General features: G+C 42.3%; 1 protein-coding gene across 1 annotated transcript; it reads left to right on the top strand.

Moving 5' to 3' along the window:
• The first annotated feature begins 2764 nt into the window (after window positions 1-2764).
• LOC120066211 (C-Maf-inducing protein-like) lies at window positions 2765-52225 on the top strand. The gene is made up of 21 exons (XM_039017415.1): window positions 2765-3118; window positions 42021-42146; window positions 42243-42293; window positions 42495-42656; window positions 42848-42889; window positions 44433-44495; window positions 44916-44996; window positions 45158-45261; window positions 45426-45530; window positions 45989-46366; window positions 46831-46896; window positions 47522-47548; window positions 47657-47705; window positions 47807-47914; window positions 48003-48119; window positions 48221-48361; window positions 48707-48754; window positions 48978-49124; window positions 49233-49338; window positions 49507-49577; window positions 49668-52225. The coding sequence occupies exons 1-21, from the start codon at window positions 2798-2800 to the stop codon at window positions 49719-49721; spliced, it is 2367 nt and encodes a 788-aa protein (XP_038873343.1). The 5' UTR covers window positions 2765-2797; the 3' UTR covers window positions 49722-52225.
• Window positions 52226-53788: the final 1563 nt, after the last annotated feature.

Genomic DNA, 53788 nt, shown 5'->3' with positions numbered 1-53788 from the left:
AGGTGTCATGGAAAGAGCTCAATCATGAGTGTCTTCAGTTTAACGAGATGGATTAAACAACACTGGCTAATTCAGTAGTTATTCTATTTTTATTTATTTATTTCACCAGGTAGGCAAGTTGAGAACAAGTTCTCATTTACAATTGCGACCTGGCCAAGATAAAGCTAAGCAGTTCGACACATACAACAACACAGTTACACATGAAATAAACAAAACATCGTCAATAATACAGTAGAAAAATAAGTCTATATACAATGTGAGCAAATGAGGTGAGATAAGGGAGGTAAAGGCAAAAAAAAGGCCATGGTGGCAAAGTAAATACAATATAGCAAGTAAAACACTGGAATGGTAGATTTGCAGTGGAAGAATGTGCAAAGTAGAGAGAGAAATAATGGGGTGCAAAGGAGCAAAATAAATAAATACAGTAGGGGAAGAGGTAGTTGTTTGGGCTAAAGTCTGTGACTTCATTCCTGGTTCAAGTCAAGTAGCATTCAGGGTGTTGGGAGTTTTGTTTTTATGTTTCAGAGGATTCGGGAGAAACTGAAGAGGTATTCCTCAGATAATCCATTATATTTGGGTTATTGTTTTAATCTCTCGGAAACAGTTTACCAAGAGAATCCGTTACAGATTCAGTGACACTGTTGACTTATAACTGTGTGTGTCTTAGATGAGGGGCAAGCATCAGATTAACACAACAGGTTTACTGAAGATAATCAGGATGGAGTTAACCAAGCCGCTCTCATGACTTTCTCAATTTAACTATAGTCTTGTGACTCAACACCGAGTGGCTAATGTTAAACTGAGCCCTGAGAGACTACTGCTTCTGCCACAGTTTGGACACACAGGATTTAGGCTGGGATTCAGCTGGGAGCACTGCCCACTGAACTGCCACTAGAAAAGACTTGAGGCTTCCCTTCACATGCCAATCAGAAAGCCACCAGCACTCTACACTGCATTGACAAAACCTGTTTGAGATTTACATTGAGCATAATTTAAAATAATAATGCAGATTGTAAAGTAATTCATTCCACAGAAATTAAGAAACCTCATCTGTTATTCCCTAAGGTGTTGAGCTTGTTTGTAGGCCCTCTGTTGTATTTTAGTGTGGTGGGTCATTTTAAAAGACACTACATATGGGGTTAAAGTTCCTCATATCTGACATTTCAAAACTGCATCATGACAGTCACTGTTTTTCTTTCACTTTCAGCTTTACTTAACATTCAGGCATATCTGCAATGCCGTGGTCAAGTTGAGAAATGGGAGTGGTTGGAATGGAAAAAGCTTTTTGAGAAATGTGTTCAGCTCCCAGTTGGAGCATCGGAAACTCAGTGGTCAGACGATCTTAAAGAGCTTGTTGTTGACAGTGTGACCCATGAGATGAGTGCCCAAGATACAGTACGTCTCAAGCTCTCTGAGTCCCCACAAATAGAACACAGTTTGAAAATGTTGTAGAAAGACTGACTTTTAATGAAGAGAACAGGCACAATTGCTCATGACAGTAGTGTATGGTTACTCTTCTATCTCTGCAATACTTATTCTACTCAATATGCGCTTCAACATGCCCCTAGTCTTGTCAACATGGACTGTCATATTCAGTGGGTTTGTAACAACTGTTTCTTAGATGAAATCGGGACACATGGATACTGCCACTGTGGGCCAAGTATGTGACTGGTAGTCTCTGACCCACTGCTGAAACAGTTTTAATGGGGTGTGTTGTCCACTCTCCAACCAATGTGGATGCTTATCAATCATTTCTGCAAAGTACCAATGTTGAGGTCACAGTTAAAGGGAAACTGTTTGTGGTTCATGCTTATTGTAGCCTAGTGTGCAGCCAAATGCAAAATAATTAGCAATAAAGTGGAAAATAAGCTTTTTTGTTTGCAATTGAAACTGTACCGACAATTAATTAAATAGGTCAACTTCCTCACATTAAATATTCGCATATGTTGCCCTCAGTATCATATCAGGTCTTCTCATGATTATTAAGGCCCATGATCCCAGCGACATTTATGGAATAGACTGATAGATTTGTGTCAAACGCGGTCTTTAACAAAAATGGAGACGGCACTGCTAGACGAGAGAAAATTAACATTTATGTCGTACGTCCTCCATTTTTGTATTGAGGAAACTGCCCTCCTATCGCACAGGCAGCAGACAGTGGAGCTAAAAGACTTACAGCGCATCCGCTTGCCTCCCCATTGACGTCACTTTAGTATCACATGAACGAGAAAGGACCAATCCAAGTGGCTCTATCGAAGTGCTTTTGCGAAGATAGAGGAAGACAGAAAAAGGAACCTTGCCAATGAACATTTAAAGACAAAAAAAACCGTCGCCTTTGGATTTGGGTATTTTGTATCAGAGCTACGTGATTAGTATGAGTTAAATCTGTGGATTATGTTAGCTGAACTGGGGCTGGCAATGGCCCAAACATATTGAATAGATCGTTGGGGGAGCGAAACGCGGACAGGCTAGACGTTGTAGTGGGCATTGTACGGATAAGGGATTACTTGCCTACCCAATAACTGCTCCGTCGTGAAATACCCCCACCAAAGATTCGTTCATGGCTTTTCTGTCGGTGTCTCCGCCGTGTCTGTTTTCCGCCCGCAACACTATTTTAACAATTGCGGTCGCATCGCTTTAGTTTTGCTCCCAAGCCTTACAATCTACACACCGCCGGCTTTCCTTTATATATATATATATATATATATATATATATATATATATATATATATATATTGTTTAACTACTAAAAGTAATACATTGTTACCTCTAGGATAATTTTTGCGACCTAATAAATATGGATTTTAACAGCAGCGGTGGGGGAAACGAGCTACATAATAACCAATTCTATCAATCTGAGGAGAGCAAGCCTTTGCTTGGAGAGATGTCTGCGCCGTTGGAGGGGAATAATAATAAGTTATGCGCCGGGCCGTGCAAGAGAACCCTGCAACATTGCAGCAGCGGGATGCGATATAAACTACTACAGGAGGGTGATATCCAGGTGTGTGTGGTGAAACACCCTCGAACCTTCCTCAGCAAAATTCTAACCTCAAAATTCTTACGGAGATGGGAACCGCACCACCTCACATTGACAGACAGCAGCCTGGCGTCTGCGACGGTGAGTTGCTACTATAGTTAACTGTTTCCAAAGGCCCTAATGTATTTTTTGAGGGGGTGGGTGACGTTGTTTTCACTTGGGATCATCGATTAAGCACGACGACTGACTTGTATTGCATTAACAGCAGAAAATGTAGCCTATATTTGTTGAACATGTAGCGTTTCCTTTGTTACCTTCCATGTTCCATTTGCTCAGCTGATAATGTGATCACAACATTGTTGTTTTATTTCCCTCCGTGACAGTTTAGTCGCTACACCTACACACATCCTCTGACGACTTCTATTTGCTGTGCTTTTATTCTAGCTGGCTACGTTTTTCACATACAATTTGATCATCTCTAGGACTATTTGTTTAATCAAACATGGCTGTCCTACTGTTGTGCTACATAGGCAAGCACTGGCGTGTAATTTCATAAGAGTGCAGGTTGTGTGTGTATATATATTAAACATTGTTTTGTGAGCAGCGAGATGGCTGGCACGCTCGCAAGTTTGAGGACGTTTTCTATAGGCTATGGAAGCTGAATTGGGTCTACTGTTATTGATCTCTGGATTCGTCACCTAGAATAGTGTAGCATGTCAGGGGTCAATTTAGTTTAATTTAGTACATTCAAGAAGTTAATTGAAATCCAATTAATGTGTAAAATACTCAAACAATATGCACTTATCAATTAAAGCATTACATTTCAATGCACATCCTGAATTCACTGAATTGACACCAACTGTGATTTAGGGGGTGTAGGCCTAGCTCTCAAACTCTAGATGGCATTCTGCCTTCACCCTACAGTTCTCTGCCATTAGCTTCTCCCACGACTGCCTCGTGTGAACTACAACCCTGACGCTGTTTTTTAAACGTTTAGAAACCTCAATAATCATTGCTTGCGTTAAGGGCCATATCCTTCAAAAGCCTTATCTTTCATAAGTGAGAAGGAATCCTTCAAATAAAAAAAGATGCTAACTGTAGCAGTTTTGCACAGATCCATACAGCTGGGTTATGGGTGTCTCCAACCGATGAAACTACATTTCCGCTACACTTCCCGAGTATGCTGACACCAGTATTCGGAGTGTGCTAGGTAGCTGATTAGCGCAGGTGGTCGCCTCATTTTCCGTCAACAAGCGTAGCTCATAGATTCAAGTTATTTCCAACAGGAAGGCCATAAGAATATGGGTTTTAAATATACACTGAACAAAAACATTAACTTTAAGTGTTGATTAGAGGTCGACTGATTAATTGGCATGGCATCTTACCGATTGTTATGAAAACTTGACAATCAGCCTTTTTGGACGCCGATTATGGCCAATTACTTTGCAATCCACGTGTAGACTGCGTTGCAGGCTGACCTGTAACGTGAGTGCAGCATCAAAAGGACCTTGTGGCTGCAAGGAGCCAATGTAAATTGCTAGCTAGCATTAAACTTATCTCTTATCTTTTAAATACTGTAACGACCCTGGGTTTATAAGCGCGGAAATCGACTCTGCCGCATGAGCATGCTTTTGCGGCACAGTCGATAGCGCGCCGGACCTCGGGCTAGAAGGTCGAGGGTTCGAGACCTGCTCCCTGCCTGTTTCATTACAATACAATCCATCTTCACATAATCACTAGTTAACTACACATGGTTGATGATATTACTAGGTTAACTAGCTTCTTCTGCGTTGCATATAATCAATGCGGTGCCTGTTAATTCATCACTGAATCACAGCCTACTTCAACTTCGCCAAACGGGTGATGATTTAACAAAAGTGCATTTGTGAAAAAAGCACAATCGTTGCAATAATGTACCTAACCATGAACATCAATGCCTTAATTAAAATCAATACACAAGTATATATATTTTTAAACCTGCATATGAGGTTAAAAGATTCATGTTAGTGTAACAGTATAACTTTAGTACGTCCCCTCGCCCCGACACGGGCGCGAACCAGGGACCCTCTGCACACATCAACAACAGTCACCCACGAAGCGTCGTTACCCATCGCTCCACAAAAGCCGCGGCCCTTGCAGAGCAAGGGGAAACCCTACTTAAGTCTCAGAGCAAGTGACGTAACTGATTGAAATGCTAGTAGCGCGTACCCGCTAACTAGCTAGCCATTTCACATCCGTTACATTAGCAGGCAATATTAACTAGGGAAATTGTGTCACTTCTCTTGTGTTCAGTGCAAGCAGTCAGGGTATATGCAGCAGTTTGGGCCACCTGGCTCGTTGCAAACTGTTGAAAGGCCATTTATTCCTAACAAAGACTGTAATTAATTTGCCAGAATTTTACATAATTGTGACATAACATTTTAGGTTCAATGTAACAGTAATATTTAGACTTAGGGTTGACACCCGTGCGATAATACGTAACGGTTCTGTAATGTTTTGTTTTTTCGAAATTATAGTTTCCGGATTTGACCATATTAATGACCAAAGGCTCGTATTTCTGTATTTATTATAATTAAGTCTATGATTGAGCGGTGGTAGGCAGCAGCAGGCTCGTAAGCGTTCATTCAAACAGCAGCTCTTAGCAATGCTTGATGCACAGCACTGTTTATGACTTTCAGCGCTGTTTGACTTCAAGCCTATCAACTCCCGATATTAGGCTGGCAATACTGAAGTGCCTATAAGAACATCCAATAGTCAAAGGTATATCAAACACAAATGGTATAGAGAGAAATAGTCCTATAATTCCTGTAATAACTACAACCTAAAACTTCTTACCTGGGAATATTGAAGACTCATGTTAAAAGGAACCACCAGCTTTCATATGTTCTCATGTTCCGAGCAAGGATCTTAATTAAATGTTAGCTTTTTTACATGGCACTTGCACTTTTACTTTCTTCTCCAACACTGTTTTCGCATTAGTTAAACCAAATTGAACATGTTTTATTTATTTGACTAATTATATTTTATTTATTTATTATATTAAGTTAAAATAATAGTGGTCATTTTTCATTCAGTATTGTTGTAATTGTTATTTATTAAATCGGCCGATTTTAATTGGTATTGGCTTTTTTTGGTTCTCCAATAATCGGTATCGGCGTTGAAAAATCATAATCGGTCAACCTCTAGTGTTGATCCCATGTTTCATGAGCTGAAATAAAATATCCCAGAAATGTTCCATATGCACAAAAAAACATTTCTCTAAAATGTTGTGCATAAACTTGTTTACATTCCTGTAAGTGAGCATTAATCCTTTGCCAAGATAATCCATCCACCTGAAAGGTGTGGCATATTTTATTTTTAACCTTTATTTAACTAGACAGGTCAGTTAAGAACAAATTCTTATTTACAATGATGGCCTACACCGGCCAAACCCAGACGACGCTGGCCAATTGTGCACCGCCCTATGGGACTCCCAATCACGGCCGGTTGTGATACAGCCTGAATTCGAACCTCAAGCGCTGAAATGCAGTGCCTTGGACTGCTGCGCCACTTGGGAGCCCTCTCAAGAAGCTGATTAAACAGCATGTTCATTACACATGTGCACCTTGTGCTGGGGACAATAAAATGTCTCTCTAAAATCAGCAGTTTTGTCACACAACACCATGACACAGATGTTTTAATGGAGTGTGCATTGGTGGCATTCTGACTGCAGAAATGTCTACCAGAGCTGTTGCCAGATAGTTAATATTCTCTCATTTTAGAGAATTTGGCATTACGTCCAACCGGCCTCAGAACCGCAAACTACGTGTATGGCGTAATGTGGGCGAGCAATTTGCTGACGTCAATGTTGTGAACAGAGTGCCCCGTGGTGGTGGGGTTATGGTATGGGCATGCATAACCTACAGACCATGAACACAATTCCATTTAATCGATGGCAATTTGAATGCACAGAAATACCGTGATGAGATCCTGGGCCCATTTTTTTTAAGGTATCTGTGACCAACAGATGCATATGTATTACCAGTCATGTGAAATCAATAGATTACGGCCGGAGGGTAGGGCTACCGTCTTATCCGCTCTTGACCAACCATGCTATTTTGTTTTTTCGCATTGTTCGTAACATGTACTCCCTGTTCACTCATGACTGCACGGCGAGGCACAACCCCAAAACAATCATTACGTTTGCTGACATAACAATGGTAGGCCTGATCACTGACTGATGAGATAGCCTATCAGGAGGAGGTCAGAGACCTGACCGTGTGGCGCAAGGACAACAACCTCAACGTAACCAAGACAAAGGAGATGATTGTGGACTACAGGAAAAGGAGGACCGAGCATGCCCCCATTCTCATCGACGGGGCTGTAGTGGGGAGCAGGTTGAGAGGTTCAAGTTCCTTGGCGTCCACATCACCAACAAACTAAGATGGTCCAAGCACACCAAGACAGTCGTGAAGAGGGCATTACAAAACCTTTTCCCCTTCAGGAGACAGAAAAGATTTGGCATGAGTCCTCAGATCCTCAAAAGGTTTTACAGCTGCACCATCGAGAGCATCCTGACGGGTTGCATCACTGCCTGATATGGCAACTGCTCGGCCTCCGACCGCAAGTCACTACAGAGACCCCAGTACATCACTGGGGCCAAGTTTCCTGCCATCCAGGACCTCTATACCAGGCGTCGTCAGAGGAAAGCCCTAAAAATTGTCAGACTCCAGCCACCCTAGTCATAGACTTTCTCTCTGCTACTGCATGGAAAGCGTCACCGGAGCGCCACGGCTAGGTCCAAGAGGCTTCTAAACAGATTTTATCCCCAAGCCATAAGACTCCTGAACAGCTGATCAAACGGCTACCCAGACTATTTGCATTTTCTTCTATCTATCTATCTATCTATCTATATATATATATATACTGCTCAAAAAAATAAAGAGGACACTTAAACAACACAATGTAACTCCAAGTCAATCACACTTCTGTGAAATCAAACTGTCCACTTAGGAAGCAACACTGATTGACAATAAATGTCACATGCTGTTGTGCAAATGGAATAGACAAAAGGTGGAAATTATAGGCAATTAGCAAGACACCCCCAATAAAGGAGTGGTTCTGCAGGTGGTGACCACAGACCACTTCTCAGTTCCTATGCTTCCTGGCTGATGTTTTGGTCACTTTTGAATGCTGGCGGTGCTTTCACTCTAGTGGTAGCATGAGACGGAGTCTACAACCCACACAAGTGGCTCAGGTAGTGCAGCTCATCCAGGATGGCACATCAATGCGAGCTGTGGCAAGAAGGTTTGCTGTGTCTGTCAGCGTAGTGTCCAGAGCATGGAGGCGCTACCAGGAGACAGGCCAGTACATCAGGAGACGTGGAGGAGGCCGTAGGAGGGCAACAACCCAGCAGCAGGACCGCTGCCTTTGTGCAAGGATGAGCACTGCCAGAGCCCTGCAAAATGACCTCCAGCAGGCCACAATAAAAACATCCTAAAGATTGATTCTATACATCGTTTGACATGTTTCTACGGACTGTAACGGAACTTTTTGACTTTTCGTCTTCTCCTAGCGTCATGAATTTTGATTTGTGAACTGAACGCGCTAACAAAAGGAGATATTTGGACATAAATGATGGACATTATTGAACAAAACAAACATTTATTGTGGAACTGGGATTCCTGGGAGTGCATTCTGATGAAGATCATCAAAGGTAAGTGAATATTTATAATGCTATTTCTGACTTCTGTTGACTCCAACATGTCGGATATCTGTTTGGCTTGATTTGTTGTCTGAGCGCCGTACTCAGATTATTGCATGGTTTGCTTTTTCCGTAAAGTTTTTTTGAAATCTGACACAGCGGTTGCATTAACCTGTTTGGGCTGAAGGGGCAGTATTGAGTAGCCAGATAAAAGGTGCCCATTTCAAACGGCCTCGTACTCAATTCTTGCTCGTACAATATGCATATTATTATTACTATTGGATAGAAAACACTCTAGTTTCTAAAACCGTTTGAATTATATCTGTGAGTCAAACAGAACTCATTTGGCACAAACTTCCTGACCAGGAAGTGGAAAGTCTGAAATCGGGGCTCTGTTCTACTTCCTGCCTATAAATGGGCATGATACGTAAGAGTATACGTGCACTTCATAGACCTTCCCCTGGATGTCAAGAGGCGGTGAGAGAAGAAATTTAGTGTTTATCTTGGTCTGAAGTGGAATACAAGCTCTTTGTATGACGTGTCCCCCATTTCCGGTTTTCTGGAGAGCGCGCAGGGGGACTTGGATTTGCCTTCTGTTTAGCTGCCGTTATAGGCGACTAATATCTCCGGCTTTGATTTTATTTGATACATGTGACCATATCATCGTAAAGTATGTTTTTTCAATATAGTTTAATCAGATTATTGAAATTTTTTCGGGAGTTTTGCCGTGTTCCGTTCTCTGACTTTGTTGACGATGGAGAGATTCGTGCCACTTGGCTAGTGTGCTTGCTAATTCAAGAGGGAAAATGGACGTTCTAAATCCAAACAACGATTGTTCTGGACAAAGGACCCCTTGTCCAACACTCTGATGGAAGATCAGCAAAAGTAAGAAACATTTTATGATGCTATTTCATATATCTGTCGTACATGTGAACTAGTCGACGCCCAACGTTTGGGTACTCTAGCTATACCGAAGCTGCATATCGTAATGAAGTTATTTTTTAGAATTCTAACACGGCGATTTCATTAAGAACTAATGGATCTATCATTTCCTATACAACATGTATTTTTTAGTTATGTTTATGAATAGCTATTTTGTCAGAATATGTGTGTCAGAAAAAGTGTCAGAAAAATATCCGGATGTTGTGGGAAAAAGTAGCTAAGTTAGCACAATGTGTAACCACTGATTTCAGCTCTAAATATGCACATTTTCGAACAAAACATAAGTGTATGTATAACCTGATGTTATAGGACTGTCATCTGATGAAGAATATCAAGGTTAGTCAAAAAATATATATATTTTACTGGTTTGTTACGATCGCTAACTTTTCGCTAACTTTTGGCTTGTCTTTCTGGCTATTGTGGTAAGCTAATATAACGCTATTGTGTTTTCACTGTAAAACACTTAATAAATTGGAAATATTGGCTGGAATCACAAGATGCCTGTCTTTCATTTGCTGTACACTATGTATTTTTCAGAAATGTTTTATGATGAGTAATTAGGTATTTGACGTTGGTGTCTGTAATTATTCTGGCTGCTTTCGGTGCAATTTCTGATTGTAGCTGCAATGTAAACTATGATTTATACCTGAAATATGCACATTTTTCGAACAAAACATAGATTTATTGTATAACATGTTATAAGACTGTCATCTGATGAAGTTTTGTTGGTTAGTTTGGTTGGTTCTTGGTTAGTTAGGTTGGCTTTGTGCATGCTACCTGTGCTGTGAAAAATGTCTGTCCTTTTTTTGTATTTGGTGGTGAGCTAACATAAATATACGTGCTGTTTTCGCTGTAAAACATTTTTAAAATCGGACATGTTGGCTGGATTCACAAGATGTGTACCTTTCATTTGCTGTATTGGACTTGTTAATGTGTGAAAGTTAAATATTTAAAAAATATATATTTTGAATTTCGCGCCCTGCACTTGAGCTGGCTGTTGTCATATTGTGGGCGGCCTCGGGCTTGCAGCCATAAGAAGTTAAGGAGAAGTATATCTTCTATGAAAAACTATTGTATCTTATCAATGTTTATGATGAGTATTTCTGTAAATTGATGTGGCACTGCAAAATCACCGAATGTTTTGGAACTACTGAACGTAACGCGCCAATGTAAACTGAGATTTTTTTATATAAATATGAACTTTATCGAACAAAACATACATGAAGTCCTATGAGTGTCATCTGATGATGAGGTTAGTGATTAATTTTATCTCTTTCTGCTTTTTGTGACTCCTCTCTTTGGCTGGAAAAATGGCTGTGTTTTTCTGTGTCTTGGCTCTGACCTAACATGATCGTTTGGTTTGCTTTCGCTGTAAAGCCTTTTTGAAATCGGACACTGTGTTGGGATTAACAAGAAGTGTATCTTTTAAAATGGTGTAAAATACTTCTATGTTTGAGGAATTTTAATTATGGGATTTCTGTTTTGAATTTGGCGCCCTGCACTTTCACTGGCTGTTGTCATATCGATCCCGTTAGCGGGATCTCAGCCCAAAGAGGTGAACTAATTATGTGACTTCTGAAGGTAATTGGTTGCACCAGCTCTTATTTAGGGTCTTCATAGCAAAGGGTACGAGTACATATGCACGCACCACTTTAAAGTTTTTATATATATATATATATTTCGAAACAAGCCATTTTTTTCCCATTTCACTTACCAATTAGGACTATTTTGTGTATGTCCATTACATGAAATCCAAATCTATTTAAATGACAGCTTGTAATGCAACAAAATAGGAAAAATGTCAAAATGAATACTTTTGCAAGGCACTGTAACTCTGGAATGTTGTATTGGAGAGAGTCTGTCTTAAATCATTTCCCACACACAGTCTGTGCCTGTATTTAGTTTCCATGATAGTGAGGGCCGAGAATCCACTCACGTAGGTACGTGGTTGCAAAGGGCATCATTGTCTTAACAGCACGATTTGCCAATGCAGGATACTCTGAGCGCAGCCCAATCCAGAAATCTGGCAGTGGCTTCTGATTTTTAAATTCAATTTTCACAGAACTGCTTGTTGCAATTTCACTGAGGCTCTCTTGATCAGATATCGGGAAGTGGACTGGAGGCAGGGCATGAAAGGGATAAAGAATCCAGTTTGTGTCATCCTTTTCGGGAAAGTACTTGCGTAATTGCACACCCAACTCACTCAGGTGCTTTGCTATATCACATTGTCCGTAAGCTTGAGTTAATTTGCACACAGAACTCACCAAGTGTATAGCCCCGTTTGGAAAATATAAATTTACTTTTTTTTTATTTAAAAAAAAATGTGAATCACACTTTTTTTGCTTACCCCCGACGGCGTTGCACTTACCCCAGTTTGGGAATACCTGCTGTAATGTCCATATATTTCACCCCGCTCTTATGAATAAAGTTCTCAACAAATTATCATTTGGTTATCAAATGAAAAAAAAGGCATCCAGTGATTTTTTTTTTTTTTATATATATATATATATATATATATATATATATATATATTTATTTTTTTATTTTTTTTTACACACAAGAATGACCTCCAGTCTATATGGATTTCATAATATACAATTTGTGTCTCCCCTTTTCATGGTCATGGCTAGAAGGGTTCTAGCTTTAGTCAAATTAACATAATATTTAACTTTTTTTTAGCTGATTAGGAGAATTTAGGTAGCAGGTTATATGAATTAGGTTAGGGTTAGGTAAAATGAAAAAAAATAACTTTTGACAAAAGCCCTTTTAGCCAGGACCCCTTTTTCATAGGACTAGATTACATGGTTGCATCCAAGACGGTGTTTTTTTATTTTTTATTGAACTGTGTCAGTAGAGTAGGCATAAAGGCTACCATCGTATTAAAAAAAGTTTCTGCTAATTTATCCAGTCATATTAAGTGTAGTAGAATTGCATGAAATGTTTATCGAAGGCCACTTTTTTCCCCTGTGCATAAGAAACGTCTCTGATATACGCTATAAACCTATGCCACTACGAGGCTGTAATCGCTGCCAAAGGTGCTTCAACAAAGTACTGAGTAAAGTGTATGAATACTTATGTAAATGTAATATATATTTTTTATTATTAGCAGAAATTGATAAACTGTTTTTGCTTTGTCATTGTAGATTGATGAGGGGAAACAAACAATTTTAATACATTTCAGAATAAGACTGTAACGTAACAAAATGCGGAAAAAGTCAAGGGGTCTGAATGCACTGTATGGTAGTAGGTGCCAGGTGTACCGGGTTGTGTCAAGAACTGCAACAGTGCTGTGTTTTTCACACTCAACAGTTTTCCATGTGTGTCAAGAACGTAACATCATCCAACTTCACACAACTGTAGGAAGCATTGGAGTCAACATGGGCCAGCGTCCTTGTGGAAAACTTTTGACACCTTGTAGAATCAATGCCCCGACGAATTGAGGCTGTTCTGAGAGCATAAGAGGGTGCAACTCAATATTAGGAAGTTGTTTCTAATGTATTGTACACTCAATGTATTACACAATAATTAAGTCTAGGCAAAGTGATTGTATTGTGGGGGAGGGGTTGTGGTGGGGGTGCATTCCTTTTTTTCTCTCACCCGTATATACTTCCCAATAATGTCAATGAAAACATGTTAATATACATTTTTGCTAATTTATTGAAAGTTAAATACAGATCTCATTTACATAAGTATTCACACCCGAGTCAATACATGTTAGAATCACCTTTGGCAGCGACTACAACTGAGTTATTCTGGGTAATTCTCTAAGAGCTTTGCACACCTGGATTGTACAATATTTGCATATTATTCTTTAAAAAATTGTTCAAGCTTTGTAAAGTTTGTTGTTGATCTTCGCTAGACAGCCATTTTCAGGCTTTGCCATAGACTTTCAAGTATATTCAAGTCAAAACTGTAACTAGGCCACTCGGGAACATTCAATGTCATCTTGGTAAGCATCTCCTGGGTGTTTTTGGCCTTGTTTTAGGTTATATTGTCCTGCTGAAAGGTACATTTGTCTCCCAGTGTTTGTTGGAAAGCAGACTGAACCAGGTTTTCCTCTAGGATTATGCCTGTGCTTAGCTCTTGTTTCTTTCTATCCTAAATACCTCCTTGGTTCTTGCCAATGACGAGCATACCCATATAACAGGATACAGCCACCACCATTAGATGTCGACCGATTATGATTTTTCAACACCGATACCGATTTATTGGAGGACCAAAAAAAGCTGATACCGATTAATCGGCCAATTTATTTTATTTTATTTGTAATAATGACAATTACAACAATACTGAATGAACAGTTATTTTAACTTAATATAATACATCAATATAATCAATTTAGCCTCAAATAAATAATGAAACATGTTGAATTTGGTTTAAATAATGCAAAAACAAAGTGTTGGAGAAGAAAGTAAAAGTGCAATATGTGCCATGTAAGAAAGCTAGCATTTAAGTTCCTTGCTCAGAACATGAGAACATATGAAAGCTGGTGGTTCCTTTTAACATGAGTCTTCAATATTCCCAGGTAAGCAGTTTTAGGTTGTAGTTATTATAGGAATCATAGGACTATTTCTCTCTATACATTTGTATTTCATTAACCTTTGACTGTTGGATGTTCTTATAGGCACTTTAGTATTGCCAGTGTAACAGTATAGCTTCCATCCCTCTCCTCGCTCCTACCTGGGCTCGAACCAGGAACACAACGACAACAGCCACACTCGAAGCAGCGTTACCCATGCAGAGCAAGGGGAATAACTACTCCAAGTCTCAGAGCGAGTGACGTTTGAAACGCTATTAGCGCGCACCCCGCTAACTAGCTAGCCATTTCACATCGGTTACACCAGCCTAATCTCGGGAGTTGATAGGCTTGAAGCACAGCGAAGAGCTTCTGGCAAAACGCAGGAAAGTGCTGTTTGAATGAATGCTTACGATGATGCTGCTGCCTACCACCGCTCAGTCAGACTGCTCTATCAAATCATAGACTTAGTTATAACATAATAACACACAGAAATACGAGCCTTAGGTCATTAATATGGTCGAATCCGGATACTATCATCTCGAAAACAAGACGTTTATTCTTTCAGTGAAATACGGAACCGTTCCGTATTTTATCTAACGGGTGGCATCCATAAGTCTAAATATTCCTGTTACATTGCACAACCTTCAATGTTATGTCATAATTACCAAACTGTTGCATATACACTGACTGTGTGCAATGAACGCAAGAGAAGTGACACAATTTCACCTGGTTAATATTGCCTGCTAACCTGGATTTCTTTTAGCTAAATATGCAGGTTTAAAAATATACTTCTATGTATTGATTTTAAGAAAGGCATTGATGTTTATGGTTAGGTACACATTGGCGCAACGATATGCACCGCATCGATTATATGCAACGCAGGACACGCTAGATAAACTAGTAATATCATCAACCATGTGTAGTTTACTAGTGATTATGATTGATTGTTTTTTATAAGATAAGTTTAATGCTAGCTAGCAACTTACCTTGGCTTCTACTGCATTCGCGTAACAGGCAGGCTCCTCGTGGAGTGCAATGTAATCAAGTGGTTAGAGCGTTGGACTAGTTAACCTTTACCGAACCTCAACCCCGTATCCGGGATCACCCCCCACCCCCCCCACACTGATTAGCATCGCTAGCATAGCGTCACAATTAAATAGTAGCATCTAAATATCATTAAATCACAAGTCCAAGACACCAAATGAAAGATACAGATCTTGTGAATAAAGCCACCATTTCAGATTTTTAAAATGTTTTACAGGGAAGACAAAATATGTAAATCTATTAGCTAACCACGTTAGCAAAAGACACAACTTTCCTAACTCCATCAGTTTCTTACTCCATCAGGTGCTATCACCAATTCGGCCAAATAAAGATATTGATAGCCACTAACCAAGAAAAAACCTCATCAGATGACAGTCTGATAACATATTTATTGTATAGGATAGGTTTTGTTAGAAAAATGTGCATATTTCAGGTATAAATCATAGTTTACAATTGCACCCACCATCACAACTCGACTAGAATAAATACACAGAGCAACGTGTATTACCTAATTACTCATCATAAAACATTTCTTAAAAATACACAACTCACAGCAATGGAAAGACACAGATCTTGTGAATTCAGACAATATTTCAGATGTTCTAAGTGTTTTACAGCGAAAACACAATAAATCGTTATATTAGCATACCACATATGCAAACGTTACCCGACCATTGATTCAAGCCAAAGAGAGCGATATCGTTATCATCGCCAAAATATATTAATTTTTTCACTAACCTTCTCAGAATTCTTCCGATGACACTCCTGTAACATCATATTACAACATACATATAGAGTTTGTTCGAAAATGTGCATATTTAGCCACAAACAACCGTGGTTATACAATGACAATACTAGCAAAACTAGCCTGAAAATGTCGGACGCCATCTTTCACAGTGATCTTGTCTCATGGATAACTATTCATAAACTTGACTAAAAAAATATGTTGGACAGCTATCGAAAGACAAATTAGTTCTTAATGCAATCGCTGAATTACATTTCTAAAATTATCCTTACTGTGCAATACAGGGTTCGCCAAGCGAAGCTATACCAAACAAAATGGCAGAATATGCGTTTAAAATTTTTCGACAGAACAACGATTTATCATCTTAAATATTTCTTACTATGAGGTGATCTTCCATCAGAATCTTGGGCAATGTATCCTTTCTTGGGTCTAATCTTCTTTTGGTCGAAAGATGTCCTCTGTCCGTCGAAATGCCCACTAACGTTCGACCGGGACCCCGAAACGTGCCCGGCGCTTCAAAGAGCATCACATAGAAATGCCTCAAAATCGCACTAAACGGATATAAATTGCTATAAAACGGTTTAAATTAACTACCTTATGATGTTTTTAACACCTATAACGAGTAAAAACATGACCGGCGCTATATTACTGGCTAAACCAAGGCTTGGAAAAAGGCCAGTCCGACGTCCTTCTTGCGTTGAGCGCAGGGTCCAAAAGAACGCTACTTCCGGTATTTGGTGATTTATAGAGGCCCTGATTGCGCAATCGACTCCATTCAAATTGTCACCACTTACTGACATCTAGAGGAAGGCGTGGGCAGTGTTTGTATCCTCATAGGATTTACAGGGACTTTAAAACTGATCTGGAACCAGAGGCCAAGATTTCTGAAATCTGACACACTGGGAGGAAAAGTGCTGTAGAATGAGTTCTGTTTCACTCAGAGACATAATTCAAACGCCTATAGAAACTAGAGAGTGTTTTCTATCCAATAATAACAATAATATGCATATTGTACGAGCAAGAATTGAGTACTAGGCAGTTTAATCTGTAGAGCAAATTATGCTAATGCGAAACAGCACCCCCTATAGTGGCAAGAAGTTAACTGTAAGATTCCAAGATTGAATCCCCCGAGCTGACAAGGTAAAAATCTGTCGTTCTGCCCCTGAACGAGGCAGTTAACCCACCGTTCCTAGGCCGTCATTGAAAATAAGAATGTGTTCTTAACCTGTTTGGGCTGCAGGGGCAGTATTGAGTAACCAGATAAAAGGTGCTCATTTCAAACGGCCTCGTACTCAATTCTTGCTCGTACAATATGCATATTATTATTACTATTGGATAGAAAACACTCTCTAGTTTCTAAAACCGTTTGAATTATATCTGTGAGTCAAACAGAACTCATTTGGCACAAACTTCCTGACCAGGAAGTGGAAAGTCTGAAATCGATGCTCTGTTCTACTTCCTGCCTATAAATGGGCATGATACGTATGAGTATACATGCACTTCATAGACCTTCCCCTGGATGTCAAGAGGCGGTGAGAGAAGAAATTTAGCGTTTATCTTGGTCTGAAGTGGAATACAAGCTCTTTGTATGACGTGTCCCCCATTTCCGGTTTTCTGGAGAGCGCGAGGTGGTACCTGGATTTGCCTTCTGTTTAGCTGCCGTTATAGGCGACTACTATCTCCGGCTTTGATTTTATTTGATACATGTGACCATATCATCGTAAAGTATGTTTTTTCAATATAGTTTAATCAGATTATTGAAATTTTTTCGGGAGTTTTGCCGTGTTCCGTTCTCTGACTTTGTTGACGATGGAGAGATTCGTGCCACTTGGCTAGTGTGCTTGCTAATTCAAGAGGGAAAATGGACGTTCTAAATCCAAACAACGATTGTTCTGGACAAAGGACCCCTTGTCCAACACTCTGATGGAAGATCAGCAAAAGTAAGAAACATTTTATGATGCTATTTCATATATCTGTCGTAGATGTGAACTAGTCGTCGGCGCCCAAGTTTTGGGTACTCTAGCTATACCGAAGCTGGATGTCGTAATGAAGTTATTTTTTAGAATTCTAACACGGCGATTTCATTAAGAACTAATGGATCTATCATTTCCTATACAACATGTATTTTTTAGTTATGTTTATGAATAGCTATTTGGTCAGAATATGTGTGTCATAAAAAGTGTCAGAAAAATATCCGGACGTTGTGGGAAATAGTAGCTACGTTAGCACATTGTATAACCACTGATTTCAGCTCTAAATATGCACATTTTCGAACAAAACATAAGTGTATGTATAACCTGATGTTATAGGACTGTCATCTGATGAAGAATATCAAGGTTAGTCAAAAATTATATATCTTTTACTGGTTTGTCACGATCGCTAACTTTTACTGCTGGGAAATGGCTTGTATTTTTGGCTATTGTGGTAAGCTAATATAACGCTATATTGTGTTTTCGCTGTAAAACACTTAATAAATCGGAAATATTGGCTGGAATCACAAGATGCCTGTCTTTCATTTGCTGTACACTATGTATTTTTCAGAAATGTTTTATGATGAGTAATTAGGTATTTGACGTTGGTGTCTGTAATTATTCTGGCTGCTTTCGGTGCAATTTCTGATTGTAGCTGCAATGTAAACTATGATTTATACCTGAAATATGCACATTTTTCGAACAAAACATAGATTTATTGTATAACATGTTATAAGACTGTCATCTGATGAAGTTTTGTTGGTTAGTTTGGTTGGTTCTTGGTTAGTTAGGTTGGCTTTGTGCATGCTACCTGTGCTGTGAAAAATGCCTGTCCTTTTTTGTATTTGGTGGTGAGCTAACATAAATATACGTGCTGTTTTCGCTGTAAAACATTTTAAAAATCGGACATGTTGGCTGGATTCACAAGATGTGTACCTTTTCATTTGCTGTATTGGACTTGTTAATGTGTGAAAGTTAAATATTTAAAAAAAATATCTTTTGAATTTCGCGCCCTGGACTTGAAGTGGCTGTTGTCATAAGTGTACCGACGCCGGGCTGCAGCCATAAGAAGTTAATGTTCTTAACTTACTTGCCTAGTTAAATAAAGGTGTAAAAAAATATTATAATTTTAAAAATCGGCCAAATCGGTGTCCAAAAATACCGATATCCGATTGTTATGAAAACTTGAATTCGACCCTAATTAATCGGCCATTCCGATTAATCGGTCGACCTCTAACCACCATGCTTGAAAATATGAAAAGTGGTACTCAGTGATGTTGTGTTGGAATTGCTCCAAATGTAACACTTTGTTTTCAGGACATAAAGTTTGTTTCTTTGCCACATTTTGTCCAGTTTTGCTTTAGTGCCTTATTGCCAACAGGATGCATGTTTTATTCTGTACTGGCTTCCTGCTTTTCACGGTCATTTAGGTTAGTATTGCTGAGTAACTACAATGTTGTTGATCCATCCTCAGTTTTCTCATATTACAACCATTATACTCTGTTTTAAAGTCACCATTGGCCTCATGGTGAAATCTCTGAGCGGTTTCTTTCCTCTCCGGCTGCTGAGTTAGGTGTGTATAGTGTGTATAGTTAGGTTAGTGTATCTTTTGTAGTGACGGGTTGTATTGATACACCATCCAAAGTGTAATTAATAACTTCACCATGCTCAAAGGAATGTCTGCTTAAATTATTTATAATTTTTATACCAATAGGTGCCCTCTGCGAGCCATTGGAAAACCTCCCTGGTCTTTGTGGCTGAACATTTTTTAAATTCACTTCTCGACTATCTATATGTGTGGGGAACAGAGATGAGGTAGTCATTCAAAAATCATGTTAAACAGTATTATTGCACACAGAGTCCATTCAGCTTATTATGTTAAGAATTTTTACTCCTGAACTTTGTCAAGTCTAAAATAAGGGGTTGAATACTTATTGACTTAAGACATTTCAAATTTTCATTTTTAATTAATTAGTAAACATTTCAAAAAATATAATTCCACTTTGACATTATGGGTTCTTGCGTGTAGGCCAGTGAAAATCTCCATTTTAAATTCAGGCTGTAACACAACAAAATGTGGAAAAAATTTAAGTGTCTGAATACTTTCTGAAGGCACTGTAATTCAAGCATGGATTGGTAACTTTTTTTCCATAATTTGGCACACAGGAACTAGAGGCCATGAGTAACTTGGTTTAAAAGAATTGCACCGATTGGCCTATTGCTAATGACAGCACCAGCTGTCTCACTTAAATCCTCATATCTGTTGCCCAGTTTGACACAGAGACTTGGAACTTTGTATGTAGGCGTCTTCCTTCATGCTGAACAAATTTGTCTCAAGAACCAGTGAGGTCCGTCATGATAGAACTTCCTCCATCTTAGACATTTTGAACCATAAGTCCAAATAACACCAATTTTGGTATGTAGGCCCATGTTACATCTCTTAACTTAACCAATTCCTTAGCCGACTTAGCTAAGAAATGGCTGTTATTGATGCATCTGGAAAATCAGATTTTTTGTCCATTTTTAAATCCTTAAAATTCTAGGGTCATCAAGATGAACCATGTTAAGTGTGACATTGATATCTTAAAAAAGAAAAACTATTAATAATTCACATTTTTGACTATGTCAGCGTACACCGTATCTTTCCAAATATTGACACGTCCTATGTGTTTTAATCAAATCAACTATATTCACTGAGCTTGTCTGATGCTTTAAGCACACTTTGATTTAAATAATTAAGGCGCACAATTGACTAGAGGGAGTCCAACCAGAGATGAATTTGATTGTGCCGGGCTCAGACTTGCTGTGTAAAAAAAATAATGTTTTTTTTAAAAGACAGCGAATGACTGTGACTAGCACCCGTTGTGTGTCTTCTCTATGCTGCAGCGACCACCACAGAACATCAAAGAGTTTATTTTTAAATTTTTCCCCCTTTTCTCCCCAATTTTTCGTGGTATCCAATCGCTAGTAATTACTATCTTGTCTCATCGCTACAACACCCGTACGGGCTCGGGAGAGACGAAGGTCGAAAGCCATGCGTCCTCCGAAGCACAACCTAACCAAGCTGCACTGCTTCTTAACACAGCGCGCCTCCAACCCGGAAGCCAGCCACACCAATGTGTCGGAGGAAACACCGTGCACCTGGCCCCCTTGGTTAGCGCGCACTGCGCCCGGCCCTCCACAGGAGTCGCTGGTGCGCGATGAGACAAGGATGTCCCTACCAGCCAAACCCTCCCTAACCCGGACGACGCTAGGCCAATTGTGCGTTGCCCCACGGACCTCCCGGCTGCGACAGAGCCTGGGCGCGAACCCAGAGTCTCTGGTGGCACAGCTAGCGCTGCGATGCAGTGCCCTAGACCACTGCGCCACCCGGGAGGCCTGAACATCAAAGAGTTTATCGCGCTGTCCGTGTTGCTTAAGATAATAATTACAGCCATTTCTGACTGAAAAGTTTTCTTACCGAAATCCCTCATTGATGTAGGAAAAACATTCCCTATTCCCTCAACCCTTGCTCTCTTTACGTGACACGTATGCATCACAGGCACGTGACTTAAGACCTATTCGCAAGGGACTTGTATTACTAGAGAATGTTAGTTATGTAATTATTACTCCAGAATGTCCGTTATTCCAGAAGACGATTACGACTGGATTATTTTTTTCCAAACCTCCCCTGTAATTATTTTCTTTTTTTCCAATAAATTGACAGTTATGAGGAAGCCTGGAGATTGTTATGCTAGGTGTGAAGATACAGTATTTCAACATGTCCAGGTGATGGGGCCACACTGATAACTGGAGCTTGGTTTCTAAACCATACCAAAACATATTTCCTATAGTGTCACCATAATATTTGGATTGAGGAAGTATGATCATAATCATTAGGATATTTTAGCGAGCCGCAGTACATGCTAAATCCCCAGCCTTGCACTGGAGATGCATTTTAAGGCTAAACGTTTAGGTCAGTTGTATGCTGCTGCTTTGAGATCTCTTAAGAGCTAGGGTTGCATTAAATAGGCTCTATTTTTTACTGATGCGTTTGGCAATATTCAAGTCATACGCACAAAACATAAAGCATTCACTGTGAAAGTTGATAGGCTACATGTAGGCCATTCATATATAGCTTATATGCAGCACTTAGTTCAATTTATGAAATCAGTTATTGTTTTCTTGTGCAAACAGCGAAGCGAGCAACACCTGTCAAAGACATTTCTCTCAAAACACAGGGATGACGATTCCCACGGGACTAGTATTATCAGAGGACATAGGAGTTCGCCAAAAAACAGTAGGTTATTCTGTCTGGAATTGTTACACTCCTGCCATGTAAAAAATTACTGACATAGCAGATTTGGACGGGACTAAAATTAGAGATGTTTTGTGCTTGTAGTATGATCTAAAATAAGGACGCGCGACAACGAGGTTCTAGCTCCAGCCTGTTTATTAACCTAACCCTCGCATGTCCTACATAGGTACAGATACCCCCAAGGGACATCCTACTACATCTTCCCCTCTCCCATGAACAAGAACTCAACATGCATAACCACTGAAGCATAACTGAAATGCAATTTGGAAACCAGTATTATTCTCTAACATGCTACTTCCCATCCTAAAACAGTATGAAAGCATTAAATCACACAGTATGAACATTAACTTAGGTACAGTCTCTTTTTGCTGGGTATGGTCCCCCAACAGTATGTTTTCTCTTCACGTAACATAGTCTTTCAGCCACTCTGGTGGCTTCACATCCCTTTTTGGGCACGCTTGTGGCTCTGTGAGCATTCTCTCTCCTTCACCCTCTTTTTGTGCATTTTCTGTGGCCTCAGTCTGTGTGGCTGGTAGATCTGGAAGAGCTCTGAGGTGTGTTTTGTTCCTTCGTACCTCTTCTGAGCCTGTGTCCACCACATAGGAGTGTGGGGCATCCGCTTTCCTCAGCACTATTGCTGGTGTCTTTGAGTTTGTAATCCACACACGTTGACCTTCGGTCAGCTCTGGCCTCTCCTTAGCACGGTGTCTCCGATTAAAGTCTCCAGTTTGAGTTTGTTTCAGCCGTTTGTCCCTCTCAGCGAAGGCCTTCCTGTTAGGCCATCGGGGTTTAAGCTGAGCCGGCGAGACAGGCAATGGGGAACGCAGCCTCCTGCCCATCAGGAGCTCGGCAGGCGACGGCCCATGATGCAGTGGTGTAACTCTGTAAGCTAACAGAGCCCTGTATGGATCCTTGTTCTTTTTCAGCAGTCCCTTGACTGTTTTCACAGCTCTCTCTGCCTCACCATTACTGTAACCAGGACCTCCGCGACCCCTTGCCTGGAAAAAATTGACTTTAATCCATTGATGACACCAGCTGATGTGGTTATAGGTGTCTTTGCTATTTCAATGTATCTTGAGTAGTAATCTACCACTAGCAGATCAGTGTGATTTTTCCAATAGAACATATCCGCCCCTACCTTTTGCCATGGCCGTTTTGGCAGCTCTGTTGCCATCATTGGCTCCGGATGACAAGGTTGACTTCTTGTACAGACCTCACACTGGGCCACTAGCTTGGCAATCTGAGTACTCAGACCAAGCCACCACACTGACTGTTGAGCCCTCAGTCTGCATTTGGTTATCCCCATGTGTCCATCATGCACTCTGTCTAGCATTTCTGGTTGTAGAGTCTCTGGGATAACTATCTGTTGTCCTTTCATGAGAAGGTCTCCATTACAGTGGAAGTCACTTTGGTGCACCCAATAGGGCTTCAGCAGTTGAGGCAGTTCCTCCTGCCTGGGACACCTGTACCTCACCCTCTAGACATTGCTCCTCTGCTGATAATGGACGTTTAATTGGGGCCCTGGAGAGTGCATCTGCTGTGATCAGTGCCTTCCCTGGCACATACACCATCTTGTAGGTGAACCTCAGTAATCTGAGGCGGAAGCGCAGAACTCTGGGAGGCAAGTCGTCCAGTGCTTTTGTCCCTAACAGAGCCAACAGTGGTTTGTGGTCAGTCTCTGCCGTAAACTGCAGGCCAATAAGGTATTGGCTGAGCCTTTCACATGCCCATGTGATAGCCAACGCCTCCTTCTCCACTTGAGCATATCTTTGCTCTGTGTCGGATAAGCTTCGGGAGATGTATGCTATTGGACGCCACTCCATGTTGTCCTGCATCTGTGTGAGGACCGCCCCTAGCCCAAAGGATGATGCATCTGCTGATACTTTTGTCTTAGCATGGGGACGGTACTGGGCCAGCACTCTCTGTGAGGCCAGATCTCCTTTGATTTTGTCAAACGCTACCTGTTGCATGTGACCCCATGACCAGTCATTCTCTTTGGCTAGTAAGTCTCTCAGAGGTTTGGTTGTATCTGAGAACTGTGGGAGGAACTTACCCACATATGTGGCCATGCCTAAGAAGGTCCTGACTTCAGCCACATTCTGGGGTCTGGGCATATCTGTGATGGCGCTGATCTTCTCTGGTTCCGGCTCTATTCCAGCTGCACTGATTTTGTGTCCCAAGAACAAGACCTCTGATTGTGCAAAAGTGCATTTTTCATTGAGTGTCAGGCCAGTCTCCTGGAGTCGGGTCAGAACTGCTGTGAGCCTTACATCATATTCTGCTCTGTCCCTTCCGCACATCGTCCGCGTGGACTATGACGCCACTCAGCCCATCCAACAGCTGGGACGTCTTTGGAAATGCTCAGGACCGGAAGCGATTCCAAATGGCAAAACATTAAAACAGTAACGGCCAAACGGTGTTATAAACGTTGTGAGTGCCCTACTCTCTGATGACCGCGGTATCTGCCAGAAACCTGAGCGGGCATCCAGCTTTGTGAAGACTTGTGAGTCATCCAACTGAGCCAGTGACTGCTCCACTGATGGTAAGATGTGTCTCTCTCTGCAGAGTGCCTCATTCAATTTGGTCATGTCCACACAGATCCTTATTTCCCCATTGGCTTTTGGGACCACCACCATCCCTGCACACCAGTCTGTGGGACTCTCTATTTTAGACACCGCCCCAATTTCTTCCATCCTCCCCAACTCTTCCTTTACTCTGGCCAATAAAGGGATAGGCCCCCGGCGGGGGGTGGTAAGGGCATAGGGGACAGCATCCTCTTTCAGGCAGATTTTGTAGTCACCTTCTATCCTTCCTAGACCAGAAAACACTTTTGGGAATTTCTTTTTGATAACCTCACCTGGGTCCTGCAGTTCACTCACTCTCTCAATGAGTTGCAATGCTTCAATTGCTGGCAGCCCCAGCAACGGTCTGGCTAGAGAGTCAATGACGAAGACAGCCTGGATGGCACTTTTGTCTTTACTCTCCTGTTTAATCACCAAGTGCCCTACCACTGGTAAAATCTTATTACTGGGCCCGTACAGTTTTTTGTTTGTAGAGAGCAAAGGGCCATCTCTGCTATAGCTATACAGCCTAGTTGGGATAGCTGTCACTGCTGCCCCAGTGTCTAGTTTAAATGACACAACCTCCCCATTGAGTTTAATGTCTGAATGCCAGCCAGCATTGTTTTCCTTTACTTCTCCCAGAAAGATGCTGTCCTGATGTACCTCTTCTGAGACCTCATGCATTTGCTTTAATCGACAGACAGCTGAAAAGTGTCCTCTCCTGTGACATTTCCTGCATTCCGCATCCTTTGCTGGGTAATCTTTCCATCTGTGGAAAGGGGATTTCCCACATTTGCGAGAAACACTTGAACTAGCTACTGGTGCTGTCTGTGATTGTTTTCTCCACGTCCGTCTCTGTTCTCCTCCGTTTTTTTAGCTCTGTATGAAAATGCATGTATTTCCTCACTCTCTTCGTTCTGCAAGGAGCTGCTGTCGCTCAGTATCGTCTGCTGTCTTTTTACTGTCTCCCTCTGCCTAACCTGGTTTACCACTTTGGACAAGGTAAGCTGGGAATCCAACTGTAACTTTTCACAAAGTGATATATTTCTTATTCCGACTACAATCCGATCTCGGATCAGCTCTTCCCTGAGCGCGCCAAACTGACAATGTTCTTCTAGTTTGTGAACAGCTGTGATAAAACTGTCGGTGGTTTCACCCTGCTCCTGTTTGCGAATATTAAACCTAGCTCTCTCAAAAATAATGTTGTGTCTCCCTACAAAATGCGTTTCAAAACAGTCTTTAACGGCACTGTAGTTAAGTTTCTCTTCCTCGGTCAACGTTGAAGCATTTAATATATCCTCGGCTTCATCACCCATAAAGTAGATCAGTGTATTTTTTTCACGTTTAAGCCTGATGCTTTTCGGCCAGTTTTGAATGTCCATACAAACAAAATTCTCCGGGGGACTAATGCGAAATCCGTCAGCACTAGCCACTGGCCTGTCCGTGTTTGCGCCAGAGCCGGTTGAACTTGGAGTCGCAAACCCTGAAATCCCGCCAGCTTCTTCCTCTTGCAACATGTTGCTTAGCAGTAACTTAGTCCTTGCTCGTTAGCTAGCAAAAGAATGATATGCGCTGTTTTATCTCCAACACTGTGCCCTCCCTGCTTTGAAACAGCCTGAATGTATGATTTACTTGGTACGTCCTTCACGTTTATGTGAATTTTAAAACCACTTCTGACACCATGTAGTATGATCTAAAATAAGGACGCGCGACAACGAGGTTCTAGCTCCAGCCTGTTTATTAACCTAACCCTCGCATGTCCTACATAGGTACGGATACCCCCAAGGGACATCTTACTACAGTGCTCGTCCACATAATTACATTACCCAACCTCCCCCAGTAAAACTAATCCTGTCCGAATAGGGCACAATAGGACCGGGCCTATAGCCAGGACCGATCTTTGCCATTCTGTTACCGCAGGAGAGACCAAAAAATGTTGCCCCCGCAAACTAGAATAGTCCCAGTAAGCAAAGTGATGTTGAAAGTCCTCTAAAATACGTATTTTCCTGAAATTTAAGTTGATCTATTTAGGTTCTGAATGAAAGGTGAAAAGGTATTTTTCCCGATGTTTAAAATTTATATTTTCCAGGACGCTGAAAAGGCATCTTTTCCGGACGTTGAAAAATACGAATTTTCCAGATGTTAAAATCCGGTTCATTTTCGATTCTGAAGGAAATTTGAAAATATTTAATTTATAGGTAGGTGTCTGTTTGGACCAAATCAAGGCCGTTCCAGACCGGAAAAAATCGTAACCAAACATAAACATCTATGATTGGTCTGGACAGGACCAAAATCGAATGTCCGTGGATGTGGAAATCAAGGCCGGGCTGGAATTGCACCCAAAAAAAGACATCCAGAAGGCTTTTGCGTTGGTCCGTGCTTACTGATGTTGCCTGAAAATGAATTTTATGAATGCCTTATCTATGCTGTAAGCCTACCATTTGTAAAAGACCAAAAAACTACTTACGACAGGATGAAAAAAAGATGTCGGCTCGTGTTTACTAGGGTGTAGCCATGTCTGCCTGCAATGGAATTTTATGAATTCCCATCGATGTGGTAGGCCCACCGTTTGTAAAACCGGCCATTGCATTGGATTTTTTTGTCCGGTTTCCTGTGACAAATCAATTTCCCTATTTAAGCTCTGAGGAGTTCAGGAGTTATCGTGAGCCTATTTGCAATGTGTTTAACTTTGTAACAGTTTAACTTTACGGCGTCCCCTCGCCCCGACCCGGGCGCAAACCAGGGACCCTCTGCACACATCAACAACAGTCACCCACGAAGCGTCGTTACCCATCGCTCCACAAAGGCTGCGGCCCTTGCAGAGCAAGGGGAATCACTACTTCAAGGTCTCAGAGCAAGTGACGTAACCGATTGAAAGGCTATTAGCGCGCACCACCGCTAACTAGCTAGCCATTTCACATCCGTTGCATTTACACAGCTGGAAATGCATAATTATTTATATTCGATACATTGTTTGACTGAACGTTGGTGGAGCGCTGCAGAGATGCGTCTCTCCAACAGCACTCTGGAGTGGCGCGTTGGGAATGGACAAGCAAAATATTTTGCGCCTCTGCCTTTGACAGTGGGCACTGCTTGTCAAAGGGTGGCATCAGCGCTCACCGAAAAAGCCCATATGCCACTGGCTGATAGAAAATGTTTTTGTGCATAATTGAGGTTTTATCTGTTGTTGGTGTGTCTTGGTCAGTTTAGCTCAGAAATGCCGCCCTCGTATATCTGCCGCCTAATCCTGTCTAATGAGCCTATAGCGTATCATAATCACCTTAATAAATTGGTTATAACAAACTCTGAACACCGTAACACATGTCACAGCAAAATATGAATGCAGAGGACGTGACAAATGGGAATATTTATAGGTAGCTCAGGAGGTAACTGGAAAGTCGGGTGTAGAATAAATGACTAATTGTGGAACAATGTAAAGAACTCTAAAGTATAGGCATACCAGAGAGTATGTAATGTATTTTTGTTGTGCCTTTTTATTACAGCAAAGACTAACAGTCGCATTCATTTATGAATGCTATTTCAGAAATGGAACGGTTTATTTATTGCTTAAGGTAATTATTCATGGCTCGCTTTATTTTATTTTCAAACTAAATGAATGATTAACTTGTATGCTTTGATGACATGAAAGAATCAATGATTGATAGAAGTATTGAAATACAGGTGATATTAAGACTAAACAGGATGTGCTCTAAGGTCTACAGCTTGATGGTGGTTATACAAGGCTGCTATACTAAGCCTACTAATGACTTTACTTAAAATTATAATAGTAATAATAAGGAGATAAAGGAAAAATAATCATTATTTTAAATTATTTTTGGAACAGAGGCTGTTCTAACGGGAAAAAGTGTAAAGCCTTTTACAGTAAAACGAAGATTTAAAAACAGCCAAATTTGTTTACTTGACATGTCGTTGCATGAGGTTTGGTGCTTACGGAGTCAGTAGGCTATTAAACACTCAAACAGGCAACAGAAGCAGGATCTGTCTTATTTCTGTAGATATATTGACGATTTATAAAGCCAGGCACATTTAACAGTTAGGATATTTATTATAAACCTAATTATGTTTGGGTTTAATTTCTCCTCACTTTTCTTAGACAATAAGGCAAGGGCTGTTTTCTCTTCTCCTCATTCTGCTGCTGCCTCCGCGGTATTGTTCTCAACACCAATATGCTGGTTAACTTTGCTATTATGCACATAGCAACATGGTCTAGGAAAAGGTGCCAATTCAACAGCGCACTGATGGTTTTCAGAACCGTGGACAGCGACCGCTATCCAAAGAGGGAGCGTGCATTTGGTATAAAATAATATTTTTATTGGTGTTGCACAATGGTCCTTATGTAATATAATCATATACAATTTCAGTAGCACGTCTTAGACTGATGGACTGTGCCACCCCCACGGCCTCCATAATGGATCAGTCCACTCAGACAGGAGCAATTCAGACAGGTTTCTTGTACACCATGATATTTTTTTGGCTACTGCTCGACTAAGGCTGTTGGACGACCAAGATTTCTTATCGACCAAACAATCGACCAGTCTACTAAATTGGGTCAGCCCTAATATAGCGTGTTCATAACAAGGTCACATACTGTTAATTAATTGCACATTGAAGCCCCCAAGGAAATAATTTCCTTCCATACCTTGTAATTTCACAGCTTGACTATATATCAGACAAGTCCGGTCAATAACTAGTTCGATCACAGATAGTGCAGTACAGTTGTTTTGTACTAATAACGACTTATTTGAGTTCTATTCGAATGTCGTATTGAGTAACCAAACTCCACGTTCAACATTTTCAGTGGCATTTTCTCACATTCCAAGTGCTAACACATCAGACTTCCTCCTTTCCTGTCATTATTTACATTAGGGGGGAAAAGCCAGCCCTGTGGATTCTTCAGTTTCAATAATTGAGGTAGGCTACTTTATAAAGAGGTCTTAGGGACCGGTATGAGAAGTGACTCACTACTTAAGCATAGGGCAGTCACTATTGAGAACCGGCATCATATTTGCATAACACTAACCTATTACAAGAACTTCCTGTCACGCCTGCTTTTCAAAGGCCTCCAATAAAAATTATCTTGCAGTTCTGATATTTCAAGGGTCTTGTTATGTCTTGAAGCAAACACAAACTAAGAACAGGAGGTTGACTGTCTAATGGAGTAGGGTTAGGCCACATTGCTCCCTAATGGGCTTAGATTGGACAGAGATGCCTCACAATCAGCAAGAAACTAAACACACTATCTAAACACAAAAAAAGTGAGACCTAAAAAGCCCAAATTGTTTTCCACGTCATACTCCACTAGGGCTAATATTGTAGCGTAAAATGAAGTGAAGAGATGTATAATACACATTTGTGACACACTGAAGCCTCGTAGAACCTCATGGCAGACATCAATACTGTGTTCACATTCAAATACATGACCTTTTTGGGGGGATAATCACCCATTATGAGAAGATTTGAATTATTGTCTGTAATGAAGCTGCCGTGCCCTGCCATATATGGTATCTTATCATTGATCTGAATTGGACTTTTCCCTTTGCCAGAACATACAGTAGTGGAGGAGAGACAAATGTGTGCAACAAAATAATGACATTTGTTTTAGACATATAGGCATAGGCCTGTTTGTCACCTGTCCTGTATTTGTATTTATTATGGATCTTCCTCGGGTCCAACAAAATTAAGGCAGTTATACATTTTTAAAAACATTACAATACAGTCACAGCAGATTTCACAACATATTAAGTTTGTGCCCTCAGGCCTCTACTTTACTACCACATATCTATAACACAAAATCCGTGTATGTTATCGTGTGTTTGTATCTATGTTTGTGTTTCATCACAGTCCCCGCTGTTCCATAAGGTATATATTTTTTTATCTAATTTTGCTGCTGGCATGAGTTACTTGATGTGGAATAGTGTTGCATGTAGTCAAGGCTCTGTGTTGTATTGTGCACCTTCCATAGTCTGTTCTGGACTTGGGGTCTGTGAAGAGACCTCTGGTGGCATGTCTTGTGTGGTATGTGTAACGGATGTGAAATGGCTAGCTAGTTAGCGGGTACGCGCTACTAGCGTTTCAATCAGTTACGTCACTTGCTCTGAAACCTAGAAGTCGTGTTGCCCCTTGCTCTGCAAGGGCCGCGGCCTTTGTGGAGCAATGGGTAACGATGCTTCGTGGGCGACCGTTGTTGATGTGTGCAGAGGGTCCCTGGTTCGCGCCCGGGTCGGGGCGAGGGGACGGTTTAAAGTTATACTGTTACATTGATGCTGTTGACCCGGATCACTGGTTGCTGCGGAAAAGGAGGAGGTTGAAAGGGGTGAGTGTAACGGATGTGAAATGGCTAGCTAGTTAGCGGGTACGCGCTAATAGCGTTTCAATCAGTTACGTCACTTGCTCTGAAACCTAGAAGTAGTGTTGCCCCTTGCTCTGCAAGGGCCGCGGCTTTTGTGGAGCGATGGGTAACGACGCTTCGTGGGTGACTGTTGTTGATGTGTGCAGAGGGTCCCTGGTTCGCGCCCGTGTCGGGGCGAGGGGACGGTTTAAAGTTATACTGTTACATATGCATGGGTCTCCGAGCTGTGTGCCAGTAGTTCAAAAAGACAGCTCGGCTGCTTTTAGTTTTTGAAATAATAAGGACTAACTTATTCCTTGCTACCCATTCTGAAACTGCAGCTCTTTAACCTCTCTAGGGTACGTGAGACGTTAGCGTCCCACCTCTTCGACAGCCAGTGAAAGTGCAGGGCGCCAAATTCAAAACAACAGAAATCCCATAATTAAAATTCCTCAAACATACATGTATTTTACACCATTTTAAAGATACACTTGTTGTAAATCCAGCCACAGTGTCCGATTTAAAAAAAAAAAAAAAAAAAAAAGCTTTTCGACGAAAGCAAACCAAACGATTATGTTAGGTGAGTGAGTGCCTATTCACAGAATAACACAGCCATTTTTCCAGCCAAAGAGAGGATTCACAAAAAGCAGAAATATAGATAAAATTAATCACTAACCTTTGATGATCTTCATCAGATGACACTCATAGAACTTCATGTTACACAATACATGTATGTTTTGTTCGGTAAAGTTCATATTTATATCCAAAAATCTGAGTTTACATTGGCGCCTTATGTTCAGAAGTCACAAAACATCCTTTGATTTTGCAGAGAGCCACATCAATTTACAGGAATACTCATAATAAACATTGCTAAAAGATACAACTGTAATGCATGGAATTTTAGATGCACTTCTCCTTAATGCAACCGCTGTGTCAGATTTCAAAAAAGCTTTACGAAAAAAGCAAAATATGCAATCATCCCAATCAAGACACAAATATATCCGCCATATTATGCAGTCAACAGAAGTCAGAAGTAACAATATAAACATTCACTTACCTTTGATGATCTTCATCAGAATGCACTCCCAGGAATCCCAGTTCCACAATAAATGTTCGTTAATGTCCATCACTTATGTCCAAATTCCTCCTTGCTGTTCTAGCGTTCAGTACACTTTCCAAACTCAAGACGCGCGGACAGGTCCAGCGAAAAGTTAGTTATATTACAGTCCGTAAAAACATGACAAACGAAGTATTGAATCAATCTTTAGGATGTTTTTAACATAATTCTTCAATAATGGTCCAACCGGCGTATTCCTGTTTCTTCAGAATTGCGATGGAACAGAGCTCGCTCTCACGTGAACGCGCATGGTCACTTCATGGCAGACCTGACTCAACCCTCTCTCCTTCGGCCCCACTAAACAGTAGAGGCATCAGACAAGGTTCTAACGACTGTTGACATCTAGTGGAAGCCTTAGGAAGTTTAACATTACCAATATCCCACTGTATCTTCAATAGGAGCTCAGTTGAAAATTGACCAACCTCAGATTTCTCACTTCCTGGTTGGATTTTTTTCTCAGGTTTTTGCCTGCCTGATGAGTTCTGTTATACTCACAGACATCATTCAAACAGTTTTAGAAACTTCAGAGTGTTTTCTATCCGAATCTACTAATACTATGCATATTCTAGCTTTTATGGCTTTGTAGCAGGCCGTTTACCCTGGGCATGCTTTTCATCCGGATGTGAAAATACTGCCCCCTACCCCAAAGAAGTTAACCGTTGCGGACATTTCAGTCACTGTGGTAACTGATGTGTAGAGTCATCCGCATACATAGACACACTCAAAGCCACTGGCATGCCGTTAGTAAATATTTGAAAAAAAAAAAAATATATATATATGTGTTTAAGGACTTATTAGAAGTGTACAGTGGCTTACCACCTTAAGCGTCTAACCTTTGCACTTAGGCCTACTGTATGCCATAACAATGATGAGCGGAGATTTTAGCTTTGTGCTAATTGGACCAAGAGGTGTTAATCCGAAATCCCTTTACAGGAAATGTTATAGATATTTGAACTGAAGTCAAATTTAAACTTAAGTTTATTGCTCGTGTACACATATTTGCAGATGTTATCGCAGGTGCAGCCAAATGCTTATGTTTCTAGCTTCAACAGTGCATTAATATCTAGCAATACAATATCCCAAAAAATATGAAATGTCAGAACAAGCAATGAGCAAAAATGTTTCACAGTCCCAGTACTTTTGGAGCTCACTATGTCTCTATATACACTACATGACCCAAAGTATGTGGACATCTGCTCGTCGAACATCTCATTTCAAAATCATAATGGACATTAATATGGAGTTGGTCCCCCCTTTTCTGCTATAACGGCCTCCACTCTTCTGGGAAGGCTATCCACTAGATGTTGGAACATTGCTGCAGGGACTTCAATTCAGCCGCAAGAGCATTAGTGAGGTTGGGCGATTAGGCCTGGCTCGCAATCAGCGTATCAATTCATCCCAAAGGTGTTCGATGAGGTTGAGGTCAGGGCTCTGTGCAGGCCAGTCAAGTTCTTCCACACCGATCTCGACAAACCATTTCTGTATGGATCTCACTTTGTACATGGGGGCTTTGTCATGCTGAAACAGGAGAGGGCCTTCCCCAAATTGTTGATAAAGTTGGAAGCACAGAATAGTCTAGAATGACATTGTATGCTGTAGCGTTAAGATTTCCCTTCACTGGAACTAAGGGGCCTAGCCCAAACCTTGAAAAACGGCCCCAGACAATTATTCCTTCTCCACCAAACTTTACAGTTGGCACTGCATTGGGGCTGATAGCGTTTTCCTGACATCCGCCTAACCCAGATTTGTCCATCAGACTGCCAGATGGTGAAGCGTGATTCGTCACTCCAGCGAAGGCTGCTCCGGAGTCCAATACACCACTGCAGCCGACACTTGGCATTGTGCATGGAGATCTTTTTATTTTCTTAGGGGATAGATCAGCTTAAAGCTTCCATCAATGTAATTGTCTGTATCATTTCCAATCCCCCATTTTTTTTTTGTGTGTTCCTTCAGAAAGTATTCAGACCCCTTGACCTTTTCCACATTTTATGTTACAGCCTTATTCTAAAATTGATTAAATAGTTTTTTACCCTCATCAATCTACACACACAATAACCAATACTGACAAAGCAAAAACAGGATTTTAGAAATTTTTGCTAATTTATCAAAATAAAAAAAATATCACATGAGTATTCAGACCCTTTACTCAGTACTTTGTTGACGCACCTTTTGGCAGCGTTTACAGTCTTGAGTCTTCTTGGGTATGATGCTACAAGCTTGACAACTGCATTTGGAGTTTCTCCCATACTTATCTGCAGATCCTTTCAAGCTCTGTCAGGTTGGATGGGGAGCGTTTGCTGCACAACTATTTTCAGGTCTCCAGAGATGTTAGATCGGGTTCAAGTCTGGGCTCTGGCTGGGCCACTCAAGGACATTCAGACACTTGTCCCGAAACCACTCCTGCGTTGTCTTGGCTGTGTACTTAGGGTGGTTGTCCTGTTGTAAGTTGAACCTTTGCCCCAGTCTGAGGTCCTGAGCGCTCTGGAGCAGGTTTTCATCAGAGGTTCTCTCTGTACTTTGCTCTGTTCATCTTTGTCTCAATCCTGACTAGTCTCCCAGTCCTTCCACTGAAAAACATCCCCACATAATGATGCTCCAGACACTTGGCATTCAGGCCAAAGAGTTCAATCTTGGTTTCATCAGACCAAAGATTCTTGTTTCTCATGGTCTGAGAGTCTTTAGTCCAATTGGAGTTCGCCAAAAGGCACCTGTCATGTGACTTTTTACTGAGGAGTGGCTTCCGTCTGACCACTACCATAAAGGCCTGATTGGTGGAGTGCTGCAGAGATGGTTGTCCTTCTGGAAGGTTCTCTCATCTCCGCAGAGGAAGTCTAGAGCTCTGTCAGACTGACCATCGGATTCTTAGTCACCACCTTGTCCAATGCCCTTCTCCCCCTATTGCTCAGTTTGGCCTGGTGGCCAGCTCTAGGAAGAGTCTTGGTGGTTCCAAACTTCTTCCATCTAAGCATGATGGAGGCCACTGTTCTTTGACCATCAAGGCTGCAGAATTGTTTTGGTACCCTTCCCCAGATCTGTGCCTCGACACAATTCTGTCTCTGAGCTCTACGGACAACTCATTCGACATCATGGCTTGGTTTTTGCTCTGACATGCACTGTCAACTGTGGGACCTTTTTATATAGACAGGTGTGTGTGTGTGCCTTTTCAAATAATTTCCAATCAATTGAATTTACCACAGGTGGACTCCAAGTTGTCGAAACATCTCAAGGATGATCAATGGAAACAGGATGCACCTGTGCTCAATTTCGAGTCTCATAGCAAAGGGTCTGCATACTTATGTAAATACCGTATTTCTGTTTTAGTAATTTTTATAAATTTGCAAACATTTATAAAAACCTGTTTTCTCTTTGTCAGTATGGGTTATTGTGTGTAGATTGACGGACTTTTCTTTTTTGAAATCCATTTTAGAATAAGGCTGTAGTAACAATGTGGAAAAAGTAAAGGGATCTGAATACTTTACCAATGCGCTGTACTGTATACCGGGGTGTTTGGAAATAGCCACTTGATGGTTTTTCAATACTGTTGAAACCATTCCTTTGAAGTTTTTCAATACATTTTAACATTTGTAGCACTATCAGTAAATACCTGCAGTCAACTTGTGCAATGCATTAGATTAAGCAGATCGCGTTCTTATTTCACCTGTCACATTATTTTACATTATGATTACTTAGTTCCCCAGCACAGTTGAGCCAGTCACGCATTTGTTAATCGCACTACAGGAGAAAGCGGTGTCAAATCAAATTGTATTATTCACATGCGCCGAATACAACAAGTGTAGAACTTATTGAAATGCTTACTTACAAGCCCCTAACCAACAATGCAGTTTAAAAAAATATGAATAAAATAATAAGAAATACAAGTAATTAAAGAGCAGCAGTAAAATAACAATAGCAAGACTATATACAGTGGGGAACCGGTACAGAGTCAATGTGCGGGATCACTGGTTAGTCAAGGTAGTTGAGGTAATATGTACATGTAGGTAGTTATTAAAGTTATTAAAGTGACTGCGTAGATGATAACAACATAGTAGCAGCAGTGTCAAAGGGGGGGGGGAGGATGCAAATAGTCTGGGTAGTCATTTGATTAGATGTTCAGGGGTCTTATGGCTTGGGCTTGGGGGGTAGAAGCTGTTTTGAAGCCTCTTGCACCTAGACTTGGCGCTCCGGTACCGCTTGCCGTGCGGTAGCAGAGAACAGTCTATGACTAGGGTGGCTGGAGTCTGACAGTTTTTAGGGCCTTCCTCTGACACCCCGTCTGGTATAGAGGTCCTGGATGGCAGGAAGCTTTGCCTCAGCGATATACTGGGCCGTACGCACCTCCCTCTAGTGCCTTGCAATCGGAGCCGAGCAGTTGCCATACCAGGCAGTGATGCAACACGTCAGGATGCTCTCGATGGTACAGCTGTAGAACCTTTTGAGGATCTGAGGACCCATGCCAAATCTTTTCAGTCTCCTGAGGGGGAATAGGTTTTGTCATGCCCTCTTCATGACTGTCTTGGTGCGCTTGGACCATCTTAGTTTATTGGTGATGTGGATGCCAAGGAACTTGAAGCTCTCAACCTGCTCCACTACAGCCCTGTCGATGAGAATGGGGGCGTGCTCGGTCCTCTTTTTCCTGTATTCCACAATCATGTCCTTTGTCTTGATCACGTTGAGGGAGAGGTTGTTATTCTGGCACCACACAGCCAGGTCTCTGACCTCCTCCCTATAGGTTCTCTCGTCGTTGTCACTGATCAGGCCTACCACTGTTGTCATCGGCAAACTTAATGATTGTGTTGGAGCCGTGCCTGGCCGTGCAGTCATGAGTGAACAGGGAGTATAGGAGGGGAATGAGCACGCACCCCTGAGGGGCCCCTGTGTTGAGGATCAGCGTGGAGGATGTGTTGTTACCTACCCTTTCCACCTGGGGGGTGGCCCGACAGGAAGTCCAGGATCCAGTTGCAGAGGGAGGTGTTTAGTCCCAGTGTCCTTAGCTTATTGATGAGCTTTGAGGGCACTATGGTGTTGAACGCTGAGCTGTAGTCAATGAATAGCATTCTCACATAGGTGTTCCTTTTGTCCAGGCTGGAAAGGGCAGTGAGGAGTGCATCATCTCTGGATCTGTTAGGGCGATATGCAAATTGGAGAAGGTCTAGGGTTTCTTGGATAATGGTGTTGTGAGCCATGCCCAGCCTTTCAAAACGTTATTCATTTGCACAATATCTCTCGTTCACATTTTGCTTGTGAATGTCCAAACTCAGCAGATCTTACATTCGGTAGTGCCTACCTAATATATGTATGAGCTGGATTTTTTTATTTTTTATTTTACCCCCTTTTCTCCCCAATTTTCGTGGTATCCAATCGCTAGTAATTACTATCTTGTCTCATCGCTACAACTCCCGTACGGGCTCGGGAGAGACGAAGGTCGAAAGCCATGCGTCCTCCGAAGCACAACCCAACCAAGCCGCACTGCTTCTTAACACAGCGCGCCTCCAATCCGGAAGCCAGCCGCACCAATGTGTCGGAGGAAACACCGTGTACCTGGCCCCCTTGGTTAGCGCGCACTGCGCCCGGCCCTCCACAGGAGTCGCTGGAGCGCGATGAGACAAGGATATCCCTACCGGCCAAACCCTCCCTAACCCGGACGACGCTATGCCAATTGTGCGTCGCCCCACGGACCTGGGCGCGAACCCAGAGACTCTGGTGGCGCAGCTAGCACTGCGATGCAGTGCCCTAGACCACTGCGCCACCCGGGAGGCCCCGGATTGTTTATTTTTGTTTGTGCTCGTTAGCATATCTAGCTAGCAGCCTCAATGGAAATGCGCAAATACTTGTGCTAAAGTTGTTAGCATTCTGGTAATAGACGCCCAATGGGCTTTGAGTTTTTGGTTCCCCCTTGTGTATTAAACCGGTAATACTGTATATCCAGGGGTGAGAGATGGACGGTATGACAATATTAAATCAAGCTTTATTTATACATTTCAGACATGGAATGCAACGCAATGCGCTTTACAGGAAAAAACGTATTAAAAAAATAATGTAAATAAAAGCTGAAATATTTACTACACAACAAACATAATATAAAAATGTCTGACATGTATTGAGGTGCACAATCTTGGATTGATTTAAAAACCAAATTAATTCTAAAACTCACAAGCAGCCGGTGCAAGATCTTAAAACCGGTGTAATGTGTGCTCTTCGTCTGGTCTTGGTCAGTATCCATGCTGCAGGATTCTGTATGTTTTGCAGTTGACCAATGGCTTTCTTGGGTAGACCAGACAGGAGAGCATTACAGTAGTCAAGCCTGCTTGTAATAAAAACATTGAGTCTCTATCAGCCTGAGAGAGAAACGGCTGCACCTTGGCAATGTTCCTCAGGTGGTACAAAGCTATTTCGGTCACATTCCTAATGTGGGATTTTTAAGAAATTTAGTTCAGAATATAAAATAACACCTAGGTTTTTTACCTGGTGTGTAATGTATGGTACCAGTCAAAAGTTTGGACATATACTCATTCAACTTTTTTTGAGGGGAAAAAAACCTTAGCAATTTTAGAATAAGGCTGTAACGAAACAAAATGTGGGTACTTTACAAATGCACTGAGCATATAAAGTGGGTAAAACAGTATGTAAACATGATTTAAAGTGACCAATGTTCAATGAATCTATGTACATGGACAGCAGTCTCTAAGGTTCAGGACAGGGTCCTGGGCGGAGGCTGGCTATTGTGGCTATTTAAGTCTGATGCTCTGGAGATTGAAGCTGTTTTTCAGTCGCTCGGTCCCAGCTTTGATAAACCTGTACAGTCTCCTCATCCTAGATGGTAGCGGCCATGGCCTTGATGATCATCTTTTCTTTCCTGTGAAGGGTGCTGTAAATGTGCTGGAGGGCCCCCGGTGATGCTTTGGGCTGACCGCACCACCCTCTGGAGAGCCTTGCGGGTGTCGGTGGTGCAGTTGCAATACCAGGCGGTGATGCATGTTGTCAATGTGTGGAGTGACAATTTCAGGTCCTCAGTTTTGTTCACGCCAAAGAGCTTGATGCTTTTGACCCTCTCCATTGTAGCTCCGTCTATGTCGATGGGGCGTGCTCACTGTGTCTCCTGTAGTTCACAATCAGCTCCTTCGCTTTGTTGACATTGAGGGAGAGGTTCCTGGCACTACTCCACCTGGTATCTCACCTCCTCCCTGTAGGCTGTCTCGTTGTTGTTGGTAATCAGGCCTACCACTGTTGTGTCATCAGCGAGTTTGATGATTGAGTTGGAGACATGCGTAGCCAAACCGTCATGGGTGAACAGGGAGTACAGGAGGGGTAGAAGCACACACCCCTCGGGGGCCCCTGTGTTGAGGATCAGTGTGGCGGAGGTGTTGTTGCCTGCCTTCAACACTTAGGGTCGGCCCTTCAGGAAGTCTAGGACCCAGTTGCACAGAGAGGGGTTCAGTGATGAGCTTGGACGGCTCTATGGTGTTGAAGTCTAAGCTGTAGTTGAACAGCATTGCTTGAATGTCTTACTCACGTTGGCCACGGAGATCGTGATCACACAGTCCTCGCGAGCGGTAAGGGCTCACGTCGGCGGCTCTTTTTTTCCTCGAGGCGGGCAAAGAATGTGGTTAGTGTTTGTGAGGTGTCGGTGTCTACGACATGGTTGGGTTTCTTGGCAATTTCTCTCATGGAATAGCCGTTATTTCTCAGAACTAGATTAGACTGAGTTTCAGAAGAAAGATCTTTGTTTCTGGCCATTTTAGAGCCTGTAATCTAATCAAACCCACAAATGCTGATGCTCCAGATACTCAACTAGTCTAAAGAAGGCCAGTTTTGTTTCTTTAATCAGCACAACCGTTTTCAGCTCTGCTAACATAATTGAAAAGGGATTTCTCATGATCAATTAGCCTTTTAAAATGATAAACTTGGATTAGCTAACACAACGTGCCATTGGAACACAGGAGTGATGGTTGCTGATAATGGGCCTCTGTACCCATATGTAGGTATTCCATAAAAAATATGTAGTTTCCAGCTACATTAGTCATTTATAACATTAACAATGTATACACTGTATTTCTGAAATGTTCCATACACACAAAAAGCTTATTCCTCTCAAATGTTGTGCACAAAGTTGTTACATCCCTGTTAGTTAGCATTTCTCCTTTGCCAAGATAATCAATCCATCCACCGGACAGGTGTGGTATATCAAGAAGCTGAATAAACAAGCCTAGTGTTGAAATGGGAATTGTGTTTGTTACTAGAGCTACAGATTTGATCATGAACACTGAGAGACCTGCTGTGAGAATATTCATTGAGCAGGATCAACAGATTCTTTTGATCGTTCATATGATCAGTTTGCCAGTGCAGCTTAATACAGAGATTCTTTCTGCACATCTTTGTCCACCTGGTTCTCCCTGGAAACATAAAAAAAAACACGTCTCGATTTCACCTACTAGTTTCCATGGCAACATAGCTGTTTTGGGGAGGAGAGCTGTACTCCACTTCTCTTTAAGAAAAGCAGAATTAAAAAGGACAGAATGAGATGAAGAAAGACCGAGAGCAAAATAGTTGGAGGAAAACATGAGTGAATGCTAGAGAAAGATAGATTGGCGCGGGTTACCACAGCAAGCTGTTGTGCAGGATATGACTTCTGATGGTTATTTTAATCTATTTGCTCCTGTTCTATATTTACTTTTTCGTTTGAGTTTCTCAGATGCAAGGTTCCCCTTATCTATTGTGAATTTCGTATTTTTGCGTATTTTGTGTTTTATTTGTGTGCATGCATGCGTATGTGATGCATTTGTGTGTGCACCTGTGTCCAAGTACATGCACTTTACGTTCAATTAAAAATGGTACTGTAAAATAATGACTGTTGTTTACAAGATCAATATGTGATATAGAAATAGTGTGTAATGAAAACCCTCCTAATTTCACAATATGGCTACTACATTTCAAGCATCTCCATCTCAGGAGGGAGATGCGAGGAAGAACAGCTTGCTCTATCACTTAGAGAGCGAGATGTAAATAAAGGGAATACTGTAGCCTGTTTGTTCTTTTACAGGGGGAGGGAGACACAGGGAGGAACTGCTTATCTGTTCTATTACACAGGAGAGATGCAAATAAAGGAACAGCCTGTTAGCTTCAATGAGGGCGACATAAACTAAGGAACTCTGTTAATTTGAATTTACAAGGAAAACGTCACAAAGAAATGGCTCCGGTGTGCTAGTGCAGAGGGAGGGCATCAGAAGTAAAAGGAACAGCTTGTTGATTAGACTGGAGGGAGGGTGTCACTAATAACGGAACAGAGGGATGGGGACGCAGAACAGCCTGTTGACATTTCAGGCCATGTGACCAGAAATGCAAGTGTCAGTCGTGCAGCTGAAAAATGTATTCGTTTTTTTTCTCTCCTCTCACTTTACCCCTCGTTCTTTCGTTTGTTCTTATTTTTTTCCCTTTACTTTCCTTTACTAGTATCAATTCCCAAATATTTAAGGATTTATGTCACAATAAAGTCTGCTTGACTACCTATTGGGGTCAGTGATGGAAAAACTAGCAGCCGGTTCAAATGTGATATTAGAGCAACCATAGGATGTCTCAATGCATGACCCAAATGCAGTAGGCCTTTTCACATAGTCCTGTATTTTCACATAAGGACATCTCTGTTGGGTGTTTGAATACTGCCTTGTACAAGTTGTCAGTACAGTGATCATTGTGACTTACCAATGAGCAATTGTTTGTAAACACTGCTTGCCTGTGTTGGTCTTGTATTCGTCTTCACAAGTGTGTAGCCTATATGAATGAGTGGTTGACATTATTTCTCTCCTCTCTACTGGTCTCTAGCCCACGGGGTACATGGAGGCTGCCCTGTCCTACAGCACCATAGAGGACCTGCAGCTGCTCTCCTGGGATAACGCCCCCAAATACTGTGTGCAGCTCAGCTTCCCCGGGGGCACCGTCCTCCTGCAGGTATGTTCTGTCTCCCTCCCTCTTCATGTCACGTGTGTGTGTGTGTGTGTGTGCTAATCATGTATATTTTACTTGACTGACTGTGTGCCCTAACAGGCAGCCAACAGCTATCTGCGGGACCAGTGGTTTAATTCTCTACAGTGGAAGGTAGGATTACTAAGTTGAATTATTCATTGGTTTGTGTTCACGGGGGTTCAACAAGATTCACAGCACTTTGGGCAGAGATTTTATCTGTAGGCTACACAGAACGCTGCATACATTTCCTTCATGCATTTTTGCGTTGGTTTGATAAGCACATAAAACTGTATCTGTATGTGAGTATGTGTGTGCCTCTTTATTTCCAACCAGAAAAAGATCTATAAGTACCGTAAGGTTCTGAACAACCCGAGTCGTTGGGAGGTGGTTCTGAAGGAGATCAGATTGCTGGTGGACATGGCCCTGACCTCTCCCCTGCAGGATGAGTCCATCCACCAGGCCCCGCTGCAAATCATCTCCACCCTGCTGGCCGATGTAGGCACACACACACACACACACCCCAAACTACACACACCTGCTACTGGGAGGTCAGCTCAAAACCCACAGATGTCTGCTGTTTGGCAGAATCAAAGTTGTTTGGGAGTGTCTCTATTACATTTGTTTGTCTGAGCTCTCTGTTGCTGATCATACCAGTCTTATTTCTGTTGTCCCCTCTTCCTCCTCAGAACACCAACCTCAGCACTCAGGACCATGAGAACATCATAGTGGTGAGTTTAAAGTTGCTGTTATAGTGTGATGGTGGATTCATCTGGATGTGTTTGTGTGCATAACCCCATGGGTCCTGGTCACTAGATATGGGATGTTGCAGCTCTCGAGGTACAGTTTAATGGACACTTTTTACATGGGAGCAGTTGCTCACCTCATTTACCTGCCTTGGGGCGAATTACGAGCTAAGATGATGAGAGAATTATAGGTACACCTGTGTATTTTTAGGGTGACTTCTGCAGTAACTCTTGGGAATTACAGGCTAGGCTTAAGCTCTCGTGGACATATTATGTAAACATAAATGGTTGAGCATCTGACCAAATTATGCATGATTTTAGTTCTGGCTTAACTGAGATTAGGCTAGTACTCTTTATTCACCCATGGCTGGTTGCTGGCGAGTTTTTCAAGTTTTATCAGCAGCTTGCAGCTTCCTTCTCGATAATGCAACAATAACAATAAGAAAAGATAATAATACGAACATGAAGTAAATGGCTCAGTAGAATAAAATAAATTTTTTAGCATAAGTACAATACAGATAGGCACAATTTATAGTCCAATATTTACACATGTTTTGGGGAAGGGGGATTGGGGGCAAATGTTTAAATTGTGTGGTATTTAGCAATAATAATATGAGTCTGGTAGCAGCAGTTGTAGTGTGTGTAGCGTGGATGTGTGCATGTCTGTGAGGGTGCGTGCGTGAGAGAATGCATGTGCGATTAGGTACGGAGAATCAAAGCAGGTGGTCGGTTCAGTTATCTTGTTCACCAGTCAGATAGCTTGTAGTACTTTAGTTTATTTTTTGTACTTCTGTCCCTTTTTATCCCCAATTTCGTGATATCCAATTGGTAGTCTTGTCCCATCGCTGCATCTCCCGGACTCAGGAGAGCCGAAGGTAGATAGTCATGCATCCTCGTGCATCCTTAAGCGAGCAATCTGCACCAAATGTGTTGGCGCAAACACTGTACAGTTGGCGACCGAAGTCAGCGTGCATGCGCCCAGGCCAGCCACAAGGAGTCGCTAGAGCGCGATGGGACGAGGACATCCCGGCCAGCCAAACCCTCCCCTAACCCAGACGACGCAGGGCCAATTGTGCGCTGCTTCATAGGTCTCCCGGTCGTGGCCGGCTGCGACACATCCTGGGATTGAACCCGGGTCTGTAGTGCCTTAGACCACTGCGTCACTCAGGAGGCCCGGCTTGTACTGTTTCACCCAGTTTATGTATACTGTATTCTAGTCATGGCTTATACTATATAACTTATTACAAAAACAATTCTGAATAGTTTTTTTCATTTTTTCTTTTCATTTTTATTGCTAGGTATTACTGTGCTGTTGGAGCTAGAAACACAAGTATTTCGCTGCACCTGCTATAACGTCTACAAATCTGTGTACGCGACCAATAAACTTTGATTTGATTTGGTAGAAACTGTCTCTGAGCCTGTTTATCAGACCTCATGCACATTTTCATCGTAAATAGAAGATCACATGGCTGGGGAAATTGTGAAGTTATATTCATCAGTCCTGTCTCTGGTATCTCTGTGTCCCTAGGCCATCGCTCCTCTCCTGGAAAATAACCACCCTCCACCGGACCTGTGTGAGTTCTTCTGCAAGGTAAAGATGGGCTCCACTTCAACCTGTTATCAAAATCCAAATCCCATAACTGCCTTGGCCCTTAGTGCTTGTGTAACGGAGTTGGATTGGTAACCTCACTACTCAGCTTGAAATGCCTCCACCTGCGCCATCGAATAGTTAGCTTTTCAGTGGCGTAGCTGGTTAAGGCATTGTCTAGAGGGTGGTCACGTGTGTTTGCGCGGACAAAGGACAGATCAAGGTCCGGTAAGAGAAGGAAGCTGTACTGTTAAGCAAGCACAGTGACGTCCCTCACACTAGGGCCATTGTTAGATCGGAAGATGGAACCACTTTACCACCATGGCTATCATTAACAGCCCATGTAGAGTTTATCCAGGCCTAGTTAATAGATTCAGATTATTGTTAAGATGATGGAGTGAATGGTGTGGTTGTTTTGTGCAGCACTGTCGGGAGCGTCCACGGTCGATGGTTGTGATTGAAGTGTTCACCCCTGTGGTCCAGAGAATCCTCAAACACAACATGGTGAGCTGAGCGTTCCGTCTTGTTGCCTGTCTAGGTTCACGCTCAGTTTGTTTCTTTTTTTCTGTGGTTATATATTGGAGTGTCAAAGCCCACTGTGCTGCCTCTTGTCCTCTCTCTGTCCCCATGTTTATTTCTCTGCCTCCTTTCTCTGTCTGTGCCAGGACTTTGGGAAGTGCCCCAGACTGCGTCTCTTTACTCAGGAGTACATCTTGGCTCTAAATGAGCTCAACGCTGGGATGGAGGTCGTCAAGAAATTCATTCACAGGTGAGTCAGTGACAACATGTTTTTAGGACGGTGATTTTTCTTCTCCACCAACCAGGAAAAGCTCAGGCCCTAGTTATTTTCAATAGTACTCCATGATTTACTCTGCTTTCTCCCTGTTCCATGGAGTCTATTGGGTGCTAATTGTGTGTGTGGCTGTGTTTCAGCATGCATGGCCCCACCGGGCAGTGCCCTCACCCCCGTGTCCTGCCCAACCTGGTGGCAGTGTGCTTGGCTGCCATCTACTCCTGCTACGAGGACTTCATCAACAGGTGAGTGATCTACTGTACTGTAGATCCAACACACAGACTCGACTCTCTGGCCCAATGAACGTCCCTGGTTAGCTTAGGTTACTCACCTTCCCTTTAAAAATGTTACCGAGGTGTTGACTTGAGTAATGAGTTATCTAATTGGTTATCATTACATCATCACCCCTGGGTCCTCAGCCCCTGTAGGAGAACATTTGCTGGATTTCCGTTGCATTGTCACCCCAGAGAATCATTGCTCGGATACATGACCCTCAACACGCTCCCGCTAAGTATACAGAGGCCAATGCCGTTGTAACAGAGGCCTGGCTACAATCCCAGCAGAATGACATGTATTCTTACTATGGACTTCTGAGTGTTAGTCTTGAGACGATTATGTAATGTGTGATACAATGACTCTCCATTCTTTTATTACACAATATTGGTCTCTCCATCTCCCCAACAATATCTCTCTCTCTGTCCAGCCGGGACAACTCCCCCAGTCTGAAGGAGATCAGGAACGGCTGCCAGCAACAGAATGAGCGTAAACCCCCCCTGCCCCTCCGCCTGCTCCGCCCAGAGCCCCTGACACCCGCACCCACAGGTCTGCTGTCCCTCCCCCCTCCCCCCACACTGCCCTTCTCTCCTCCACCTTCCATCGTCAACTCCAGTGAGATCCTGGTGGAGTTGGAACGCAACAACAACACTGCCAACGCCAGGCGGAAGGGCCCAGGGGGAGGCGACAGTGAGCCTAACCTGATCGACTGTCTGCTGGTCAGCCCCGCCCTCAACGCCCTGTCAATCCAGCTGCCTGCCCAGGCCGACTGCGTGCTTGGCTGCTTCGCACTCATCCTCAAAATGCTGTGAGTTACCACTACTGTTACTGTATCCCCTCTGCCTTACTGTCTGCCTTACTGTGTGTGTTTAAATGTTAACAAGGGTTCATGTTTGGCGCTATCTGTGTGGGCTGTGCTGAGTAGCTCAACACAGCTGCTGCCTCTGATGTCCTACTGGAGAATCATTCAAAAGGAAGGAGTGTCTGTTAGTGTGTCTCTGAATGGATGGATGACATGGGTGTGACGATGTTTTGCAAGAGGGAAGTGGCACAAGTGGTTCTATTATGTGTGTGGAAACGGGGAATGACTGTAACTGTGACACTTAACAGACAGGAATCTGATCCTCTCCTCGTCCCATTGAATTGATGGATTTGTTTGGCGTCATAGGGCGACACTCAGGTTACCTCTCGTGATTCCCTGTGTGCCCAGCCCCCTGCTCTCATTGTGTCCACCTTTCTGTTCTTACTCTCTTTCTCTCTGCAACCATTCAGGTCTGACTACGATGACTGGAGACCCGCCCTGGCTAGCCTGCTGCAGCCCATCCCATTCCCCAAAGAGTAAGTATACTGCCCTGGCTCTACACCTATCCACTTCCACCTCTTGTGCTCCCTCACCTTTTCCTGGTCACTCCCCAGCCCTCCACCCCTCCTCCAGGCTTTGGGGTCGGGGCTGGGACTTTGGTTGAGGGCCTGTCTCCGCGGTGTAGTGGCCTGGGAGTGGTGTTGACGTGGGTGTGCTGCTGAGGTGCCCTGCTGGGGATGAGGCGCCCCCCCCTGAGTGGCTGTTGTAATTGGCTCCTCAGTCCGAGCCCTCATTACCAGTCACCTACAGAGGGATGTTGTTGTCACAGCCGGCAGACTCACCTGCTGCTCACCTGCGCACCAGAGCCTAATCCAAGCGTTCAGGCGTCATTAGAAAGGGCAACAACACTCCGACACAACTCCTAGAGGGATTGAGTCAGACAGAAAACACACACCCCCAACCTCCGATAGATTGACATGTATTTGTGTGTTGTTGCTCAGATATGTTCAAACCAACAAAAAAACGGGATGTGTTTCCTATGCAATCCAGCTGCAACCTGTTCAACATCTTACTGCATGTTTAAACATGTTTTATTCTCCATTTAATCATAATTATTGTTTTTAATCTTGTTTTTAATGTGTATTCTTACCACCTCTTTAGGGCCCTTGCACATGCCAAATTTACAAAGTAAGTATCTACAACCATGACTTTTAGTTAACAAATGTTAGATTTCAGTTACCATCCTATAAGGAAAGCATGAGGATTGTGCCTAACTTGTCTGTCTGTTTTGAACAGAGAGCTGAAATATGTTATTCAGAGGTTTGCAGAGGACCCCAGACAGGAGGTTAGTGTGTGTGTGCAGCTCTGACGATACATCACTGTTTCACCTTAGTTCAGTGTTGGATTTGTGTGTGTGTGGTAGTCATTGTTGTGTGGTTGTTGCAGGTCCACTCCTGTCTGCTCAGTGTGCGCTCGGGAAAGGACGGTTGGTTCCAGCTCTACAGTCCAGGGGGTGTGGCTTGTGATGATGATGGGGAGCTCTTTGCCAGCATGGTGAGTGATTGTTACCTTAATAATCCTGACCCTCATACCTACCTTCTGTTCTGATTGGCTGGACTTGACCTTTGACTCTCTCCTCCAGGTTCACATTCTTATGGGTTCCTGCTACAAAACTAAGAAGTTTCTCCTGTCCCTGGCTGAAAACAAGCTGGGGCCCTGCATGCTCCTGGCTCTGCGTGGGAACCAGACCATGGTTGAGGTGTGTGTGTGCCCTATGTACAGAGCTGACTTGTTTTTATTACTGTGTGTTTTTAGAGGTGTGAGTGCACAGGAAGCAGAGGTGACCTGTGTGTGTTTCAGATCCTGTGCCTGATGCTGGAGTACAACATCATCGAGAACAAGGACACCCAGCTGCAGATCATCTCCACCCTGGAGAGCACTCCGGTGGGCCTGCAAATGTACGAGCAGCTGTGTGACAGGCAGAGGGAGCTCAAAGAGCTGGTGAGTTACTACTGCACTGTGCACAAACAAAGGCTCGAACACTACACGCTCAACCTCACACTGCATTCCCAATTCTACTGTCATGTCTTCTCAAAATACACACGGTCTGGGCTGTCAGCGGGCAACTGTAGTATCTGCTCAGTTAAAACTGTTACTACTCTACACTGTCCACTCTGCTAGAGTTATCTATTCATTATCCCGTGTTACCTAGTGTTTCTGTATTGTTACTTCATGCAAATAGGAACCCTTTATCACATCATTGGCACATTGCGCATAGACACCACCTGGTGTCTGAATAGGGAACTGCTGTAATCAGTCGCCATTTTTTCTTTTTTTCTCCCTCAGCAAAGAAAAGGAGGCCCCACCCGACTCACTCTGCCCTCCAAGTCTACGGTGAGATTGGCTTTTATTACACTACTGCCATTTCCTCAAACGTTATTTGTTTTTATTTCACCCAAACATGTGATAATATATATATTTTTATACAAAATGTTAAAATTTAACTGTTACATTTTGTGAGAAAGATGACCTGACTCCATGTCTCAATTCAATTTGAACAACATGATGTCTTTCCCTGCCTCTGTTTCTGACCATGTCTCTGTGTATCTCTGAGTAGGATGCAGACCTTGCCAGGCTACTGAGCTCTGGCTCCTTTGGGAACCTGGAGAACCTGAGTCTTGCCTTCACCAACGTCACCAGTGCATGTGCTGAACAGCTCATCAAATTGCCCTCTCTCAAACAGCTCAACCTTTGGTCCACCCAGGTCAGAACACACACACGTCACATTTTTAGTTTTTATTTGAATTTGATGAGTAATACTCTGTATGACTTTGAATGACAAATCCTCTTTCCTTGTTTGTCTTTCCTTCAGTTTGGAGATGCAGGACTGCGGTTACTGTCTGAACACTTGGCGTGTCTGCAGGTGTTGAATCTTTGTGAGACACCCGTGACCGACGCCGGCCTGCTTTCCCTCAGTTGTAAGAACTCATCTCAATCATTTGACTATATGCTACTCACATATGGTATACTTCACACCTGCCCCACAACCTCATACATTCAGTATAGAACAGGCTTTCCACACAGTCTCCTAGATCTATATATGTTCATGTAGGTTAAGGTGACATGTTTATGCGTGTCTCTTCCAGCCATGAAGAGCCTGTGCAGTTTGAACATGAACAGCACAAAGCTCACAGCAGACACATACGAGGACTTAAAGGTAAGATGAACTGTGACACCCTCTCTGTTGACAAGAACACCGAATTATAGTTTGTGGTATCTTATCTTTTCTCCTCTCTCTTCCTGTCAGGCCAAACTCCCCAATCTGACGGAGGTGGACGTCCGCTACACCGAGGCCTGGTGAACACATCCTGTGTGACATCACTAGAACATCAACTCCCACACCATCCAAACATGAGGATTACCTGATATCAACAGAACACATAGTCTCTCTTACATCAACAACAAGAGGATCCTCTCCCATCTGTAGACGAGGACCCTTTTATCTGGAGACGACATCAGAACGCCTGGACCTCTCTAGTAACATCATGTCAAACGAGAATTACTATCTTTCTGGAGTGACATCATAGTGACATCATCAAAATACAAGGACCTCCTTTTTAGCGACATCATCAAAAAGCAAGGACCCACTTGCTTGTGACACCAGGGACCTTATCTTTCTCTCTCATGTGTGGTTTCTCACTCAATTCCTGTCCACATCCTATTTGCCCTCAATAGACTCCTCAAAGATTTCTTCAGTGTTGTGTCAAATGTACACAGAACACCAAGTAAACAAATGGATCTTTCTCCCCTCCCTCTCTCCCACTCTCTGAGGACCTTTATGTTTAAATGCACTCTCTTCCCTCCATTTACTGGGAGCTCTTCTATCCTTGTCGTTTCAAGGTTAGATAACCAGGTAACATTCCAGTACACTTTTGATATTGCCTCGAGTTCAATCCAAATGTAGCTCTAAAAATGTGTCCAATTGTCATTTTGGTCTTGTTTTTTTTGTTTGGGTTCTTTCAGGTTCAGATTCTGGCCTTTCCAGTCCTTTATTGGGAATGAGGTGCTACCTCAAACAAAATAAAAATTGCAAGACTGTGCCTAATTCCTCGTATGACACTCAATCAATTTTTATCAACTTGAATGAACATATTTTTCCAGACATCTCTGCTTTCATATATTGTGTGTGACATTTAAGCAGACATTTCAGGAGCTCTGCTCTGTGGTTGCAACACCATTAAAAGGAAGAAATGTTTCCTTTTAATTTGTGTTTTCAATGTACATAACTCCCATATTTAATAGAATAATTGTGTAGTAGGTGGTCTGGGACTGCCTTGTATTTATGATTTCTCAACTTCATATCCCTCTTTCTGCCTCCCATTATTTTCTCATATGTTAAGACACTTTCCAGGCATACTGCAGTTGACTTTCGTCACACAATCAACCAAGATGTTGCCTAACATTCTTATCCATAATCCATGCTGAGGCCTAAACTGAAGCCCTATGTGCACCTTGCATCAACCTCTCAATGTAGACTTTTTGGCATGATGGTACATGTTTTTCTCAAGATAAATATGGGATACATTTTGATATTGGCTGTAGATATACAGGCCATGGTCATCCTTAGGAGTATTTTGTCATATGTCAGGAGTGAACAGACTCTGTAGAGGCAACAGCATGGTGTATAGATGACCCTGTTAAAAAGCAGCACATTACCTGCCCAGAGTCTAGAATAAGACCTTTTCTGAATTGTGGTTGGTCGGTCAGTACCAGAGTGGAAAGCCAAACAAGTTCATTTCTGTTTAATTCGATTTTTTTGTTGTTGCCATACTGTACTTCAAAACACAAATATATTGTATCATACATCAGTACTGTCTGATACAGTTGCATAGAATAACGTGGACTCCAACGTGCTAATCATTTGTTCACAGAACCACGTTTCTCTCTACTCTGACTAGGCATCCCTCTGTCCCTTTCCCCATCAAGCATGGAGAGATGGCACTGTTTTGGAGTATGCTCACCCATTAAGTAGTACATGTAGCTGGGTTAAAATGTTACATTCCTCGATATTCATTTGGAATCATGAGAACACTTTCTGTTTGCATGGGCATACCACCAGTTTTGAATAGATTTCCTATATTATTACCAAGGAATGTGATATTACAGCATTCAGGTATGTGGTAACTTGGCCCACACAAACTGCAGAAGAGTTGTCTCTTCTGCTTTAGGTGGTTTTGATCAATCTGTTCCTTCTCTGTGCCCTTTCAGGGTGGCTCGTACACAATCAGAGCGTTATTCTGTATGCCCGACTCTGGTTCCCTCTGCTTTTGTTTTCTCCAGAATGCTCAAGAATTCTTTCCGTTCAGTTTTGGCAGAACTTACACAACACAGTTGGACACCGTCCAATAAGATTTCAATGCTATGTTTATTTTGAGTGACATGACGGTTCGGTGCACTAAATGTCGTTGTATATGGCCACCAGGCTTAGGACCTCATGCTGTCACATCCTGTATAATGTAAATACAAGTGTATATAATTTTCTGTCCCCCTCTATGTTCCCCTCCGCTCTGTGTTTCTCTTAGTCTCCCTGTTAGGGAGGCTGTTGCCTTCATCTTCAGGATGTGTGTGTGTGTGTGGTCATTACTTTTATTTTCACACAAAGTGCACTGTAATCTAACTTCCATTATGTTTTCATGGTAATTGTTATGGCTGATTTTGTATTTGTTTCAACTATTTGTTTGATTTGATCACTTTAATCAAGTGTTTGTCACCTGTTTTGTATGTACAGTACCAGTCAAAAATGTGGACACCTACTTTATTTGTACTATTTTCTACATTTTAGAATAATAGGGAAGACATCAAAACTATGAAATAACACATATGGAATCATGTAGTAACCCAAAAAGTGTTAAACAAATCAACATATTTTTTAGATTCTTCAAAGTAGCCACCCCTTGCCTTGATGGCAGCATTGGAGACTCTTGGCATTCTCTCTACCAGCTTCATGACGAATGCTTTTCCAACAGTTTTGAAGGAGTCCCCACATATTCTGAGCACTTGTTGGCTGCTTATCCTTCACGCTGCGGTCCAACTCATCCCAAACCATCTCAATTGATAAGTCGCTCTGGATAAGAGCGTCTGCTAAATGACTTAAATGTAAATTGAGTTGAGGTCGGGTGATTGTGGAGGTCATCTGATGCAGCACTCATCACACCTTTGTCAAATATCCCTTACACAGCCTGGAGGTGTGTTTTGGGTCATTGTCCTGTTGAAATACAAATGATAGTCGCACTAAGGGCAAACCAGATGGGATGGCATATCGTTGCAGAATGCTGTGGTAGCCATGCTGGTTAAATGTGCCTTGAATTCTAAATAAATCACTGACGATGTCACCAGCAAAGCACCATCACACCACCACCTCCATGCTTCATGGTGGCAACCACACATGCGGAGATCATCCGTTCACCTACTCTGCAGCTCACAAAGACACGGCGGTTGGAACCAAAATTCTCATGTGGACTCGTCAGACCAAAGGACAGATTTCCACCGGTCTAATGTCCATTGTCGTGTTTCATGGCCCAAGCAAGTCTCTTATTATTATTAGTGTCCTTCAGTAGTGGTTTCTTTGCAGCAATTCAAACATGAAAGCCTGGTTTGCGCAATCTCCTCTGAACAGATGTGTCTGTTACTTGAACTCTGTGAAGCATTTATTTGGGCTGCAATTTCTGAGGCTGGTAACTAATGAACTTATCCTCTACAGTAGAGGTAATTCTGGGTCTTCCTTTCCTGTGGCGGTCCTCATGAGAGCCAGTTTCATCATAGTGCTTGATGGTTTTTGCGACTGCACTTGAAGAAACTTTCGAAGTTTTTGAAATTTTCCGGATTGACTGACTGTTTGTCTTTGCTTATTTGAGCCGTTGTTGCCATGATATGTACTTGGTCTTTTACCAATAGGGCTATCTTCTGTATACCACCTCTACCTTGTCACAACACAACTGATTGGCTCAAATGCATTAAGGAAAGAAATTCCACAAATTAACTTTTAATAAGGCACACCTGTTAATTGAAATGCATTCCAGGTGACTACCTCATGGGGCAGCAGGTAGCATAGTAGTTAGAACATTGGGCCAGTAACCGAAAGGTTGCTAGATCGAGTCCCCGAGCTGACAAGGTAAAAATGTGTCGTTCTGCCCCTGAACAAGGCAGTTAAATTGTTCCTAGGCCGGCATTGTAAATAAGAATTTGTTCTTAACTGACTTGCCTGGTTAAATAAAGGTAAAATAAAATGAAGCTGGTTGAGAGAATGCAAAGTGTGTGCGAAGCTGTCATCAAGGGTGGCTACTTTGAAGAATCTAAAATATATTTTGATTAGTTTAACACTTTCTTTTTTTACTACATGATTCCAAATCTGTTATTTCATAGTTTGGA

The sequence above is a fragment of the Salvelinus namaycush genome, chromosome 21 (genome assembly GCF_016432855.1).
Source record: "Salvelinus namaycush isolate Seneca chromosome 21, SaNama_1.0, whole genome shotgun sequence".
NCBI classification, from domain to species: domain Eukaryota; kingdom Metazoa; phylum Chordata; class Actinopteri; order Salmoniformes; family Salmonidae; genus Salvelinus; species Salvelinus namaycush.
The sequence above is the reverse complement of the archived record's forward strand: the minus strand, read 5'-3'. Positions and strand labels throughout refer to the sequence as shown.

Coding starts and splice junctions, on each gene's coding strand:
- LOC120066211 (XM_039017415.1), top strand. CDS start 2,798: ATGGATTTTAACAGCAGCGGTGGGGGAAACGAGCTACATAATAACCAA. Junction 42,147..42,242: donor GGGGCACCGTCCTCCTGCAG/GTATGTTCTGTC, acceptor GTGCCCTAACAG/GCAGCCAACAGCTATCTGCG. Junction 44,997..45,157: donor GAATCCTCAAACACAACATG/GTGAGCTGAGCG, acceptor TGTCTGTGCCAG/GACTTTGGGAAGTGCCCCAG.